This window comes from Bos mutus, chromosome 11 (genome assembly GCF_027580195.1).
Source record: "Bos mutus isolate GX-2022 chromosome 11, NWIPB_WYAK_1.1, whole genome shotgun sequence".
NCBI lineage: Eukaryota > Metazoa > Chordata > Mammalia > Artiodactyla > Bovidae > Bos > Bos mutus.
This window is the reverse complement of record NC_091627.1, coordinates 15,160,817-15,232,905: the sequence shown is the minus strand read 5'-3', so window position 1 is coordinate 15,232,905 and position 72,089 is coordinate 15,160,817. Positions and strand designations below refer to the sequence as shown.

Sequence of the window (72,089 nt, the reverse complement as noted above, 5' to 3'; positions counted from 1 at the left end):
GTAAGATTTTTCTCCACTTTATTTTCCAAAATGCTGCTTATATTTTTACCTTGGGCATCACACACTTGATTGGTAGCAGCTTGTTCTCAGTCTAAAGCTGTCCCTTTCTGTTCCTCTCTTGATTTTTTTCCTTCAAAACTCTCCACATATTCTACTTAGAATAATACTCATTTTGCCTCTACTGCTTCTAAATTATTAGTCTTTCTGTTTGTTATCTTTTATCCCTTTTTACTCTGAGACATTCTCCCTAAGTCTTGGATGACCATTACGTGATATTTCATGATTAAGTGAAAAACCTGAGAAAGTGGTTTTACCAATCTAAGCATATGAGCGGAGCTTCTTACATGAGTTGCACTTCCCTGTAAACTGACATGTGCTTCCCGCTCTTTTCATCAAATGGCTTTAAAATTTTTACAGTTTTGCTATCGTTACAGTGTGACCCTTGAAAGGACAATATATAACAGGATTATTGATAGATTTGATGTGTGGATTCCATCTACTGTATTTCCTACCACTTTTGAGGATTCTGATAAAAATGACACAAAGAGATACTCTAGTTCAAGCCTAGAATTTCATTTAAACTTTGTTATTTCTTACTTATTACAAACCAAAGCAATAAGACCCCAGAACCTGGAATCTGTAGACTCTGATACTTTTATAAAGATTTACAAAAATGACATCCACTTTGCCTCCCTAATTTTCATATATTACCATGTGCTAATCAATTCAGTGTTTGACACAACAAAATGATTTGAGAAATACAACTACAGAATTATCATTTTCTTCAGAAGAGATTCTGCCTAGTGAGGTTCACTCATCATATGGGCCAGTCTGATTTTGCCCATCAGGAAAGATTATTGCTTGAGTAGAGAGATCTTCTTCATGCATTTAAAGAGAAATGTTATCACGGGAAGATTTTGATTAGCTTGTATCTGCATGTTGACTGAGAGGGTGTGGTTTCTGATCCTCACCAGCTTCTCTGTGATGACAGAAAAAGAATAAGTCAGGACATCACATTTCCATCTGTGAGCTCTTCTGTAGACCAAGGAGGTGGGATTCCATTTTGCTCCTAACAATAAAGTACTGTTTGGAGGGTTAACTATACTTGGTTTCACAAATGACTTGTCAAGGCTGCTTTATTAATGATATTGATGTTACTCACATGTGTTACTTTAAAGCATTCTTTGCTCTTCTCTTGAAACCAGAAAGAGACAGAACACATGTAAAATAATCTGACTCCAGCCTGGCAATAAAAGAAATATAGTTGAAACAAATGACAACTCTGGTAAAAGATTACAAAGTGTTCGCATTTAATCTGTTTATTTTCAGTTGTGGCTTTCTGACTGTTTAACAGCATCATAAAGAAATCCAATGTTTGCTCTAGAACTGGGATTGAATGAGGTCCAACCTGGAAAACAAAACTGATCAGTAAACACTATACAGAGGTTATCATTGCTACCAGGGACGTCTATATAATGCTCTTAAAAAGGATTCCTTTGAGCCAGCAGAAATTCAGCTTTCATAAACTCTGTTCTCTGCACCAGGCAATGAGTGGTCTAATTTCTATAAGCCTGAAGCTCACACCAGACAGACTTAGGGCGGAGCTACACTCTCGGACAGCACACGATTCTCTCTGGGCTCTCACAAAGAGCTCAGAGTCAACACCATCAGCCTTCTGTATCCGCAAGTGGATTCAACCAACTTGGGGTCAAAAATGTGTTCTAAAATAATCTTTGAAAGTCTTAAAAAACAAAGCTTGAATTTGTCATGCACTGGCAACTATTTAAATAGTGTTAACAACTATGTTACTTTTATTTTATTCGGTGTTATAAGTAATTCAGAGATGTTATAAATATATAGGAGAGTGTGTGTAGGTCATATGCAAATTCATCACCCTTTTATATAAGAGTATCTGGATTTTGGTATCCACAAAGTCCTGGTACCAGTCCCCCAAGGATCCCCAGAGACGACTGTGTGACACGAATGTAGCTGGCATTGCTAGTGAGATTTGTCCAATTTCATTTTGAAGACTTCGTGTCCAAGTCCGTCAGGTTCAGAAGACCTCAGTCTCACAAGACAAGGTACCCTACAACTATGCAGAGTGTCTAAACTCAGACCCTTTGCCAACCAAGGGTTCATACATACAACCATGCAACTTTCAGACCCTCAAGGCATATTTGTTGAACTATGAGAGCATTAACTGAGTAATATCTTGTCTTGGGGTTCTTTCTGAAAATTATGCCTAGACTTTACCTAGTATCTTGCTGTATGAAAATTTCAGGTCTTAGTCTGTGGGATGAAAGTAATTTAAGACAGAAGAGACTTCCATACGTGTCTTTAAATTCAGAACAATGTTGGGACAAGTTGCTCTCATGAAAAAGTGTTTATGACACGCAGACACTCACGTTTAGAGACAATCCAGCAGAAGGTGCTTTAAGTTGTACAAGCAGTAAGCCTGTAAAATAACAATTGATCATCTCAACTGCTTACTAGTTACAGAAACAAACATGAAAATAAAACACCACATTTGTGATTCAAATGGCAAAGGTTACTGAAAAGATATTTTCATATACTGTTGGTATGAATGTAAATTATAGCCACTACTAGAGAAAAGTTAGGGGAAAAAATGGTAAAAGAACTGCTTGTTAAAATGAAGATATGCACTCATGATGTATTAATGTTAAAATGTATTGTGTATATTAATAAAAAAGGCAGCACAGATACAGATGTAGGCTATCTGAATTTGTATAAATATTATTTAGAATAAATTAGAAAGATATATAACATAGCTCGTGACAGTGGGTTATGGGTAATTTTATTACTTATTAGTCTTCCACAAATTTTCATTCATTCTGTGTATACCATGATAAGAAAAAAAAATTAAACTATTAACTTCCTATTAGGCAATTTGTGTTATCATATGTAATGTTTCTTCTGTGTGTAATACTTTTTTCCTGACCTATGAGATTTTTGAAATTGTACTTATTCTTCAAAGTACAACTGAAAGTAGTCCTCTCAAAATGTATTTATAATACATAGAGTGCAAATAAATAAACTAATACCTCCAAAGTTAATTATTTTGTTAAGGCTTCCCTGATTGCTTCAGTGCCAAGCAGAATTAAATACATTTTAATTTTTTTTTCAAGCACAGTGTGTTTACATTTTTCCATATTTCTCGTAGCTCACTCGGTAAAGAATCTGCCTGCAGTGCACGAGACTCGGGTTCTATCCCTGGGTCAGGAAGATCCCCTGGAGAAGGAAATAGCAACCCACTCCAGTATCCTTGCCTAGAGAATCGCTTGGACAGAGGAGCCTGGCGGGATACAGTCCATGGGTTCGCAGAGTCGGACACTACTTAACGACTAAACCACCGCTACAGCAGCTCACCACAGGGCAGCTGACGGTGAAAGCATTGCCTCGTCCCCTGGACTCCAAGTTCTCAGGAGAAGGATTTATAAAATACTTATGATTCTGTTCTCCAAATGATCTCTTACAATGACTTACAAAGAGGGACTATTTCAATAAACATTTTGCTAAGTTGAAATCTTTTGCTTTTCTAAGAACAAATAAAACCTTAGTTATATGTCAAAATCTAGTGAGCAAAGTGAAGAAAATTAAAAACTGAGTTGGCAAAGGATATATTTTTCTTTCAAAGGTGATTTTTAAATTTTTTTTTCAAGAAAGCCTAAGTGTATGGATCTAGTCACTAACATGTTCCATTTCCAGAAATGAGACAAAACGGTGTATATGTGCATTCAGTTCTATATAATTATGTATATTTAAGTTTTTTTCCCATTTTCCCCATAAAATCTAAACTAGCTTGAGAAGTTATTAGTAAACTACTGCCCTCCACATCTAGTTAAGCGCGTAAAGGTTGATGCTCAGTGAACAAAATCTCCACTATAGTCTTTTTATATTTCTTAAAGAAATAGACTGGAGACATAAAGTCTCCAAGATTATTTGCAGTGGAAAAACAGATATTCTGTGCACAAAGACATATTCAAGTTTTAATATTATATGTATATATAACTTTATTTAATGCACTTCTATATTATCTTATTAGAAACACATGCAAACCTGTGAGACAGGTAATTTTACTATTAACTACACATTAACGCAGAGGAAACAGTTGACAGGAAGCTATTTAACTAGGACTGTTTTATTTTGGGCAAATAGCAATGGTCCAGTTGAATTAAGCTGACTTGAGAAAGGCTCTTTATTACAAGGAAACAGGAATGGGATGGGCTTTGCAGGTGGTTCAGTGGTAAAGAATCTGCCTGCCAATGCAGGAGGCCTGGGTTCAATCCCTGGGTCAGGAAGATCCCCTGGAGAAGAAATGGCAACCCACTCCAGTATTCTTGCCTGGGACATGCCATGGACAGAGGAGCCTGGTGGTAGTCTATGGGGTCAAAAAGAACAGGAATGACTGAGCAACTCAGTACACAGCATGCAGGAATGAGCCCCAGAAGCAGTTCTGCAGTCGTTCCCATCACTTGACTACCATTCCTGGGCTCTCCCTCCATCTCCTGGTGGGACTCTGTCTCTCTGAGCTGTGTGGAAGGTCTGAGACTCCCCTGTGCGGGCCTTGTGGGCATCTGAACCCCGTAAGCTGAGCACTGGGAAGGCCAGGAGCTGCCAAACAGGACAGAGACTAATTTTGAGACCTGAACAGATTGTGCAGGGGGAGATGTACAAACAAACTTAGGAGAGACCAGAAGGAAGGCACAGGATGCGAAGGAAAAGATTTATTTTCCCCAAACAGGAAGTTTTCCATGAGGTATAAGGGCAGACCAAATCAGCAAGACCTGAGAGCTGCTGGAAGAATCTGGAGGACCAGGTGTTAAGGAGCGGTTGAGAATTGTTTGACAATGTAGCCAGTTGAGTCAGCATCCAGGAGAACTCTGAACAGAGGACAAAGTTGCAGGACACAGATTTTAACCTCACCACACTGTCCTCAATATTTCCAAAAATAGAGTCTTAAAGCCTGTGCATTTAAAATTGGTTCATTAGGTCATAATAAGGAAGGATATCTTTGGTACTGAGATCGGAAACTGAGCCTCCACTGTGATTCCTGTTTAAAATTAGTAGATGGAAGACAGGGCAGCTTCAGACACACAGAGAACATCAAGGTCGTGTGTCCTGAGTCTCCGCTCTGATTCTACTTATTTAATTAGCGCCGAAGGAAACCGCAATTACAGAACTGCAGTGTGTCCCGTTGGCGATTGACTTTATGACAACATGCCTCCAAACGAAGCTGCCTGTAAAAGACTGCTGCCAACAGCCTGGATGTGAAAGTAACGACCGTAAGCGACTGTCACCAGTGTTCTTGCCTTGCTGGGAATTAGCTGCTGAAAGTCAGGCCCTGTGTTCAAAGGTCATGATTCTGTGACTCCGGCTCGCATTTATCACAGGGCTAAGATAAGACCCGCGCGGCCAGGAAAAGGTCAGCTTCAGAAAGAGCATCAGGAGCAGCGAGCCGGCTGGTCTCTGGTGACTTTATTATGTGCTCACTCACGTCCTTTCCAGCTGCCTCTGAAACCACCTGTCTGTGTTCTTCCTGCTTCTGACAGCAGCATCTCCAGCTGTCCAGGGAAACGGCTCCAATTAGGACTGAGCTTCACCTGCCGAGACCTGGCTGAGGCATGTCACCGGCCACTGGGAAGCAGAGGAGGTGGTGCCGTTTTCATAAACGAAGAGAACTCTGCTTTCCCAATAGATAATCAACAGCCTTCGAAGAAGGGTTAATGAGAGGCTGTCTGATGGACAGAGTGAATTCAAACGCAAAAGGAAGTGTCAAGAAAAGCAGGCATCCGACTGATGCTGTTACCCAACGTGAAGCATCAGAATACAACGATCCTCTTTCAGAAATACGTTGAAGCTCTAAATAAAACAACCCTATTTTAATTGGGTTGTATATGAAAATGGATTTTCCAGTGGGTTGTGTTTTTGGATACAGGCTACATTTGAGCATCACTTAAGAAATTTGCTTTTTTAAAACTTGGGGTTTAGTTGCTCTGCAATGTCGTGTTGGTTTCTGCTGTACAACGAAGTGAACCAGGTATATATATACATATATCCTGTTCCTCTTGGACCTTCCTCCTACTTCCCTATCCCACCCGTCTAGGTCACCACACACACACACACACACACTGCAGAGATTCAGGTGACATATCAGAGGCAAAGAATCAAGCCTCTAACTTAAACTACAGCCTTTAAGTAGTGGAGGTCCTTTATTCTTGTAATTGATAATTGAATTCAAGCTCTTGGGACCCCATGGACAGTAGCCTGCCAGGCTCCTCTGTCCATGGGATTTTCCAGGCCAGAATACTGGAGTGGGTTGTCATTTCCTTCTCCAGGGGATCTTCCCAACCTAGGAATAGAACCAAGGTCTCCTGCACTGCAGGCAGATTCTTTACCAACTGAACTATGAGGGAAGGTCTGTTAATATCTAATATTGCCTTATAATCAATTTGATACAGATATCCTGAGAGAGTTGTTAAAAAAAAAAAAACACTCAAATAGACAATTTGAAATAGACAGTTAAAATTGCACATCATTGGAGCATCTCTGCAAAGAAATGAAACAACTTTTTTAAAAAACCTTCCAACTATTCCTCTGCTGACAATAACGCATGATCAATCCCCATTTGGAAAACTCAGAACTTCAAATGTGAGTTTGGAACTTTAATTCTGGCTGAAATAAGTAGGACTTCAATTCAAACTATAGGAATAGTTTATTTTACATTTTTGATGTACTAAATATTATTCATCTCCTTATGATTCAAATTTTTTAAGATTTTATTTAGGTGAAGAGAAACTGGAAATTGTGATCAACTGGAAGAAATTGAAATTTCCTTAGGAAATTGCCTCTTTTATTTGCTTTATAGACACACATCTGTCATGAAATATGCACTTATCTACATGCTACCCAAATCATACAAACCATATTTTTAAAAGATTCTTGGAATGTTGTGTTGCATTTCTTTGGCAGTAGGGTAATAGATCTAATTTTAAGTAACCTTTTAAAAATCTGATCACCCATAATAAATTATATCCAAAACAGTATAATTCATATTTGTTTTGAAAGTTGTTTTTGTTAATAAACCAAGTATTATTAGCTCTTGAATATTTAAACCAGTTCAGTAGCTGTTCTGCTTTACTTGTCAGAGTATGTTCAAATTTAAAGTAAGGTAAGTTTATACAAAATTACACAGAAGTTGAAATAATTTTTTGGTTACTTTTTCTTAAGAGTTTTCATTATATTTATTTATCCTTTAATTGTTAATAAATGTTTATATAAACACACCAATCTTCCTTAAAATTATCCTTTATTTTCTATTAATATTCTACTTACATATTGAAAATTTCAGTCCAAATTAAAATATTTTAACAAAAGACTATAATTCCCAATTAAAATTTTTGGAAAAGTTTAATACAGATTAAGCTTTCCTCTAAGACTTTTGTAACTAAAAGCCTCCACAGTTAAAATAGCAACAAACAAACAGTGAACTTGTCTGAATTATGCTTAAGCATTATATAATAATCACTGAGTTTATCTTTTTTTAGAATAATTGACCATATTTTCAAGTTTTCTTTTCAAGGAAGCATATGGTGAAAGTCTTAGAAATATTCTCATGTTTAAGGACAAAAGAGTTCAGAAGTAAGAAAAATTTTAGAACATAGGAATTTTCAAGAAATAAATAGAAAATGAAAATTGAATATGATTTCAGGTAAAAATCTACAAAGTTACAAAAGCTAGTCATGAATAAAAATGCTACTTTATCTTTCTTAATGCATACAGTACAATGTTTAAAGCTGAATTATTAACTGGAATATTCCGTTAAGATATTCTGTAGTTGTGTTATATCTCTTTATGATCACACGCAAGTTTTAAGATCAAATTAGGGGTATGCCATTTCTCAACATAGCTAAAGCAAGAGTATTTAGTTTCTTCCCATAACATTAGGGGGCGACCTTCCCCAGGGGACAGCCTGCCAAGGAGCTCAGTGAGACACAAAGCTCAGAAGAGCAACCTCTGCAACATACTGTCAGTAGAACAATTGTCTGATGCTTTTCCCTGATCTCATTCTGTGGCACGAGTGGAAGAGAGACAAGCCTGGGCAGTGTTGAGACTAGAGGTCAAGGTTGCTTCGGGAACGACTGAAGCCACTGATCTGTGCATTTGTCAGCCAGACACCTCTTCCCTGGAAGCAGAGGGTGAGGGCAGAGGAAACAGGGTATGAAACCCACAGATACGACTGGGGTTTGTGAGCTTCATATACATGAGTGTGCTCCACGTGTGTGCTCAGTTGCTCAGTCGTGTCCAACTCTTTGTGACCCCAGGACTGTAGCCCTCTAGGCTCCTCTGTCCATGGGATTTATTGGAGAAGGAAATGGCAACCCATTCCAGTGTTCTTGCCTGGAGAATCCCAGGGATGGGAGAGCCTGGTGGGCTGCCGTCTCTGGGGTCACACAGAGTCGAACATGACTGAAGCAACTTAGCAGCAGCAGCAGCAGTGTAATAATATATTAATATATGCCATAATATATATGGAAGATCCCTTGGAGGACGAAATGGCAACCCACTCCAGAATTCTTCCCTGGGAAATCCTCATGGACAGAGGAGCCTGGAGTGCTACAGTCCATGGGGTCACAAAAGACTTGGACAAGACTGAGTGACTAACACATACACACACACACACACACGAAACCTTACACATCATGTAGTAAGTGTGAGACAGGAAGGATGCTATGTTGATGACTGAATCAATATTGCATAACTACCCTTCAGTTCAGTTCAGTTCAGTTCAGTCACTCAGTCATGTCCACTCTTTGTGACCCTATGGACTGCAGGACTCCAGGCCTTCCTGTCCATCACCAACTCCCAGAGTTTACTCAAACTCATGTCCATTGAGTCGGTGATGCCATCCAACCATCTCATCCTCTGTTGTCCCCTTCTTCTCCTGCCTTCAATCTTTCCCAGCATCGGGGTCTTTTCAAATGAGTCAGCTCTTCACATTAGGCGGCCAAAGGATTGGAGTTTCAGCTTCAGTGTCAGTCCTTCCAATGAATATTCAGGACTGATCTCCTTTTGGATGGACTAGTTGGATCTCCTTGCAGTCCAAGAGACTCTCAAGAGTCTTCTCCAGTACCACAGTTCAAAAGCATTAGTTCTTCAGTGCTCAGCTTTCTTTATAGTCCAACTCTCACATCCATACATGACTACTGGAAAAACCATAGCCTTGACTAGATGGGCCTTTGTTGGCAAAGTAATGTCTCTGATTTTTAATATGCTGTCTAGGTTGGTCATAACTTTTCTTCCAAGGAGTAAGCATCTTTTAATTTCATGGCTGCAGTCACTATCTGCAGTAATTTTGGAGCCCCTCAAAAATAAAGTCTGTCACTGTTTCCATTGTTTCCCCATCTATTTGCCATGATGTGATGGGACCAGATACCATGATCTTAGTTTTCTGAATGTTGAACTTTAAGCCAATTTTTTCACTCTCCTCTCTCACTTTCATCAAGAGGCTCTTCAGTTCTTCTTCACTTTCTGCCATAAGTATGGTGTCATCCGCATATCTGAGGTTATTAATATTACAAAACTGACTACATTTATATTCACTGCAGAACAAGGGGGATAAAAAGGAAAGAAAAGTTAGATGGATAACTACTAAAGAATTGAGTACTCGTGGTAGATGCTGAAGAGGCTTACAGGGAGCAGCTCTATTCTTTAAGACTCATGTCATGACTATACAATTAATTCCCGAGATTTATTGGAAAACTACTCGACACTGACTTAAACCACAGTATACAGTTAACGTCTCAGTTTTCACCAGGTACTCAACACACCAATGTGAATGGCTTTAGAGGTGTTTACATAATAAAACAAGTTAAAAAAATGGAAATGTCATTTATTATGCATACATATATGATTTATACATCTTATCCTTATTATATTTATAGTTGTGCTTACTTCCAACAACTCTGTGAGGCAGGTTTTAATTATTTCAACTGTGTGTGTAAAAGCTGTCTCAGAAGGTATATATGTCAGAACCCAGGACATGCCACTTACATACACTCATGCTGAGACTGGAAAACAAATTTTCTAACTCAAAATCCAGTGAAGTATATGGACATCTAGCATAATCCAAAATGCAAAATCTTACATTCTCGGTGAACTAATGTCTCTCTTACTCATTGTCAGTACTCTGCTGCTGCTAGTCACCCTACAGGTTGCGGTATGTTTGTGTTGATTCATATCAGTTACTGGGATCTAAGCAGGAGGAATCATCACAGAGACTCAATTAAGTGGGGCACATGTACAGAGAGTCAGCTTGAGGAAAGAGTAGAAGCTAGATACTTTGGGGCAAAGCAACAAGCAATTGAAAACAATCCGTGCGTGAGACTCGGTTCTCATCTAGATGCGGCCACCAACCAGCTCTCCAGTCTGGATCATGCCATCAGGACATGATCTTCTCCTGTGAAATGCAGGATACAAGGCCAGGCTTGCATATGTCCTTCTAGTTGTCTAATTATTCAAATGTATGTTTGTCAACAATCTGAAGAATGACATTAATAAAATGGTTGAAAATTTTGAGAGACCACAGTCTGAATCTTGAGGCAGCTACCTGTTTAGCTATGAGACTTCTGGGCAGGTTATATAATTCTTTTAAGCACTGGATTGTTCACTTAGGAAGTTAGTGATAACTACTTTATGGATTCAGAGAAGGCAATGGCAACCCACTCCAGTACTCTTGCTTGGAAATCCCATGGATGGAGGAGACTTGATAGGCTGCAGTCCATGGGGTCACTAAGAGTCGGATACGACTGAGTGTCTTCACTTTCACTTTTCACTTTCGTGCATTGGAGAAGGAAATGGCAACCCACTCCAGTGTTCTTGCCTGGAGAATCCCAGGGACGGGGGAGCCTCGTGGGCTGCCATCTATGGGGTCGCAAAGAGACAAACATGACTGAAGCGACTTAGCAGCAGTAGCAGCAGCAACTTTATGGATTAACTGAAAGGATTAGGGACAGTGCAGTCTACTGAGCAGTGTCTCAAAATGGATAGGAGACAGGCAATTATTGTGGGGCTGATCATTAAATGCTTCTGTGATTCAATTGTTTATCTAAAGAGTTCACTTTTACCCCTGAAGATACCCCCAAATCTCCCTTTATAACTCATTCTCATCTTCTTAAGAACTTAGAGTTCATAACACACAGCTCTCTTTCTGTTTTATCCTTTCAGCAATTTAACGATCAAAATCAGGACTGGCCTTTCTGTTGTCAAAAAGCAACCTGTCTGATAATCCTGAAATATCAGCACCATCTCTCTAAGAAAAAAGCTCTTTTAACTGAAAGAACCTCCTTTTAAAAGCACAAGTTCCAGAGAGAGACCCCCCCACCTTGAATTTTTTGTTTAACTTTAGCAGAATCAATTAATGGGGACAAAGCTGTGCATTTGGAGAGAGGGAATTAGGGTTCAGAGGGAAGGATGGAGTGAGAGCCTCAAACGGAGGAGGAAGCAGCATGGATTCTACACTTCTCTGGCCTGTAGAACAGTTTTCTTCCAACCTCTTCGTCTTCCTTGTGGACCCAAGTCCAGAACCAGGTGGAAGAAGCTTCAGGTTTGGAGATTTGGCTCAAGAGTTCAAGCTGTCATTCTCCCAGGAACCTATTCCTTGACCTTGAACATAACCTTGAACTTCCAGGACAAAGTTTCTTTTGGTAAGATTGGTGTCACCTCTGACCTATTTATCTAAAAATTTCAAATGTAGTTCAAAGGAGATGAAATATATGGAAATGTTTTGCAAATAGAACTCTTTATGCAACAGTGAGATATTTTCAATATTTTAAAACACATCTTGTACTTTTTGCCAATTTCTTGCATTACCCAGTTTCTTCCAATAGTGCCAATTTTGGGGGGAACTCGTAAGATTAGACTACATTATCTTTAGAATTTGGTGTATTTCTTATGCAAAATTAGTAAGATTGTATGGAAATGCAAATATATGTAAATATCATGCAAATGGAAATTCAATGAGTCGTGTTGAGCTCTCTATAGAATACAAAAAAACAGACATGGCTCCACTTACAGGAGCAAGCATAAGCCGAACATACAAATTTTATGGCATAATTAATCATATGCAATATTATATCAGTGGTAAGCTAAATTTCCAGTAAATAAAAAGTGAATTATGAGGCACCTACACTTTTAATTTGATCAGCTGTCTTGGGGTTTGTGATGCATGTTATCAGGGAGTTGAGTGTGTTCTCTTGTATTGGAATTAGGACACATTGGGGTCAGAATGAGCAGCAGAAATAAAAACTAAAAGGGTTCCCAGGTAAACATATGAAGTCTTTAATGAATGGTCTCTAAATTGCTTTGATCCGTGGTCTACTACAATATCTGTATCCCAATAGATCTTCTATCACACCTGCTGGTATTTAGTATTCTGTAATAAATCATCTTGGACATATTTATTCAGTAGAGGTTTGATGATTATTTAATATGCACAAAATGGGACACAAAATATTAATACAAAAGGGAGATCTTTGCTTCCCTGAAGCTTTTGGATAAGAGAGGCAATACAACAAGAAGAAAATTCTTTAGGATTCATGGTATAAAACCAGAATAGGTTCAGGATGGCTTTGAGGAGGTAGTGGTTTGGGATTGGGATAGTGAAAGATAAATAAAAATTTTAACCCTGGTTTATATTTAGGATTTTGTTATAACCTCTTTTCAGAAAAAAATTTCAGACTAACTTGATATCAAGTGGCCTTCATGAAATTTTTGCAGGCTTGGTTTTCTCTTTAAAAAGAGGTCTTATTATCCAATATACTCTGTGGTCTCTAGATATTCCATTTATTAGACAAATAATTTTTATGGTTTTTCCAGTAGTCATGTTTTTGAACTCTGCAGGAGATGAAAGCCGAGTCCTCTGCTCTTGTAAAGCGCGTCCCTACCAGCCTGTCTGACATGCAGCACTTCTTCTCTGTGCTAATTGAGCAGCAACCTGCTCACCTCCACCACCGCCTCCTCGCAGTTTTGAGATCTGTTGCTTTTAAGACAGAGTCGTAAACGGAATCACGTGCAGAGACTGAGCGTCACCTACTGCATTTCTACTCCTGAATCTAAGTGTGAACATAATTTGATAAATATTTTTTTTTCAATTCTATGAAATCCTCTATCACATTTATTATTGCTAATTTGTTGGGTGCTGTCATCTAGACCTCAAGCATTCCTTTCAAGTGACTCTATTAGAGAAACTCTCCATGAGACGGGGATCAAAAAGAACTTCATTTCTGAGTGACCTGTTTGCTCCAATCATATGGAGATTTAATTCAAGTAATCGCCATGGCTTATCTTTGCTTTGACTGCTGGGAACTTGCACTCCATCTAGGACACGATTTTAAGTGCAGTGTTTCTGTGTGATGAGTTTACCCTTAGCTGTGAGTGACTCCCCTCTTACATTTCTCCACCCAAATGCATCTTCATTTTTTATTGTCTTTTATTGAGTTTTTTCACATAAGTATGCTATCTTATTTTTACGATGAACTAAGCAGTTTGCATCTACAACTATTGCTTAAATCTCACAAGTTTGCATTGCACTTATTTTTTATTTTCTCCCTATTTTGTTCCTTTCCCATTCTCAATAATTTATATCTATCTTTTGTCTACATCTATCATTGCTTAAATCAGAATGTTTTGATCAGAGGAATAAGCTTTAATAAGCTATAAGCAGTCTTTCCTCTGTGAAGATGGTGGATATTTGTCCTGTCGTGGATTCGGGACCTTATTGCCAATACAGAGTCTCATATCTGAAGAAAATGAAAGAGGATAATTTTTTTTATCAAGAACAAATGTAGACCAGCCCTTTGGGACATCCAGGTACCAGGAAGATCTTGTGAACTGCTAATTGCTTTAAATACACATCTTGAAAGTGGTCCAGGGGACGATGAGTCTGTACAGTTTCTTATTAGCTGAATCAATATCAGTGCTTTAAAAATTGGCAAGAACATGAAGACCTTGAAGCTTCTTCTGTTACAAGGAAACCAAAATGGAATATTAAATATTTAAAAAGTAGGTCAGACTTAATAAATGCATTTTCAAGTAATCCAGCCTTTAAATTAAGCCACAGTATGGAAGAAATGGATTTGAAATGATCTGCCAGTGGCCACACCAGTCTATGCCGGTGCTCTTATTATGTCAAAATTCTATGTACACAGAAATAGCTTAATGAAAATGGACATCCAAAAGCCACAATAAGGACCCAGAAAATTAAATGCCTAATTCTCAGCAGAGGAAAATGTTCAGAGAGGGTGAGGACTATGCCAAGACTGGTGTCATTAAGTCTGGGGAGCATGGTCACCGAGAAGAGCAGTCGTAACAAGCACACACACACTGTCACTGAGCTGTCAGAATCCCCATCCTGCCTCCACTGCAAAGTGACAGGATTCTCCCCACTGTGTTGAGAATGATGTTTTCCAATCGCTGCTAACAGGCTCTGGGAATGGGGTGGTTTTAATACACCCTGGGCTCTGCAGTCTTTCAATGTACCAGATCGGAGGGTGTATATCATAACCTTTTCTCTGTCCCCGTCACTGGCATGGTGCTGCTGGCTGCGTGCCGTGAAGGCCGTCTTCCCGGGGAGGATGGGCGGGCTGGAGTTGTCAGCGCCTGTCTCTATTTGAGGCGAAGACCAGAAGACGCGGCCGATGCTTGTCTCTTGGATAAAGCAGTAATGAACGAGGCATGGATCAACCCTCTGTTTAATCTCTACCAATCTGCTCCCAGTGCTGGTATCAGGCCTGCCGGCCATGCAGCCAGCCCAGCCACACTGAGTTGCTTTAACTTTGATCAGTACGAGTACCTACAGAAAGTACCAGATGCATCCAAGGAGAAATACTTCTGGAAATCAACTAGCATTAAGTGTTGCTGAATTCTGGATGCATGTTAGGACAATCAGGGAGTAATTGTAATCCTGGCTTAGAAAGAACCTCACTCCAGAGCAGTCAAAACTGAAGCTCTACCTTTGGGGTCCAGGCATCTTGTAGTTGGGGCTCCCAGATGGTGCAGTGGTAAAGAATCCACCTGCCAGAGCAGGAGGCTCAGGAGACAAGGATTCAGTCCCTGGGTCGAGAAGATCCCCTGGAGGAGGAAATGGCAACCCACTCCAGGATTCTTGCCTGGAGAATCCCACGGTCAGAGGAGCCTGGCGGGCTCCATCCACAGGGTCACAAAGAGTCAGACTCGACTGAACACAGCACAGCATCCTTTTGTAACCTGCATCCCAGGTGACCCTAATGTTTAATCCAAAGTAAGAATATTTCAAGTTCTATTCTAGTGAAGAGGCTCTTTAGCTTCTATTCACTTTCTGCCATAAGAGTGGTATCATCTGCATAGCTGAGGTTGTTGATATTTTGCTGACAATCTTGATTCCAGTTCGTGATTCTTTCAGCCCAGCACATATACAAAGACAGACTTAAATGTTGTTGACAAGAACTTGTCTACTCTGTAAGAATTATTTCACTTTGTAACCTACTACTGCAAAAGGTAGGCAGTCTATTATTTCCATTTCAGAAAACTCTAAATTCTCTAAAGCAGATCCTTATATTAAACATCAAACAAACAAACAAACTTTCCCCCAACAGCACAGACTCTCTGGAACCACAGATCATACATTTCATCTCATTTTCTGAATATAATTGTCAGTATCACAGCTACCTTGTGTTTCTTTTCACAGGTGCCTCGATTTTCTTCTGCTTCCACGCTGTGTGTCCAGAGGAATGGATGCTTCCAAAGAACTCTTGAAATGAACACTTAAAGTGAGGAAAGCCCTGGGTCTGATGGTTAAATGTCCTTAGTTACATTTGAGAAAGGTGTTTCAGAAGAACACTACAGGTAGACACAGGAGAAAAGCCTTAGAAAAAAACCAGCAAAAGCAAGAAGGCCAGCCTTCCACAGGAATATTCCTATGGAACACTTTTAACTAAAATTACCATATATGAACTAGGCCACTGAAAACTCTGTGGCCCTGAACTGAAGTAAGTTCTTTAATCTTCCAAGGTAATCACCCTGCTTGTTTCAAACTCTTGTCAACTATGGATACATTTGGAAAATACAGATTCACAGTCCTTCCCTTATATCCCTGTGCTATTTGAAGCTATAATAAATTAAAAACTCTAGTACCGATAAAATTCCATCTTATTTGCACTCACCAGTCTTCCCATATTTTCAAATTTGATTTTAAAACATTATAGGCTTTATTTTCTAAAAGCTTCACCTTGAGGAAAGTGTAATAAAACATAAAGAGAAGCCAAAGTTCTTTGTTGTAATGCATCTTTTCTTTAGCTGGAAACAACAAGACGATTGTGTGATTTGAAAACAAACATTGACTTATGTTTAGAGTTTAATTATTTACATGGAGTGCACAAAACATAAATAGGGCTTATTATGATTATCATCTTACAGATGTGAATAGAAAGCTTCAGAGAGGATAAAAATTTAAGCAACCCAATAAATGGTGCATCTGTATTGATTTTATTTTTTTTTAATTTTATTTTATTTTTAAACTTTACATAATTGTATTAGTTTTGCCAAATATCAAAATAAATCCGCCACAGGTATATATGTGTTCCACATCCTGAACCCTCCTCCCCCTCCTCCCTCCCCATACCATCCCTCTGGGTCGTCCCAGTGCACTAGCCCCAAGCATCGAGTATCGCATCGAACCTGGACTGGCATCTCGTTTCATACATGATATTATACATGTTTCAATGCCATTCTCCCAAAGTCCTTAAGACTCCCTCTCCCACAGAGTCCATAAGAATTATTTTAATTCCAAATTGATTAATCTTTCCACATTTTCAAATAAGCCAAAAAAAAAAGCATTTCTAATGAGAGAGTTATCATTCTCTCCTCTCAAACCTCAAATGCCTCCTACATGTGCATTCAAAAAGTGAGAAAAATAATTAATTACTACATCTTCATGGTGAGAGCTGTGACGGATATTTAAATGAAATGTGTCTTTACTGAACTTCCTCAAAGCTGGAGCTATGACTACCTCTTAATATATTTGTTTTCCATCTTTACATGAACATTTAATTTCTTCTACTAGGTCACTGATGACCACTGATGTCTAGAAAACAGTATCCACTCATCTTTCCTTATAAATTATGTATTCATAGATAGTCTCATCTATGCAGAACCTTGAATTTCAGAGGCCCGAATAGTCCATAAATTCAAGGAGGCAGAGGCTCCCAGCAAGGGCTTTCTGTTAAAGGGAGCATCTTGTCCACTCTGTCACACACCTGTCTGTTTCAATTGAGAATTTCGTCTTTCCTGTCATCTTTAAACTACAATAAACTTTTCTGTATCTTTCATTAGATTCAAGATCCCAGCCACCAGGGGATCTACCTGCTCACCTGTGCTTACCTTTTAGCCCAGGAACCCAGCACTGGGTTCCCAGTACTGGGACCTGCAGTCATGGACACTCAGTAACCACCTGTTAAATAAATAAATGAACTAATGAAAGTGCAAACTGGGACACATCATAGGGGTGAGAGAACCAGGGCTTCAGTTAGAACCCCAGTTGACCTTTACTTCCATGACGACAAGACTCCTGTCATAAAAAACAGAGTGCAGAGGACTCCAAGGAGGGAGAGGGTACACACAAAAGGCAGGATTCTGAATTTGAAAATGACCCTGATCAATCTCAGGTGGAAATGACAAAACAAAATTCATTATGAGACGTGCACATTCATTCATTCAGTCAGTCACAAACAGGTGCTGAATGGCGGCTCCATCACAAGTATGCCTCCATGCTCCGGGACACCCAAAGGCATTCCTGGAAACCAGACAGCTGCCATAACCCATCTGACCTCTGAGGGTATGGTCCTATCCCAAACCTACATAGATAGAATCCTTTCCAGGCAGGAAACAAAGTTCATGCTCTTTCTCATGGTTCAAAACCCAGCAGGACGTTGGAACCAGAGGGCTGCGGTTCACTGAGCTGAAATCTGAAGACAAACAGACAAGAAAACAAAACTTCTTGATTTCTGAAAAAAAATACGTCTGTACTGAACAAAAGATTTTTAAAAACAGGGTGAAGGAAAATTAAAAAACAAGCAAACAAATGTTGGTGACATATGAGCACAGACTAGAATGGCATTAGAGTACAACAAAGAAGCCATTGCCTGGGTGCAGCCAAGGTGAGGTGAAGGGTTAATCCCTGCTGCCCTGGGTGGAAGGGCAGAGGTCCTCAGAGGGCATCCAATTACCAGTGCAATTGATTTTGTCCTGGTGATACTGTTCCGAGAACATGTGGTATGTGAGAGGTGAGTGTCAGGGCACCTGTGTGTGTGTGGGTATGCATGTGCATGGGGGTGATGGTGGCCACCGTGTCCCTAGAGCCACAGACCATCCTTGCCAGGACTGCATGGCAAGAGCCCAGGGTAGCAGCAGCTCTGACATCGCAGGCAGAGGCAGGGCGAGGTGTCTTGCAGAGCTCTGAGACCATGGCTGTCACTCAAGGCGTCATTAGCAATGAAAGGGAGGTGGTAAAGCCTGTTGTGTTGTCATCACACAGTGATAAGGTTGGCTGCCGACCAAATTAGCTTGCTTAGGGAGTGTGAATCAAAATGACATGTAATCTGAATGTTAATGAAAATTTTCTCTTGCTCCAGGCTTCAGATCCCATCCAGAAAGCTGTCATCTGGAAGACATTATCTTCCTCCTCCTCCTCTCTCTCTCGTTTTGATTTGCATTTCCAAGTTTACATACACTGTAAAAATAATTTTTAGCCAGCAGTGCTTGGACAACTGATGCTTAGTCAATTAGATAGCTGAGTCAGTGATGGAAGACCTTCCCCGAGGAGGAGAGAGATTTCAAGGTAGTAAGATAGTTCTTTCCTTGCATGTGTGTCTATGAACTATGACAACTCGAATCCCAAGTGAAAATACTTAGAGAAGATAGGTCCAAGCATCACAGTTAGGGAAGATGCATTTCCGTGTCTTCCCACACATCAGAATACAAAGTGTGTAACATCTCATGTGATGAGGTGTTAGCGACTCTTGTTTTAAAAGAGGTAACCATGTGGAACACCTAGCAGTGTATTTATTTACCACAAAAGCCTCTATTAAATTATTTAATATCAAGATTGCTTATGGATTGCTATAAAATACTTTAAGAAATTTGAATAAAAAATAGTAAAATTGGGCAACCAGAGACAGGCAGGTATGGGAGAATGTTGAAGCAATTTATTCACACACTGATCTATTAGTATTTGTTAGTGGAGATAAATTAGAGTCAATAGTTCTAAGTTGAAAATATAGCAAGAAGCCTCCTTGATTAGCAATCAAGGGCATGGGAGTGTTAGAACTTGCTCTGAGGTGGGTGAACTACATTTCTTTCTCTGTTACACTCAATTCCTGTGAATGTATAGAAGTTGGATTATAGGAAAGTAATTCCAAAGTTTATCTCGGAGAGAAACCATAGTTGAGCCAAAATTGTTTCCTGAGTCTTCATATCAAAAAATAAATGAAGATATGAAAAAAATGCAATCTATTCTTATTCTACCCAATACTGTGGAACATTAATACATTTTTTTTTAATGGAGACATCACTTGTCTGGAAGAAAAGAGATCTGGTATTCCAGGTCTAGTTCCACAATTATTATCTAGCTATATAAAATTTGAAAATCCACTTATTTCCTACATTATAATATAGAATGCTATGAATAATTATTTTAGATGTTTGTAATTCCAAAATACTAACAGAAAATTTAGGGTCCATAAACTTGTATAATAATAATGATAATTATCACTTTATCATATACCAAGGACTGTTAAATATCTACTAAGCATTATTTCATTTAATTAAAATACCATCTTTGTTTTCAGTTGATAAAACTGAGGTTTAGAGAGTTCAAGTAACTTATTAAAAAGCACAAAATGATAAGCAGCATATTTTGATTTGAATCCAAATCTCCCTGATTCCCGAATATATTTTATTAATGATACATTCTGCTGCAACCTTTAGTGGTTTACAACTTGCCAGTGTTTCCAAGGAAATTGTTAATATATATTCTTTAAAATGTTTTGAATTGTGGCAAATTTGTTATCTGAAAAAAATGAATATAAAAATCAAATTAATATGATAGATGGCCATGCTTTAAATACCATTTTATTCAATATCTGTATTTCAGCATAATTCATGAATTTTTTCCCCCTATGGCCCTGGGGGCCAGTCTAAAACTACTATATAGTAGTTTTAGCTATGGAAGTATAGGAATAATTATCAGCCATCTTCTCCATGCCATAACTGCACTATGAAATTTTAATCCTCCCAACAGCTCTACCATAAAGAAGACAGCACTGAAGAATCGATGCTTTCAAATTGTGATGTTGAAGACTCTTAAGAGGCCCTTGGACTGCAAGGAGATCAAGCCAATCAATCTTAAAGGAAATCAAACCTAAATATTCATTAAAAATACTGATGCTGAAGCTGAATTCCAATACTTAGGCCACCTGATGAGAAGAGCCAAGTCATTGGAGAAGACCCTGATGCTGGGAAAGACTGGGGACAGGAAGAGAAGGGGGCAACAGAAGATGAGATGGTTGGATGGCATCACTGACTCAATGGACATGAATTTGAGCAAACTTCAGGAGATAGTGAAGGATAGGGAAGCCTGGTATGCTGCAGTCCCTGAGATCAAAAAGAGGTGGACATGACTTAGTGACTAAACAACAACCATAGCTCTATGGAATAAATATAGAAATTTAAAAGAAAAAACTAAGATATAGCTGGAATAAATGAGATATATTTAGAATAAGCTGCTAGAAAAAATACTCCAATAGGACTTTTTGTCATTAATTTTTAATTAGGCTTTATTTTTTTAGGAGAATATTAGATTTTCAGGAAAATTGGGATGATAGTACAAAATTCCCATATAATCACACAAAGTTTCCCCTGTATTAATATTTTACATTACTTTGCTACCTTTGTTATCATTAATGTAAATATACTGATAAAGCATTATTAACATAGCCCATATTGTATTCAGAGTTCCTTAGTTTTTACCAAATCATCCTTTATCTGTTCCAGAATCCCATTCAGCACAGATTATTTATCAATACTGTTATATTTATAATAGTTATTGAAAACTTCACTGAGAGCCAACTACATGCATCATCTCATTAGTCTTCCCAACAACCATTTGGAACAGATATGATTACAGTATCACACTCATTTTGTAGCCAGAAAACTGAAAGTTCAGACATCTGACAAATTTTTATAAATGATCTTTATTGCCGTTTATCTCTAATTTTTTAAAAAAATTCTCTTGAGACTTATTGGACCCAAATGTTACTATAGAAGTGCTTTGTTTGATTTCCTGGTATTTGGGATTTCCAGTTTTCTGTTATTGACTTCCAGCTTAATTCCAGAGAGTTCTTACTCTTTGTGATTCTTATTCTTTTAAATGTGTAAAGTGTGCTTTATAGCCCCGGATTGGTCTTTTTTGGTGAATATTCCACAAGAGCTTGAGCAGATTGTGTATTCTGCTGTTCTTGGATGAAAATGTTCTGTATCTGTCAATTAGATCAAGTTGATTAATGATGCGGTTTAGTTCAACTAAATCCTTATGGATTTTCTGCCTACTGCTTGTATCAATTACAGAAAAAAAAGAGGATAGAAGACTCCAATTTCCTTAGGGAATTTGCCCATTTTTTTCTTGCAGATCTCAGTTTTTGTCCCCCATATTTTGATCCTCTGTTCCTGGGTGCATACATTCTAAGGACTAAAGTGTTTTCTTGAGAACTGACCATTTCTTTATCTCTGTGATCTTTCTTGTTATGATGTCTTTAGCTACTCCAAATTGACTTTAATTAGTTTTTTCAGGATTTATCTTTTTCTCTTTCCTTTCTCCTATCTATGTCTGTATATTCAAAACAGGTCTCTTATAGACAACCTATAGTTGGATCTAGCATTTTCACCAATCCTGACAATCATTGCTTTTTAACTGATGATATTCATTCTCTTCTCCTAGCATATCAGCTATATATTTTTTAAAGTTTGAAAGCTGTATATTTTTAAATTAGAGTCAGAATATTTGTAGGATAACTGCATTACACATTCAAATCCACATGTCCCTTTTGCCCAGCATCTGGTTGCTCAGAACAAATATGTTCATGTGGAATGGCTTCTTCTTGAAGATAATAAGGTCAGTTGTGCACGTGCAGTGATGGTCAGCCTGCTCTTCCCACAGTTTCCAGATGACCCCTGAAACTTACCAACCATTTTTAAACGAAGCTGACTCAAATCGTTTTGAGCTCCTGGTAAAACAGATCTTTAAGCTACGATATTTTCCTCAAATAGCCTCCTTAAAATCATTTTATAGAATATATGTCCTTATGCTTTGAATAAAGTGTCTGGAGATGGTGATAATATTTAGCATTATAAGGCTAACGACCACCGAACATTCAATTCAAAGATGGAATTATTTTACTTTTTAGAAAAGTAAATCACAGTTCACAGGAGTTGAGATGAGTTAGAAGTAAGCTGGTTTCACCTCATGTATGAGAATAATAATCTACAAAGTGGCCATGAGATGTATAAGGAAATGCCAAAATTATTAGAAAGATATTCTTCCATTTCAATGTTTCTATGGGTTTTGACTGCTTTATTCTCTTTACAAATAAGAAACATTGTCTACCCTTGTAAAAAGTATCAACACCAAAGCAATCACTTTAAAATTCAATTCTGTGTAGATGAGGGACAGAAAAGAAATCCCTGAGGAATGTGTGTGCATAACATTTGACATGTTAATATTTCTGTGGGAATGCAGTTTCAATATTTTTTCATAAAGAAGCAATCTCTACATTCTAACAACTAATATCTGAGGCGATAACTGTAGAGGAGAAAACTGGGCAATTTTAAAAATAATTTGACCCTTAAAATCCCTGCTGTGGAAGACTCAAATTATCTAGATTGGTTGTCATGGAAACCAGTGATCAATTTAGATAGCCATCTCCACTGACAAAGGAAGTCTATAGAGTCAGAGCAATCATCTATGCAATTTTAGCCAACTCCAGTCCCTCCCCCAACCACACAACCTACACACACACCCACGTCCCCAGTTCCCTTCCTGGTTTTGAGTAAATGACCTCACTATTTAGGGTAAGAGAGAAATAGAAACTGGCATTCACACAAAGATGGACTGTTTTTGCCTGCCGTCAGAGACCTAGCCTGAGAATTGATTCAAAGTGTCAGGAATTGATTAGCAGACTGCCACTGCAGCCACTTAACCTGGACTCTGCTTGTAAAAACAAAAAGTGAGTATGCAACATTTCATAAGACATGCGGGAGTTTGTCTTATTTCAGTTTTTGCAATTAGAAATCCAAATTTCTATTCAGAGTAAAATTTAAAAGGCTGTCAAACATGAATGTTGTAAATGAGGTCCAAAGAGAGAGGAAAATTAACCTAATTGGAATAGAGCTGGGATAACCACTTTCTATGGGCACACTTCTTTCTGACACAATGCTTATTTAAGCACTGTGCTTATGCCAGTCTCCTGTTTATAACCCAAATCATTCATCTGTGTTCACTTAAAATAGTGTTGGAAGATGCTTAACACATTTTTAGGGTACTGTTAAAACAGCACCTGTGAGGTTAAAATTCTATACTTTTGTTTGTTGTAGTGATTCTCTATGGAACTAATTAGAGGAAACTTTGGATTTTTTATGGTTTTCCCAAATTATATACATAGCCCCAAGTGGACTTTACAGAATTGTTCGAATAGTAAGAACACTGTGTGTCAGCTTCTAAATAAATAAATAGTCTGATAAAAAGTATAATGGATTTTAGATGTTAATATACAAAAAAGAAATTTGAGGCTGAATGAAAGTAGAGATGAAAGTGTTGAAATTTTCATGAGAAAGGATGCCCTGGGTGAGGATAATGGGATCTCTGCATTTGAACAAGTCTTTTTTGTCTCATTGTACAGATACATGAAAAAATTGGAAAACAGGATGGACGTTTCTTGACAACTTTATTTTTAATCTATAGTTTACTAGGTAGATTCTGTAAACTTTTTAAAAGATGTGAAGAAGATAAAATTTATATCTACCAATATACAACAATGGAAATTTAATTAGGCCTATTTACCTCCCATAAGGGGCTTCCCAAGTGGCTCTGGTGGTAAGGTACCCAACTGCCAATGCAGGAGACATAAGAGACGTGGGTTCAGTTCCTGGGTTGGGAAGATCCCCTGGAAGAGAGCACGGCAACCCAGTCCTGTATTCTTGTCTAGAGAATCCCACGGACAGAGGAGCCTGATGGTCTACAGTCCACAGGGTCACAAAGACTGAAGCAGCTTAACAAGCTCACACTTTTAAATAGAGGATATAAATGCTAAAGTCATAGGACATATTATGCATCTTAACTTAGTGTTCACTTCGGCATCATATTTCCTGGAGACCAAGATAAAAATGACCATGTCACCATGTCACTTCGCTATTCCTATCTTCTGACTTAAAGAAGAAATTAGATTCTCTAGAAAATAGAAATATTTATGTGGAGCCCAAATGTTCAAGATAAAAATGATGATATTGTACTACATAAAGAGGTAATAAAATATCACAGTTTAAATAAATATAATAATATAAAAATGAAAAAAAATTGACATAAGTAAAAGCTAAGGATATGATTTGAATGTCTCTATGAGTCACTATTTTTGTGAGGTTCTAAATAAGTAGACTTAGTTTCCTTATTTCTAATACCAGAAGAATAAAACCAGTGGACTATGTCCTGTAGTATGTCAATCTGAAAAACAAACATTTTCTGGTCAATGATTTTGACTTCGTAGTTACAGGAAATCTTCAGATTCATAGCACAGTTGCTCTTCCTTGCTAGACTTGCGTTTGACCCAAGATAAACATAGTTAGTATTCCTTGAGTATAAAACACATCTCAGAAGGGATGTTTAGGGTCTTGGCTCTGGAAAAGAAGAATTAAACACATTTCCCTTTGCCTTTTCCATTAAATGCACCTATGAACCAGGAACAAATTTCTGAATCAGCTATTTGATGACTCGATAAAGTAAACCATTGCAAGTGACTTGAATAAGAAGGCTGGAACTGAAAGTCCCACTGAGTTGGTATTGAGTTTAAAGCTTTATTTCTCTTTTTGGATTTTCTAGCTGGGAATTGAGGCACCTAGAAACCCAGAAGTGGGCACTGATGGAGAAAGAGCCCGGTGGGAAGAGCCTCCTGGGTGTGAGGAGTGGGAAGGTGGCTCCTTGGCAGGGCTGGCTGCCCAGGGGCAGGGTGCAAGGAAGTCAGACTCAGGGAGGGCGGCCTCCTCTGCAAGGGAGGGGCGCGGTCCCAGAGAGCCGGCAAACGTGCTGCCTCTTTTCCGTCTCCGTGTTTCCATTGCTAGGTGCCAAAAGAAGGTGCAGTTATGAGAAAGGAGGCAGCACAAGCTAAGTAGAGCCCCCAGTTTATAGGAGCAGCGGGGGAGCCCCAGGAAATGAGAAGGAACCAGAGAGGGCATGGACGTTGGAGCCCCTGGCAGTCACCCTGAAACCCTCACTGAGTATCATCATCGGGGCTCATCAAAATGACACAGGCAGGAATCTGGTCCTAGATAGCAGACCAAGGACCCTGAGGAATGAGCTACAGGGCAGCTTCCAGATCCTACACTGAGCCCTCGGAGATATACCTCTGGGAAGATCTGAAAGGCACTGAAAAGCCTGAAAACTGAACACAACTTTGCAACCTGGAGCTACCTCAGTTGGTGGCTGCCTAAACCAAAACTACCCTCATTAAACAAGTTTCAGATTGTACAGGGTACAAGCTAAAGGTACTCATCATAGGGAAAACCACAAATACTTCAGTTAGTGGGGAAAAAAAAAAAAGAAGAAAGAAAAAGTCAATTGACAGACCACAATTACCAGATGATACAGATGTTGCAATGATGGAAAAAAGACTTTAAACCAATTGTTATAAGAATGTTAAAACAGCTACTGGAACATGATTGAAACAACATTAATTTAGAAAGCTTTGTAAAAAAAAATTAAAGAAGATATCACAAAGATGCAATTGCAATTTAAAAATATAAAATGTGATAATAAAACTGGATGAAATTGATAGAATATGTAAAAGGAAGGAAAAAATAATAGAAATATTTTCGGTGTGAAAAATTATTGCCTTTCTGTTTCAGTTCAGTTCAGTTCAGTCACTCAGTCGTGTCCAACTCTTTTGACCCCATGAATCACAGCACACCAGGCCTCCCTCTCCATCACCAACTCCCGGAGTTCACTCAAACTCATGTCCATCAAGTCGGTGATGCCAGCCAGCCATCTCATCCTCTGTTGTCCCCTTCTCCTCCTGCCCCCAATCCCTCCCAGCTTTCTGTTTAGCTCTATGATATTTCTCAAGAATACTGGTGCAGGTGCGTTGCAAGCTGCCAGTAAGATATCGTGAGCCTAACCCCCAGATGTGAGGGTCTGAGTGATTTTGTCTTTATTACAAATCAATGACATGACACATTATTTTATAAAGTTAGAAAATGTACTGCAATTCCAGAGGAAATATTTCAAATACTGGTGCACAGTGAATGATCTTTCCTTTAAAAATATCATGACACCTCTAGGGAACAAATAAAATTTTCTGCATACTTGTAATCTCTTGTAGACTCTTGTAATCTCTTAATCAATACTAGTTTGGAGCTGATGAATTTAGGATTAATTGAAAGGAAACAGATTATTAATGCCAGACATTCACCTTAGCCTCATAGTCCAACAGGATTCATTTTTGAGATGAGCAAATTAAAGATTAATTCCTATGGCAGTGAAATACCCAGTCAGAAGCCACGATCTATTTATACAGTGCACCTTTCCCTTTAGTCCAAAAAGCATGTAGATTAGCTAATGCAGTCAAGCATAGACCAAAAAGTCAAGTATCTAACTGTACCTTTTTCAATAACGCAATGGTATTCTATTATTTATCCGGGGCTAAATTTCACCAGGGGTAAAGTATAGACCTAATAGTTCCCCTCTTATCTGGGGAAATACAGAGATAAGCAATTTTAGAAATTCCTATCTAAATGATGTACAAAATTTATTCCTGTTTCCATTGTTCTAGCTCTTTGACTGGTGACATGAACAGAATCTTTAGGTTCAATGGGACAGGATTGACATGGGCACTCAACAGGCTTTTTAAGATAATTTGTAATGTACTTAAAAGAGGAGCTAAATTGATTCTAATGATACAGAATAGTTGGATAAATAGTGTATTAATCACAGTTCTCCAGAGAAATAGAACCAATAGGACATATATCCTCATACATATGAGGAGATTTATTATAGAAATTGGGCCAGACCATTCTGGAGGCCAGGAAGTCCCATGGCCTGCCATCTGTAAGCTGAAGAACCAGAAAAGCTGGTGATGTAATTCAATCAAGCCCTCAGGCTAGTGACCTGGGGCGGGAAGTAGGTGGGCAATGATCTAAGTCTCAGTTGAAGTCTGAAGGCCCAGGACCCAGAATCACCTAAGTCTGAGAGCAGAAGAAGACAAATGTTGCAACTCAAGCAGAGAGCAAATCTTTCCTCCATTTTTTGTTCTATTCCCAAGATCATTGTATTGGCTGATGCCCGCTTGCATGAGTGAGGACCATCTTCTTTACTTATTATACTAACTCAAATGATGATCTCCTCCAGAAACACCCCACAGACACATCCAGAAGTGATGTTTTACTGGCTATCTAGATATTACTTAGCTAGATGGACAGAGAGTCACCCAACTGTACACTGTGAGCTCCCATCCTTCCTAGAGCACTGGCAGTTACTGCAGTCAGTGGTGGCTTTGAGAGAAAAGAACTTATTACAGTCTTCATGGTTGCCAGGTACTTCCAACTCCATCACATCCTCTAACACATAACTGTTGTGAGTTGACAGATATCCATGATATGGAAGGATTGATGCTGAAGCTGAAGCTCCAGTACTTTGGCAATCTGATGAGAAGAGCCAACTCATTGGAAAAGACCCTGATGCTGGGAAGACTGAGGGTAGGAGAAGAAAGGGGCAACAGAGGATTAATTGGTTGAATGGCATCACTGACTCAATGGACATGCGTTTGAGTAAACTCCAAGAGATAGTGAAAGACTGGGAAGCCTGGCATGCTCCAGTTCATGGGGTCACAAAGAGTTGGACACAACTTAACAACTGAACAACAGCAACAATGAGAGGTCACACAACCCATCTAAGGTCACACTTACAGTTGAGTGATCAGGTCTGGAATCAAATCTTATTTAAACCCCATCAGAAAACTGTTCCTCCTTCTGCCCTATGGAATCATCTCTGTTTGTTTGAGTAGATGACCCACATGTATGATACAAAATGCAAGAGGTACAGTAAGATATAGGGAGAAAAAAAATCTTTCCTTCCATGGTCCTATTCACTCTGTTCCCTTCCCAAGAGTTATGCACTATTATCAGTCAATTTTATATGTTACAGATACAAATCATGCAGGTATATTTACAAGTGTATTGACATACATAGGTTTTTTTTCCCCCCAAGCACAGTAAATCCAAACAATGACTCTTTTTCAAAATATCTTAGAGCTCAGGTCCATATATCAACAATTACGAAGTTTTCTCGTTGCTCTTAATAGAGGGATAGAATTTCATTACAAAGATAGACCATAATTATTTAACCAGCTACTACAAATTTCTACTTGTTTCCAACTTTCCCTCTCCTCTTTTGAGTAAAAACACAAAGAACTGCCTTTTAAACTTACCATTATTACGTGGTTGGAGGATAGAAGCAAAGGGGAGCTAGAATAAGGGAGGCAGTACTGCCACTCATGACCTCCTGTGTGTGTGTGTGTGTGTGTGTGTGTGTTAGTTGCTCAGTTGGGTCTCACCTTTGCAACTCCACGGACTGTAGCCTACCAGGCTCCTCTATCCAAGGGATTCTCCAAGCAAGAATATTGGAGTGGGTTGCCATTCCCTTCTCTACTTGATCTTCCCAGGGATTGAACCCATGTCTCCTGCATTGGTAGGCAGATTCTTTACCACTGAGCCACGAGGGAAGCCCTTATCTATGTGTAGTAGACATAAAAGTATCAATAATATCCAGATGAATATTATTTTAAAAATGATTAATCAGAAGAAGCATCTGCATTCTGAGACATGTGACACAATGAAGTGGAGTAATGGTCTGAATAAAATGCATTAGAAAAGAAAAAGGAAGAATGATCTAGGTGACACGTGGCTAAAGTTTGTTCTTTTATTCAAGAGATAAACTGTGTTTTTTTTTTAATTGCATCTGAGTCAGTCACAATTAATTTGCAAGAAATATTTACACATTTATTTTTAAAGAAAATTATGCAATCCAAATTTCAGGATTTCACTCACTAAGACAGTAGCAGTCAAGAAAGGAAGTAGACAAATTACAGCATCTTTAGGGCTATCTGTGTAGTTAAGATAAAAGTCTGCATGGTTTAATCTTTGAGGAGGTGAGGGTTGGAGAGAAAAAGAGACAGAGATGGAGATGCAGATGGAAAGAAATAGGGAAGGCAAGGAAAACCCAAGTAAGAAAATCATTCTATTAACTTGATCATCCCCTTACTACTTGTGTTTATTTTGTAATGAATGTGTAGCACTCAACTAGTTAGATTTCACTCTGGCTGTTGTTCAATTCCTAAGTCATAGCAGCTCTTGGTGATCCCATGGACTATAACACACCAGGCTCCTCTGTCCTCTACTGTCTCACAATGTGTGTGTTATATCACTTTAGTCGTGTCTGATTCTGTGAGATGACCCTATGGACTGAAGCCTGCCAGGCTCCTCTGTCCATGGGATTCTCCAGGCAAGAATACTGGAGTCCCCAGGCATCAAACCCATGTCTCTTACATCTCCTGCATTGACAAGTAGGTTCTTTACCACTAGCACCATCTGGGAAGCCAAAGTTTGCTTGGATTCATATTCATCAAGTCAGTAATGATATCTAACCATCTCATCTTCTGCCGCCCACTTCTTATTTTGCCCTCAATCTTTCCCAGCATCAGGGTCTTTTCCAATGAGTGGGCTGTTCGGACCAGGTAGCCAAAGTATCGGAGCTTCAGCTTCAGCATCAGTCCCTACAATGAATATTCAGGGTTGATTTCCTTAAATATTGACTGGTTTGATCTCCTTTCTGTCCAAGGGACTCTCAAGAGGCTTTTCCAGCACCACAATTTAAAAGCATCAATTCTTCGGTATTCCTCCTGCTCTATGGATCAACTCTCAACCTACTCCCTGAAAGACAGTCACTTTGATGAGCTCTCTGTTTTTCCATGGAAATAGTCACCATCATATAGGAAAGTACCATACAGTGAAGTATAGCATATGACTGTCAAATGACTATTCTTGCTTAACATAATTTCTGTGCATAAACACTGCCTGATGCTGCTAGCCAGTAGGACCAGTTAATACTAATAGCAGACTTTAGTGAATTCAGCTGTAGCCACAGAGCTATAATTATTTACGGCACAGAGGTAATTAGAAGATCAGTTGAGAAAGTGAAAGTATAGGAAAATATCCAGCATATTTCACCAATGAACAAGAAAACAATCTTTTTTTTTCTACATTACTATTGGTCATTGTGTTTTATATACACATTATTTCTTTGAGAGACTGCAAATGAACACTGCCCTGAAGATATAGCATTGCAGAGATGTAGCTAACATAATTCTCTGGAAACAAATTTAATTCAAAAGGATTAAGTATATTCATAGAATTTAAACCAATCAAATCACAAAGCCAATTTCTGAATTCATTTTCCAGCTAGCTTAATTATACAGCCCCCAGCTCTGACTTCTCATCCATTACTGAGTTGTAAAAATCCAAGCCCAGTTCTAGGAAGTATTAATCAACACATCTGATATAGGACTTGACTTTAACACACTTTGCTATGGTCTCTGTGCTGAAAATCAAAGCAGTCACCACTGTTGATTTAGCCATAGTCAACTTAAAGAAACATTAATATAGGGATTACTCTCAAAGTTGCACTGGTTGAGCAGGCAAAACAGCAAAGCAGTTACGAAGCAAGAAAAATAAAATGTGCTAGTGACTGAGCATCAAATGAGACAATTTTTTAAAAGCAAAAGAAAAATGTCAAATAGGAGAGGTTGCAAGTAGAAGAGCTGTTTAAACGTGGTAAAGAAGATGTAAAGCCACAGGATCATTAGCGACCCTCTCAAGAAAGACTCCACGAGGCCCCCTGCCCTGCCCCAGGCGATCTCAGTGCATCTGGTACTCAGATGCGGTTAAAGGTCAAAAGCTGGTCCAGTGCCGAGGGTCTATGTCAACTCATGCCAGTGTCTATGTCATCTCTTTAGGGAAATTTCCCACCAAATAGCTCAATGATGGTGTGTTACATGGATGTCAACCATACTTCAGGCAAGTTAAAAAGATGAAACACGCAGTTAGTGAGAGCCCAGTAATTTTGCTCTGCTTTTTCTCTGTTTGTGGCAAGGCAAACGTGCGTGACTCAATAGATTAGAGATTTTTAATGTACAAAATTGTCAGATATCAGAAATTGGTGATCTACAGTTTGAAGAATAGAAGAAAAACAGTTTTGGAAAGGGATGGAAATTAATTTCAATAAATAAGATTAAACATGTGTACAAACTGGTATTTTCCAGAGACACATGACATTTGTGCCGACCTTAAATGAAATAAATTTTATACAGTTAAAATTTACATAGCACCTAGAGATGAACTCAAAAGAACTTTCAAGATGCTATGAATTTCAGTCTTATATCCCCTTTTTATGACAAGCAGAGAAGCCTTAAAATTGACCAAATACTTACGATACAACAAAGAGCACTGTATTTAGTAACTTGTATATAATAGAAAAGAATGTGAACAAGAATATATATATTAGGTCAGATGGTCAAAGAAGGCAATGGCAACCCACTCCAGTACTCTTGCCTGGTACGGAGGAGCCTAGAAGGCTGCAGTCCATGGGGTCACTAAGAGTCGGACACGACTGAAATGACTTAGCAGCAGCAGCAGCTCAGATGCTCAGTCATGTCTGACTCTTTGTGACCCTATGGACTGTAGTCTGCCAGGCTCCTCTGTCTATCGGATTTTCCAGGCCAGATTACTGGAATGAGTTGGCATTTCCTCCTCCCGGGGATCTTCTTGACCCAGGGGTCAAACACATGTCTCTTATATCTCCTCCATTGGCAGGCGGATTCTTTATCTCTGAGCCATATGGGAAGCCCATATATATAAGTGACCCAAATATATATATATATATATATATATGTATATGTATGAGCTGTATCTGAAATCACTATGCTATACATCTGAAACACTGTGGAACTATATGTCAATACTAATCATAGTAATAATAATAAAATCAACCAAAAATGTCCATTTTACAAACCTCTCTTCTCTTTGATTTCTCTTCACTTTCGTTGAAAATCTAGTGACCATAGAATGAGAAAACAATAAGATAATATATTTGATATTTACTGTCTAAAATAGGAAAGTAGATAATTTTTTTGTTTGTAATTTAGAGTCAAAAGTAACATTTAGTCCTGGCCAGGAAGTAGGTTAAGTCCGCTCCCTGGTCACAAGGTCCATACCAGCTAAAAGATAACATCTCCTTCCTGGGACTCCAGAAGGGATTTCAGCAGAACAGAACGCCCTCCTGCAGCAAAGCTCCCAGCCCCTCCTCCTCCCACTCCCTCAACATTCTTGGTCACTTATCTTTGGAAAACCAGCTTCCTTCCTCCACTTGCCCATTAACACCCGTCTCAGATGATCTGAAAGCTTAAGAGATGTGAAAATTTGTTCTTGCTCATACAGAGGATAAATCAAAGTGGAGAAATTTCCATGATGGTTCCATCTGACAGAGGCCAAGGTGCCAGCTGCACAGACTCACCCAGACACCTCTACTCTGACTTCTCGTTTAGGTTCTCTTGAAAGTGAGAGTATTAGTCGCTCAGTCCTGTCCGACTCTTTGTGACCCCATGGACTGTAGCCTGCCAGGCTCCTCTGTCCATGGAATTCTCCAGGCAAGAATACTGGAGTGGGTTGCCATTCCATTCTCGAGGGGATCTTCCTGACTTAGGGATCGAAGCCTGGTCTGCTGCACTGCATGCAGATCCTTTACTGCCAGAGCTTTGATGGTTGCTATCTGCTTCCACAACCCCAAAGACTTTGCTTTTACATTTACTTCTTCTGGTTCCTCCTCTACACTCTGCCTGTGGTAGTCATGGTAAGAACACGTTCTGTTTGATGAAAGCAAGGCTACTGGATCTAACGTATTTCTATATAGATTTTATTTTTTTTCTTTTTTTTTCTATATAGATTTTATACCCACATTACCATCCCATGAGCATGAGGAAGAGATGGGTTATTCAAAGGTGATAAAAGGTAGGAGCTACAACTACATTTAATTCTCATAACTATTCTCAAGACTGGGGTACTCACTACACACTAAGACAAGAGGAAACTCACCTTTGAGATGATGTACATAGCCTCAATGTGTTTCCTATTCCTTCATTGTCTTTCAATCCATATTGTACACACCATCCACTGATTTACATCTCAGTTATTTCCTCTCATTATCATCTGAATGGTGATTTAGGGAAGGCAGAATTCTGTTAACACTAGAAAAATAATTTTTTAAAAATGTAAACATTGCTGAGTGGCTATGCATGCATGCTCAGTTACTCAGTCATGTCCAAGTTTTTTGCAACCCCATGGGCTATAGCCCACCAGGCTCCTCTGTCCATGGGATTCTCCAGGCAAGAATACCAGAGTGGGTTGCCCTTTCCCATTCTAGGGAATCTTCTTAATCCAGGGATTGAACCCTCATCTTCTGCATGGGCAGGCAGATTCTTTACCACTGATCCACCTGGGGAGCCCCAGACATTTGTATATAATTATAAATAATTTTGGAATTTAAATGTTACATTATTAAATAAATGTATCTGATTATATAGTTGATAGGTTATGGAGGAAACAGCTTTTACCTTTCTTGTATTTTATAACTTATAAAAAGCATGAATGATTTTACTAGAAACTAAGAAAACATTATTTTTTAAGAGATAGCTGTCTTGAAGGGCAAATTGTTCACTTTCCTCAGTTCAGTTCAGTTCAGTCGCTCAGTAGTGTCCGACTCCTTGTGACCCCATGAACTGCAGCACACCAGGCCTCCCTGTCCATCACCAACTTCCAGAGCTCACTCAGACTCACGTCCATTGAATCAATGATGCCATCCAGCCATCTCATCCTCTGTCGTCCCCTTTCCTCCTGCCCCCAGTCCCTCCCAGCATCAGAGTCTTTTCCAATGAGTCAACTCTTTGCATGATGTGGCCAAAGAACTGGAGTTTCAGCTTTAGCATCATTTCTTCAAAGGAAATTTCAGGGCTGATCTCCTTCAGAATGGACTAGTTGGATCTCCTTGCAGTCCAAGGGACTCTCAAGAGTCTTCTCCAACACCACAGTTCAAAAGCATCAATTCTTCGGTGCTCAGCCTTCTTCACAGTCCAACTCTCACATCCATACATGACCACAGGAAAAACCATAACCTTGACTAGATGGACCTTTGTTGGCAAAGTAATGTCTCTGCTTTTCAAAATGCTATCTAGGTTGGTCATAACTTTTCTTCCAAGGAGTAAGCGTCTTTTAATTTCATGGCTGCAGTCACCATCTGCAGTGATTTTGGAGTCCCAAAACATAATGTCTGACACTGTTTCCACTGTTTCCCCATCTATTTCCCATGAAGTGATGGGACCGGATGCCACGATCTTCATTTTCTGAATGTTGAGCTTTAAGCCAACTTTCTCACTCTCCTCTTTCACTTTCATCAAGAGGCTTTTTAGTCCTCTTCACTTTCTGCCATAAGGGTGGTGTCATCTGCATATCTGAGGTTATTGATATTTCTCCTGGCAATCTTGATTCCAGCTTGTGCTTCTTCCCGTCCAGCATTTCTCATGATGTACTCTGCATATAAGTTAAATAAGCAGGGTGACAATATACAGCCTTGACATAACTCCTTTTCCTATTTGGAACCAGTCTGTTGTTCCATGGCCAGTTCTAACTGTTGCTTCCTGACCTGCATATAGGTTTCTCAAGAGGTAGGTCAGGTGCTCTGGTATTTCCATCTCTTTCAGAATTTTCCACAGTTTTTTCCACAATCCAGTGGATGTTGGCAATTTGATCTCCAGTTCCTCTGCCTTTTCTAAAACCAGCTTGAACATCCGGAAGTTCATGGTTCACGTATTGCTGAAGCCTGGCTTGGAGAATTTTGAGCATTACTTTACTAGCATGTGAGATGAGTGCAACTGTGCGGTAGTTTGAGCATTCTTTGGCATTGCCTTTCTTTGGGATTGGAGTGAAAACTGAACCTTTTCCAGTCCTGTGGCCACTGCTGAGTTTTCCAAATTTGCTGGCATATTGAGTGCAACATTTTCACAGCACCATCTTTCAGGATTTGAAATAGCTCAACTGGAATTCCATCACCTCCACTAGCTTTGTTCGTAGTGATGCTTTCTAAGGCCCGCTTGACTTCACATTCCAGGATGTCTGGCTCTAGGTCAGTGATCACACCATCATAATTATCTGGGTGGTGAAGATCTTTTTTGTACAGTTCTTCTGTGTATTCCTGCCACCTCTTCTTAATATCTTCTGCTTCTGTTAGGTCCATACCATTTCTGTCCTTTATCGAGCCCATCTTTGCATGAAACGTTCCCTTCGTATCTCTAATTTTCTTGAAGAGATCTCTAGTGTTTCCCATTCTGTTGTTTTCCTCTATTTATTTGCATTGATTGCTGAGGAAGGCTTTCTTATCTCTTCTTGCTATTCTTTGGAAGTCTGCATTCAGATGCTTATATCTTTCGTTTTCTCCCTTGCTTTTCGCTTCTCTTCTTTTCACAGCTATTTGTAAGGCCTCCTCAGACAGCCATTATGCTTTTTTGCATTTCTTTTCCATGGGGATGGTCTTGATCCCTGTTTCCTGTACAATGTCACAAACCTCCATCCATAGTTCATCAGGCACTCTATCTATCAGATCTAGTCCCTTAAATCTATTTCTCACTTCTACTTTATAATCATAAGGGATTTGATTTAGGTCATACCTGAATGGTCTAGTGATTTTCCCTACTTTCTTCAATGTAAGTCTGAATTTGGCAAGAAGGAGTTCATGATCTCAGCTACAGTCAGCTCCTGGTCTTGTTTTTGTTGACTGTATAGAGCTTCTCCATCTTAGGCTGCAAAGAATAGAATCAATCTGATTTCTGTGTTGACCATGTGGTAATGTCCACGTGTAGTCTTCTCTTGTGTTGTTGGAAGAGGGTGTTTACTATGACCCAGTGCGTTCTCTTGGCAAAACTCTATTAGTCTTTGTCCTGCTTCATTCCGTATTCCAAGGCCAAATTTACCTGTTACTCCAGGTGTTTCTTGACTTCCTACTTTTGCATTCCAGTCCCCTATAATGAAAAGGACATCTTTTTTGGGTGTTAGTTCTAAAAGGTCTTGTAGGTCTTCACAGAACCGTTCAACTTCAGCTTCTTCAGCGTTACTGGTTGGAGCATAGACTTGGATTACTGTGATATTGACTGGTTTGCCTTGGAAACGAACAGAGATCATTCTGCCATTTTTGAGATTGCATCCAATTACTGCATTTTGGACTCTTTTGTTGACCTTGATGGCTACTTCATTTCTTCTAAGGGATTCCTTCCCACACTAGTAGATATAATGGTCATCTGAGTTAAATTCACCCATTCCAGTTCATTTTAGTTCGCTGATGCCTAGAATGTTGATGTTCACTCTTGCCATCTCCTGTTTGACCACTTCCAATTTGCCCTGATTCATGGACCTGACATTCCTGGTTCCTATGCAATATTGCTCTTTATAGCACTGGACCTTGCTTCTATCACCAGTCATATCCACAGCTGGGTATTGTTTTTGCTTTGGCTCCATCCCTTCATTCTTTCTGGAATTATTTCTCCAGTAGCATATTGGGCACCTACTGACCTGGGGAGTTCCTCTTTCAGTATCCTATCATTTTGCCTTTTCATACTGTTCATGGGGTTCTCAAGGCAAGAATACTGAAGTGGTTTTCCATTCTCTTCTCCAGTGGACCACATTCTGTCAGACCTCTCCACTATGACCCAACCGTCTTGGGTTGCCCCACGGGCATTTTTTAGTTTCATTGAGTTAGACAAGGCTGTGGTCCTAGTGTGATTAGATTGACTAGTTTTCTGTGAGTATGGTTTCAGTGTGTCTGCCCTCTGATGCCCTCTTGCAACTCCTACCGTCTTACTTGGGTTTCTCTTACTTTGGACGTGGGGTATCTCTCCACGGCTGCTCCAGCAAAGTGCAGCCGCTGCTCCTTATCTTGGACGAGGGGTATCTCCTCACAGCCGCCCCTCCTGACCTTCAACGTGGAATAGCTCCTCTAGGCCCTCTTGCGCCGGCGCAGCCACCGCTCCTTGGATGTGGGGTAGCTCCTCCCAGCCGCCGCCCGTGGTCTCGGGTCGGGGGTAGCTCCTCTCGGCTGCTCCTGTGCTGTCGCAGTCTGGGACTCTCGGCTGCCGCCCCTAACCTCGGACGCGGGGTAGCTCCTCTCGGCCGCCGCCCTTCAGGCATGGGGGTCCTCCCGGCTTCTGCCCCTGACCTCGGACGTTGGGTAGCTCCTCTCTCCCGTGCTATGTGCGCCGTCGCAGCCGCCCGCGCTAGCCTGCGTTCACTTTCTTAGTTGGTTCAAATCAAATCGAAGCTTTAGAACACACATTTTGGTTGAAAAATTATTGAACTTTAATATAATGTGTGAATATATGTATGCCCTTTAAATTCAAAGAGATTTGAATCAGTTTGTCATATAGAATGTGTATAGTGAATAATGTGAACGACTGTATCTTCACACAATGATCTTTCACTTAATGTCAGCAATATCTACTCACTGTTAATTCCTTTATCCATAAAATGGAAATAATAAATCCTCATAAGACTACTGGGGTAATTCAATGACTTTAACAAAAGTAATATGAGTGAAGAGATTAGTCAAGTATTTGACATATTAGAAACAGTATACAGAAGCTATTATTTTATAAAAAGTGAAAAAGCATTAGAGAGGGTTCATTTATGAATATTATGGAATAGTTTCATAAGTGATCCTGTGATCTTTGTGCAGGTTTTAGAAGAGTGAGTTAATTTTGGAGTATATAATTTCAGGTCTGGAAAAGACCCTGAAGATAGACTCTGGTAATTTCCAGTAAATAGGTGTGGGCCAAAGGCTAGGCAGGTGATCATGGCCTCATACCAAAGAATCAGAACGTTTGGGAGATGGATACTTGCAATTTGAAAAGTATCTTCAATTTACTTACAGTTTATATGAAAAGATAGACTTAAGAGTCCACATCACTTTCTACTCTTATGTGTAAATGAGAAAGCACAAACAGACACATGTGTTACAAACCAGGAATGGTAAGTAATGTACTGCAGCCCCAGAACTCATTACAGCCATGCAGAAAGAGCCCACACGGACTTAGGACTTCTGGCCTCCTCGGTCCCTCCATCCTTTTAAAAGGACCATTGCATGACAGACTGCAATCACTTCCTCTTACTATCCACCAACACTGTTTGTACTACTCTCACCAAGGGTTTATAGACAGCTCTGAAAAAAGATGGTTTTTAAACAAAACTTGGCTTAAATGAGCCCACAGTACACCTTTTGCTCTGTTTTTCTAGGGTCGTGGCTACATCCTGACAACTACAGTGAAGACTTTGGTTCAACAGAGAAGAAGGACCATCTCTGATCTCAGTGGGGAAGGTTCTTTTTAATCACCACTGGGAGTAATTTCAAACAGCAGGTATTTTTGGCTTCATCTGAAGGCTACAAGAAATGTGTGTGCTGCGTGCCTGTGTGTAGGTGGGGTATGTGTGTGTGTTTGTGTGTGTGTGTGCATGTATATGTGTGTTGTTTATGTGTGTGTATCATGTATGAGAGAGAGGGACCTGGCTATCATATGTGTTTACTTCACTTGATCTATTTTTATGCATCTGTATCCTATAAACTCTGGGAGTTGGTGATGGACAGGGAGGCCTGGCGTGCTGTGATTCATGGGGTCACAAAGAGTCGGACACGACTAAGTGACTGAACTGATCCTATAATCCTGACTTCCCAGGTGGTGCTAGCCGTAAAGAAGTTGCCTGCAATGCAGGAGACATAAGAGATGCAGGTTTGATCCCTGGGTTGGGAAGATCCCCCGGAGGAGGGCATGGCAATCCACTCTAGTGTTCTCACTTGGAGAATCCCATAGACAGAGGAGCCTGATGGGCTACAGCTATAGTCCACAGGGTCGCAGAGTCAGATATGACTGAAGTGACTGAGCACTCACACACATGTTGTATAATCTGCCAGATTACACAACAATTAGTTCAAGAGGTAAACAGCAGAGAAAACTAAAATAGGCTTTTTATTAATTAAGGTGATTGTTTCAATGTATCCTCATAGGTATTAACACCAGATAATATGAAAAAAACAATCAGGGAAAAAACTCACATACTGAATTCAAGCTGTATGTCTGTACCGGGAAAAGATTGCCTTTTCCAAATTAGATTAACTACCAGTAAATGCTCTTTTTATTCAAATAATGCTTGAGTACTTCTCTGTTTCCTCATTTCCTGAAAAATAGATTTTAAAAAAGCATTAGGCTCCCTTCCAGCAACAGGAACTCATAGGAAGAGAAACAGTCCCAATAATAAACTGGTTGGTAAAGTGATTGTTCTGCAAGGAGCTGCCTTCTGGTCCCAAAGCTCCTCTCCCTGTAGGCGGGTAGAACAGAGCTGGTGGAGCTCACTCTGTACTCAGGGAGAAGGGACAGAGTCCTGTTCCCTCTGCACAGATGCTCACCTCTGGGGACTCACCGACTCTTCCACTGTGCAGTTAGTGTTTTAATTGGATTTCTACAAAGTTGTAAGTATCTCATCCGTAAGATTGCATGATTTTGTTAACAAGACACAAACTTTAAGGAAAATAAAACAAAAAGTAAAAAAGCAAAACAAAAAAAAAACACACATATACTTGAGCCACTAGGTGAGAGAGGAAACTCCTCTTGTTTGGTCTTTCTTAGTAATCTGCTGATAAAAATATGAATATATGGAAGAAAAAGCTCCTTGCTGCAGTTTACAACAGCTTGCTGCTTCTGCTGCAAAGTTGCTTCAGTCATGTACGACTCTGTGAGACCCTATGGACAGCAGCCCACCAGGCTCCTCTGTCCACAGGATTTTCTAAGCAAGAATATTGGAGTGGGTTGCCATTTCCTTCTCCTTTACAACAGCTTAATTGTCCGCAAAGCTGTTTAAAGGGATTGGAATCAGTCCTTCTTTCCGTCCCCAGCAAAGCTACTTTCTAACAAGCGACCTGGGATGAATTGTTGGATGTTTCAAGGTTCAATTTCTTCATCTGTGAAACAGGGTGATTTGCAGGAATGACTTTCCAGGCAGTGTTTTGCTGGAGTCCAGCTTCTGGATGCTCCCAGAGCCACCACGTGCCTCTCTTCCAGACTGCCTTCTGTGATGTCACACCAGGAGCTAGAACTTTGCCCATGGTTGGGATTTTCATACATTAGGAATTGGCAGATTCTAATTTTTTTCTAAAGATGTAGTTAAACATTTGCCTGATTTAAAGGTTGTGATAAGTTATAAATGATGAAGATTTAGCCTGGTTTAATGATTTATGTGCCTGGTCACTCAGTCATGTCTGGCTCTTTGCAACCCCATGGATTGTAGCCCACCAGGCTCCTCGGCCCATGGGGATTCTCCAGGCAAGAATACTGGAGTGGGTTGCCATGCCCTCCTCCAGGGTTTCTTCCCAACCCAGGGATCGAACCCAGGTCTCTCACATTGCAGGCGGATTCTTTACCAGCTGAGCTACAGCTGCCACTTTTTGCCCTGATGAAATTAGCACTCGTTCTCCTCTTCTCTAAACAACCTTCAGGTTTTAGCCTGACAGCTATATAGCTATCACTAAAGAGAAACCAAAAGGATTTGAGTCAAGGGGGAAAAAGGTACAAGAAAAATCTCAGCTGCACACTTAATGTGTATCTGATGTGACCACAAAAAATTTTGGCCCTGCTTAATCTGTGTTTCCTCATCTGAGAAATAAATAGGTAAATACTTCCTCACAAAGTTTGTGTAAAGAAAACTGAGAAAGCAAAATTAAAGGTCCTAGCTTGCAAAGCATTTAAAGAAGACAATTTAATTTCCCTGCCTTTTTGATCTGGAGATTCCAGGAACTTCAAATAACTATAATGACAAAATACAATGCATTCCATGGTACTCAATCCCAGAGATGCCTGTTAGGATGCCACATGTGTGTGCTTAGTCACTAAGTTATGTCCTACTCTTTGCGACCCCATGGACTGTAGCCCACCAGGCTCCTCTGTTCATGGGATCTCCAGGCAAGAATACTGGAGTGGGTTGCCATTTCTTCCTCCAGGGGATTTTCCCAACCCAGGAATGGAACCCCAGTCTCCAGGAAACATCACAGCTCTCAGGTGACTCTTGTTCAGGGAAGTACTCTGTTCACTTGCTGCTGCTGCTGCTCCTGCTAACACGCTTCAGTCGTGTTCGACTCTGTGAGACCCCATAAACAGCAGCCCACCAGGCTCCCCAGTCCCTGGGATTGTCCAGGCAAGAACACTGGAGTGGGTTGCCAGTTCCCTCTCCAATGCATGAAAGTGAAAAGTGAAAGTGAAATCGCTTAGTCATGCCAGACTCTTAGCAACCCCATGGACTGCAGCCCACCAGGCTCCTCCGTCCATGGGATTCTCCAGGCAAGAGTACTGGAGTGGGGTGCCATTGCCTTCTCCGACTGCAAATATGAGGCAGTGCTAAGCAGACAAAACATCAGATAAGACTTCCCTGAAGGGAGGAAGTGTTTGGAGAAAAATTTAACTCTTAACCTGTCGAATAACCACTTTACACACAGTAATAAAAAAAAAACAATCAAATACTGGCTATTATGACTTAATTACCATAGAAAGAAATTTAAATTTGCTTGTCAGTGATGCAAAAGATGGTGTTATGGTCTTTGGTAAATAAAACTCCATACATCAGAAGAATATGCTCTGTAAATACTGAATGGAAACTAATCAGTGATTTCTGGGGTACCTGTTGCTTTAGGTTAAATATCTTTCATAATAGTAATTTGAGCTTGTAATTTTTTTGCCCCAACTTGCAAAATATGTGTTCTGCTTGCAGATGAAGTCCTAGATGTGCGTAGAACAGTCATCTTATGTATAATCCCTGGACTGTTTTAAATTTTAGTTTGGGTCTTACCTACTGTGACCCAGCCCACCCACTGCTTATTCGTCAAGGGCTATTTACAGAAAAATAAGGGGCTACAGAGAATATACATCCTATTGGAAATTTGTAATAAAACAATGTAATTTACAAAGCCGTTTTCTCTTATGAAGGCATTTGGGGAGCAACATAATGAAAAGATCGCATTAAAATTAAGAGAATATATTTTCTAATCTCATTTGAAAAGTTAGCTGAGATCTTAACATAATATCTGTGTTATTTTTATAGTTTTTCTATTCTTGTTTTTCTTTATACATCCTATAGTCTCCTCAATGACTTCTAGTCATTTCTTTGTACTGTTAAATGTAAAGTGTTTCTAAATGTCTACATAAAGGACTGTTTGAGAAGGGTCACGCCATGCAGTAAATGACCATTCATATGTCAAGTAAGGATTGAAATGAACCCTACTGCTTAACTTGAAAAACCATCAAGAGAGGTATTTCTTTTTTTCATTTTGCCCAAACAAGTTGAAAAAAGAAAAAATCAAATTGATTTATATAAATCCTAAATAGTCACTCATTTATTTCCCATTGTATATACCAGTAACTGAGCCCCACCCCCACTCCCAATTCCCAAAGGACAGCATCCAGAAGGTTCATGACCTCTTTCTGAGTCCCAGGGAGAATCCAGTGCAAGCATATAACATCATAGTAACTGTTACAAGGAAAAACTATGGAAGATATTGTTTAAAGTCATATTAAATAAAAACATGTTCTTTAAAATTGGAAGTCCCTTAGGAATCTGCACAAGAAATAGAAAACACTACAGGGATTTAAATAGAAAATAATGATCTTAGAAAAAAATGTGGTCGTTCAAAAAACATTTTGGAAAAAAGTGTGGTGAGTTTCCAGGAATGAATTTCAGAGTGAAAAACACACCCGTGATCTCATTCAGGGAGCCCACTACAAGAACTGTCATGTTCAAAGACCCACATCAGAACTCTGATCTAGGAAACTGGGTGGCTAGACACCAGCAGTGTGCACCGCGGGGGTCACTGGAGCAGCTGCCTCCGGTCACTGGGATGCTTGAGTGTGACATCCATCGCATGCCCTGCAGAAAGAGTGCTCACCTCGACAATGCTGCTCAACTCTCAGAAGCAGCTCAAGGCGGCAGGGAGACACCTCCACTTCCTTACTTCTGTGTTTCGCTTTGTGAGAGCATCCAGAACTCAGCTGCAAAGGGAACTGAGAGTCCAGTTTTGGCTTTCTAATCTTTGCAGTAACCAGCAGGATGGGAATGGAAGGGACTGGAATTAATCAGTTGATGCATAGCATCCACACACCATTTCCCTGGTTCAGCACATGAGCATTCACCTGTATCAGGTCTAATCTTCACAAACCTCCCTGTACTTGGAAACATTCCCTAGATATTCAGTTCAGTTCAGTAATTCAGTCATTTCCAACTCTTTGTGACTTCGTGGACTGCAGCATTCCAGGCTTCCCTGTCCATCACCAACTCCTGGAGCTTGCCCAGATACTGGGAATGAGGAAATGAGATTTGGCAAAAAAGAAGGTGGGGAGATTATGCTTACTGAACACCTACCTATGCCAGACAGAGTTCTAGATGCTTTATATCCATTATAAATCACAAGGATTTCCTTAATCCTTCTAATAGTTTAATAGTTATAAAATAGCAAGATTATACAGATGATACTGAGGCTGAAAGAGGTAAAGTATAGTTACCTGTGTAACACACAAGTGGAAAATTTGCCATTCAAATCCTTGTTGTCTGACAGTAAAACCCATAATCTTTTCATCAATACATTTTTAAAGATACTTTAAAAAATGCCATTGCTGTTTCCTTTGTTGTTAAGCATACCATGAAGTGATCAAAATAACACATTGATTTATTGATAAGAACTTCCTGAATAACTGCTCTTGAGTAAGAACATGGCTTTGTTCATTGACGGTTAATTCCCCTCTAGTCTAGAAAACACATTGTCTAAATAAATTGTGTGCATGGGATCATAATTTTTATACAAATACACACATGTTGCAGCATGTGTTCTCCTGCCATTTTATCTTATACTCTGAGAATTGTTGCTGTTGCTTTGTCACTAAATTGTGTCCAACTCTTTTTTGACCCCATGGACTGCAGCCCACCAAGCTCCTCTGTCCATGGGATTTCCCAGGCAAAACCACTGGAGTCGGTAGCCATTTTCTTCTCCAGGGAATCTTCCCAACCCAGGGATCAAACCCGCATCTCCAGCTTTGCAGGCAGGGTCTTTATGAGCTACCTAGGAAGCCCATACACTGAGAATAGTAACTTTTAAAATGTTGTCTTTATCTTACCAGTAATTCTCAATTTTTTACAGCAACTAGTTAGATACAGCAATAGAGTTAGATTATTGAAGTCCAGGAATATATGTGCTAGATTTTTGTGGCTGAAGAATAATTTTATTTCAACAGCATCATTCTTACAGTGAGAAATGACTCTTCAACCCTGATGGCAGAAGACTGAGAATGAGGAAATGTGACTTTATCTTGAAAACACACGTCTGACTTACAGAGAGAACAACATGAATACCTAAGTACCTCTTACTCTAAGAAAGCATCCGCATCATTCCCTTTCTGGCCCTTGTGGGCTCAGCACACAGGTTTAGTGGTGATGCAAGTGTGTGTGTGTGCGTGTAGTCGTGTCTGACTCTGTGACCTCATGGACTGAAGCTCACCAGGCTCCTCTGTTCATGGGATTTTCCAGGCAAGAGTACTGGAGTGGGCTGCCATTTCCTCTCTAGGTGATCTTCCTGATGCAGGGATCGAACCTGCATCTCCTACATTGACAGATGGGTTTTTTACCACTGAGCCGCCAGAGAAGGTCTTCAAAAGAATATAGATGAGATTAATGGATTGAGGCATTTAGCCTCTATAAAAAAATTTAAACAAACAAACAAACCAAAAGCAAAATTTGACAACTGACTGGGGATTTTATCTGGAAGGCCAGGACTCATGAACACTATACTCTGACAAGACAGTATTTTTGTGAAAGAGCAAAGGTGGATGACCCATAAAATATGCAATCTGGACTGGCAGGAGCCCAGAGACCTGGCTGAGAAGATATTAACACCCCTTTCCCAGGCAAGCTGCCAACTGAGTCTAACAAGGAAAACTTTTTTTTATTTTTCCTTTTCAGTTTCATTATAGAGCAGAACTATTAACCACACTGACAACTAGAAACAGTCTGTTTTCCTGATAACTAGCCTAGGTGTTAAGTTAGAGATGTCTAATCATAAAAGCAGGTAGTTGTATCATGGGAGAAAGATGGGCAAGACCTGTAGCTACATAGGACGTGGTACCAGACCACACCTGATTACAGAGAACAGAAGCAACCTGAGTTTTAATTCCAAGCACCTTTCCTTGCACAAAGATTGGAGATCTGTTTTTCCTTGGGATGAAGCTTTGTTTTATGTTCTTCTGTTCCCTACCACCACCCACCTCAGCCCCACAGCATGCTCCAAAAAATTCTTTGCCATAAGAAGTTCAGTGTTCTTATGCATGCAGTTTTGGAAATAATTAAGGCATGTTGTCTTAAGGTTCTCCAGAGACATGAAAGCTTGAACATATGTATATATATATGAAGAGGGGGCTCCTAGGTGGCACAGTGGTAAAGAATCCATCTGCCAATGCAGGAGACCCAGGTTCAGTCGCTGGGTTGGGAAGATCTCCTGGAGAAGGAAATGGCAACCCACTCCAGTATTCTTTCTTACCTGGAGAATCCCACAGACAGGGGAGCCTGGTGGGCTGCAGTCCATGGGGTCACAAAGAGTCGGACACGACTTAGCAACTAAGTGCATACACACAGATGTATGTGAATGAAGGGGAGAGGCTGACTTTAAGAAATTGGCTCACATGATTATGGAGATGGGCAAGTCCAAGTTCTGCAGGGTGGTCCAGCAGACTGGAAACCCGGGATAGCAGTGATGTTGTTTCAGGCAGAACCCCCCCTTGCTGGTGGGAGAAGGGAGTCAGTCTGTTCTGTTTGAGCCCATAACTGATTGGATGGGTCCCCACACACACCATAGAGTGCAATCTGCTTTACACAAAGCTCACCAATTTAAATGTTAATCATGTTCAAAACACGCTCGCAGAAATGTCCAGACTAATGTTTCACCAAATGTCTGGGCACCATGGCCCAGCCAGGCTGACACATAAAATTACCCACCACACATGCTACCAATAAGAATATTTTTGATAGTAAAACAGGGTTAGAGTAATATTTGGATGAAAAAGTAGCTACTTTAGGGTAAAATGAAAATATATGCAAAAGGAATTAGCACATTCCTTAGATTATTGAACCCAGTGAGAAATAGAGCAGTGGTTGGTAGCTGGGTCACCAGGCTGGCAAGCAAAATCAGTACCATGTTCATCAAGCTGTTGACTGGCAAAAATGAAGAAAAAATCATGAAATACTATATAAAAAATAGAGTTTATTTTTTTAAAAGAGCTCATTAGGCAAGAATGCTTTATTTAAATAGAAAAGATTAAAATATTGTTTCTTTAAACCCTTTTCAAACTGCCCTGAACTTTTTTGGACCCTCTGTAACTGAAGCTATTTTTATAGACTCATTCCACAGAGCCAGCAGAAGAGAAATATAGTTATATAAATATAGAGTCAAGGTAGTGAAAATTGTTGACTGTGAACATTGGAACAGCCTTACATAATACATAAGCTGAATCCCTACTTCCTATAAATGAAGAGTAAAAAGCCCATACAGGTGAAACGACTTACTTTAGGTTATATAACCAGATAATTTAATTATACTGATTTCTAGCTCGTACTTTCTTCATTAAACCTGAGTTTTTACAAATAAATCTCCAAATAGAGTATTTTTCAATAATAATTCAGACACTATTCTAGGTAAATTGATTGAAGGAACCTATATCATTGCTTCTCCTGCCCTGATACCTGACAAAATGAACAAAAATCAAACCAACAGGATCCGGTAAAATACTATAAGAAAATGAAGGGAATAGAAATCAGTGATCTTTAGAAACAAGAAGAAACAATTTTGATGTGGCTCAGTATTATTTCTTCCTTTTCCCATTTTAAAAAGCTATTCTTTTGGAAAGATAAAATGTAAAAAATCTTGAACTTTGAAAGACAGGGGAAAGGAAGAGAAGTAAAGGAAGGAAGAAGAGGAAGAAGCAAAAGAAGGGGAAGAAGAAGGGGGAGGGGAGGGGGGGAGGGGAAGGGGAAGAAGAGGATTCCAAGCACCAAACTTTTCCCTTGGGAAGTTCAGATGAGGTAGGAACTACCTGAGAGCCTTATTCCTTGCCAGGTCATCTAGCTGAAATGGGAAATAATAAAAACTCTGAAGGTATTCTCATGGGCTTAAGTGATGCTCACAACTCTGAGGATTGAATTTTGACAAAATGTATTGAAAAGAATCTCAGAGGGAGAAAGTAGAGCTATATACTATCAAGAGCTGCTGCTCAGAGTGCCACCCTTAACCCCTTCAAGTGTGTATTGAGAGGGAACCAGAAAATGATGAGGAAAAGGAGAACTGCAACATATCAAAGAATGGCCAGAGAAGGCTAGGCATATGAAATGACCATACGCACACTGGCCAGAGAGGAAACAGACTGTATTTGTTTTACTTAGCTAAATGCCTGGAGTCTCTCCCAATTGATGCTTTTAATTTGGTTCCCACTCCTGTAGTTCTTATACTGCCAGAATTTTTCCTCTATACGTTTAAATTAGTAGGTGCTTTACTATCCTAGAACTACAATCTTCAATCAGCAAATCAGACCCTAAATAACCCAGATGGGGACCACAGAGGATGAGACGGTTGGATGGCATCACTGACTCAATGGACATGAGTTTGAGTAAATTCTAGGAGTTGGTGATGGACAGGGAGGCCTGGCGTGCTGCAGTCCATGGGGTTGCAAAGTCAGACAGGACTGAGTGACTGAACTGACTTAACTGACTGACAATCTTCATACATTTTGCTGGTAAAGTTTTAAGCCCCTACCACTCCAACACACATACATATACACTCACACATAACACGCACACACTCACAAATACACACATAGATACACTCACGCATAACACACACATGTACACACACACATACATATATGCACATGCACACACATAGACTCATACATACACACTCACACACTCCACTCCCATCATGGTCACATGTATTGGCAGTGCCTTCAGGACAGGAAACCACAGCTTCATAATTGTTACCTTTTCTACTTGGTGGTTTTTCAAATTATGCCTTCCTCTATCTTGGGTATGCTTTTGGAATTTTACCAGTTACTGTAAATCAACAGGTTGGTATTTTTTTAATACACTTGGAAAATTCCAGCCAAGATTCTTTCAATCATTTTTATGCCTCATTTCTCTAGGATGGTAATTTGAATTTGTTAGGCAACTTCCAATTCTTTCTTGAAGTTCTCCATTTCTTCACTCATTATACCTATCTTTTTAACATCTGGGTTACTTGGGGTCTGACTTGCTGATTCACTGAGTTTTCTTTTAGCTAAGAGCTACATTGTATTTCTTTTTCATATTTCTGAAAAGTCTTGATCCCATGCTGGACCTTATCTCTGAAAGTACAGTAGAATTAGCAGCAAGAAAAAGCATTGAAATTGTTAGCAATATGCATATTTTAATGATCTTTATCATTCATTCAATGGACATTTATTTAAACCTCATGATGTGAAATTCTCTTCATATAACAACACTCCAGCTGTTCAATGTCCATTGTCAGAAATAAGAGTCTCAGGACTCCCCTGGTGGTCCTGTGGTTACAAATGCGCCCGCCAATGCAGGAGACATGGGTTCGATTCCTGGTCCAGGAAGATCCCACCTGCCTCGGGGCAGCTAAGCCTGTGCATCATAGCTACTGAATCCACATGCCCTAGAGCCTGTTCTCCACGACAAGAGGAGCCACCACAATGAGAAGCCCTTCCACCGCAACGAGGAGTAGTCCCTACTCTCCATAACTAGAGAAAGCCCACACCCAGCAACGAAGACCCAACATAGCCAAAAATAAATAAATAAAACTTTAAAAAAAAAAAGGAACTATGGACTCCAAAGAAATTATTAAAAAGAAAAGAAATGCGTGTCTCCAGTGCAGGTGGACACGGAGCTACAAATGCCTTAGAGGGGACTGCAGAGACTCAGAGGAAATTATGTGGCAGTTGTTTGAATGCATCAACATTCCTGTGTATCATCACCAGCTTACTCATGTCCGACTCTGCAACACCATGAACTGTAGCCCACCAGGCTTCTCCATCCATGGGGATTCTTCAGGTAAGAATACTGGAGTAGGTTGCCATGCCCTCCTCCAAGGGAATCTTCCCCACCCAGGTATCAAACTCAGGTCTCCTGCATTGCAGGTGAATTCTTTACTGTCTGAGCCACCAGGGAAGCCCAAGAATACTGGAGTGGGTAGTCTGTCCCTTCTCCAGGGGATCTTCCCCACCCAGGAATCAACCAGGGGTCTCCTGCATTGCAGGTGGATTCTTTACCAACTGAGCTACCAGGGAAGCCCCTTTCAAGCGTCAGGTTATCTTAAGTCAGGAAGCACCTCCACATAAAACTATATTTAGGTGTATAATTCACAAAATGTGAGAAAGACACATTTAGTACTACCTCTACCCTGAACTCTGGTTGTAGGGAGCAGGGCTCTTTAAGGAAGAAATCATTGATATCAGCAATGTTTTGTTAAAAGTTAGACTGTCCCAGGACTTCCCTAGTGGTCTAGTGGTTGGAAATCCACTTGCCAATGCGGAGGACACGGGTTTGATCCCAGCTCAAGGACGGTTCCACACGCTGTGGGGCAAATAAGCCCACAGCTACTGAGCCCACACACCGCAACTGCTGAAGTCCATGGGCTCCAGAGTCCACGGGCCGCAACTACTGAAGCCTGTGTGCCCTAGAGCCCCTTCTCCGCAACGAGAAGCCACAGTGATGAGAAGCCTGCTCACCCCAACTAGAAAGCAGTCCCCACTCGCTGCAACTAAAGAAAGCTCATATGCAGCAACGAAGACCCAGGGCAGCCAAGCTTAAATAACATTAAAATGTTTTTAAAGTTAGATGTGTCCCCATTTGTGTGGAAAGTAAAATTCAATTTCCTATTAAAAAATGCCCAAAGTATTTCAATAAATTTATATTTTTTGTCTATAGTAATAAGAGTTGAGGTGTTTTACTACTAAAACCAGAGACTAAAAAGAAAAAAAAATCAAAATCTGTCCTGTAGATTAACACTTTAGCTTTCACAGATTTCAAGGGATCTTTAATCCAAAGAAGCAATCTAAGTGGGTACAGAGTACCATTTTATGGTGAATCCATAAAAATAAATCTCCAGTATGTTTGCATGATTGGACACTGGGCTTTTCCTTAAACTCCAAAATCAAATGGTAGGTCTTATGATACTGTTCAACCTCATGAGAAAAGAAGAACAAACAGAAGCAAAGAGAAAATGAAAAATGACTCTCGGTAGAAACCAGTTCCATAGTCTACCAGCTATTAAAGTAACTCTGCCTTTTATTTTCCCTAAATTTCTCTTTTATACATTTACCTACCTAGTATTTATCTACCTAGTATTAATAATCTGAAATTTATATTATATTTTTCTTTAATCAGTTTACTCAAAAATTTTCCAATCAAAACCAAACCAACTATTTATTAAAAATCTAGGGGATGAAGTACACTTTAATGACTTTTACCTAAAAGTATTATAAGATAGTTCAAAATATGTTAAAATCAAAAGTTCTATGAATTTTGATTTGTACAGTGATACTAAAGATAATGAGTACTTTGTGCAAGTGCTTGTATATAGATATAAAACTGCTTTTCCAAAATACTTTTTACTCAGACCTGACAATGTTTGGCTATTTATATGATGTTTACAGAGAAAGTCTTTACTTACATATTAATATAGAATTAGGTTGACACATATGAAACACATTTTAATGCATATTCTAATTTCAAGGAGGATAGAAGAATCATTATTTTCTAGGCAAACAAAAGTACTTTTCCAAGATTTCCCATTATTTTAAACAAGGAAAGATTCTGTCAAACTTAAGGAATGTTTCTCAAAGCATAGATAGATATGGCAGATGTCATTCATGTTCAAGGAAGGTGTGAGTTTAACAAACTACCAAAATAGCACCCTGTTTGAGTATGTTATGTGTATAAAATGCATAGACAGTGATAATAGTGTCTGAAGAATTTTATCAACAGTCTGAGTTGAAGCAAATGCTTCACATATTGTTATCTCAAGAGAACAGAAGTAAACCTTTCTGAAATTAACTTGCCTTCACATGCATGGAGCAGTATGTGTATTGGAGAATGAGGAGGACTTGTCTTCATCTTGTCTTTCTGTGTTAGCGGGGTCTGTGTACTTGGAGACCCAGTCATGCCAGTCAAACGTGTCTGTCGTTCAAGTCACCGTGAAAGAATTGCAGTTGCTCACTTTGTACTCAGAAATCATCCCTGTGGTGCCAGCTTCTGAAAGAAGCAGACTAGGTTTTTGGCTTATTCCAAAGAGAGCGATTGTTCAAAGAAAAACTTTAATGCAAAGCATTTAGGGTAATGTTATGTAAATAAGCAGTAAGACTGGAGCCCTGGCTCTTTTTCTCTTCATTTCCTTAGCTCTGTGATTTTCGCCTTGAAAGTTTTTACTTCAAGTTTCATATAGCCTCATTATTTTTCCTTGGCATTTTCTTTACAACACACAGCAGCTGCACAATATTGATAACTCTAAGAGGGATAGACTATATACTACATTGCTATGGCTTCAATCTAAATGGACCATATATAGAAACTCTGAATTTACACTATTTGTGTTGCAAAATCTTCACCTCTATTTTATATTTTAAAAATTCAGGGTCTGAAATCTCTATACAGTAAGTCTCTCAGAGTGTCTTTATTCTAATGTAATAATCTCCACATTTAGTATATTACAACTGAATTGGATGATAAAATTTCAGTCTCAGAAATGATTAATAAGTAGTCAAAATGGGTCTAAAAAAAATTCTTCCCCAATAATGTCATTCTTTTTTTTTAAAGTTCTTGTGTCTTTCAAAATAAATCCAAACTGTCCATTGAGATCTTATTAAGAAAACCATATCAAGAAAGGGACAGAATTGCCAAGCATAAAATTATGGGTGACATCACAAAAGAAAAAGGAAATGATATAAATTTCCAAAGTGAAATCAGGAATAAGATTCATTTAATAGAAACAACATAAATGAATAAGGAAGACCTGAGGAATATCTGCAACAAGTATTCAGAGAGAAATTGTTTTTTTTTTAATTGCTCTTAAAAGGAAACACACACAAATGCTAATAGAAAAATGGAAAAATGGACAAAGGAGATGTCCTGCCAGTTTACAACAGAACAGGAAGTACAAAAAGTAGGTGTATAAAATCCTGCGAAGTCATCAATATTCAACGCCCTCTAAGACAAAACACTGTTAGCCACCAGTACTGAGGTGCAGAAGGACAGACACCGTCGTCCCTGTCAGTGAGACCATCAGAATGATTTCCATATCCTTCTAGAGGAAAGTTGCTGATGAATATTATGAGCTTACCAAGATCATCCTGAATACTCGTGGTTTTACATAATCCACATAACAACTCTGTGAGTTACTGACAATCTTGCCTTTGCTGTACCTGTGATGAAATGGACACAGAGATGGTTAAATTGTTTTCCAAGTCACAGGAGAAGGGAGCCGACAGCAGGGACAAAGCTAGGATTTAAATACAAGTCCTTGATTCCAGAACTCATGCTCTAAATTCCATGCTCAAATGCCTCTGAGAAGAAACAGGAATTTGGAAGTGGGCTGGGGACAGTGGGCTAGAGTCAGACGGAAGGGCTTTTCAGAGATGGGCATCTCTCAGGAAAATCAGACAAGACAGAAGCGCTTCGCTGGGGTATATGAGACAGTCAGTGGCTGCAAATGCCCAGCCCAATCCACTTTTACTGGCATGCAGTTTAATTTTCAGTTTTAAGAGTTTGCATTGTTTTCGATCTCAGGTGTTGCCCTAACAGCCACGTTCTTTATTAACAATGCTAACAATGCTCTACAGAATGAAGGAATGGGAGATGTGCTTGCTTACCACATCAATTTCATCAAGGCTTTCAGTTTAGTTCAGTCACTCAGTCGTGTTGGACTCTTTGCAACCCCATGGACTGCAGCACGCCAGGCCTCCCTGTCCATCACCAACTCCCAAAGCTTACTCAAACTCCTGTCCGTTGAGTTGGTGATGCCATCCAACCATCTCATCCTCTGTCGTTCCCTTCTCCTCCCACCTTCAATCTTTCCCAGCATCAGGGTCTTTTCAAATGAGTCAGTTCTTCACATCAGCATCAAGAATTTAGGCAATAATTATTCATTAGAATAATGAGCTCTTCCTGAAGCACTTGGATGTTTGTTGTATTTTTTTAATAAGATGTGTGCTCCAGGAGGACGATGAGCCATTGCTCCTTCAGCCCCTCTGTCTTCACCCCCAGAAGAAAGGATGTCCTTAATAAGTTCACCCATCTTGGGGAAGTGGCCTATGCCACTGTTATATTCAAGGGGTTCTGCCTCATTAGAGTTGCGATCTTCAAATGCACACAGGATTTCACTGAAGACAGACCTGGTAGAGCAGTCCTGAGGGACCCAAAGCCCTGGCATAACTATATAGGATAGAATTCCTTACTCTGCACGAGCAGCAAGAATGAGGCACACAGGAAATGAAGGTACTTCTAAGAGCATCAAAGACATCTGATACCTTTGGCTAATGTCACTTGGGCGTCATATCATTTTACCTAGCAGCAAAAGTCTACCTAGTCATGTATTGCTTGATATTGTAAACTATGCATGCCATTCAAATCAGAAAATAATAATTCTACGAACAATAAATACACTGAGCAGGAGAGGTAGATGTGAATTGTGATGTTGCAAGTTCAGGCATCTTGTTGACTATTTACTGAACAGAATAGTCAAGCTTTACCTTTTCACTTGTTTTATTTTTTTAATGTGTCCCTGGGAGGTGGGGGGGCGGACTTCAAGCTTAACCATTTTCTTCTTGTTTTAGAAAAGATGGAATAGACATGCTTTTCATAGTTTCCTAGTAAGTGTAACTCGACTATCATTCTACAACATTAGTTAGTTAGCAAATCAGGTCAATGCCAACCTCTCCTCACACACCTGCCCTCACACACCTGTTGCGATCTATGTTTGTCATTCACTGTTGTATGGGTGTAATTTTTCTGTTTGTTTTTTAATCAAATAACTACTGACTCTACATGCACTGTGTGTGGATACAGAAATCAAAGACTTCCTCCCAAGTCCTCTTTCCAGGGCTCATTTTTAATAAAGGAGGTAATATAAACAATCTTAATACAAGGCAGAAAGCGGCTTATGACATTGGCTAATAAAGAGTAACTTTGTGAGTATCAAGGAATTAAAAAGATGTAAAATCGTAGAGTCTACTTGACCGCTGAAACTGCATGTGGGCAGCACAGTCTACCAGCCATGTGTATTCACTGTGTGAATGAGTAACTTAATAGCAGGAAGGTGTTTTGAAAGACAGATGGAATAAAGTACATTAAAGCAGTCACGCACAGCACATAGTAACTGCTTCAGAAGCGCATGCTCATTTGTCACCATCCATTTCATATTGCACATACTTTAAAACATGCGCCTAAACATACTATTAATAGATGTACCTAGACCTTTTCATGCATTGAAGAAAATACTTCTGATTTGTGAAAATAGGTGTGCATTTCTGTGCACACCCCCATGAGAAAACAGAACTCTAATGAGGCAATTTAATTTGCACTTACAATGTACTTAATGTATTGGCATTTATAGAAATTAGTACAGCTCATAAGGAATTAAGTGTAGATCATGGTTGTATTGACAGCCCCCAGTCAAAACAAGGTGAATATTTGGTCTTTTTTTTTTATTAAAGAATAGTTGATTTGTTAATGTTGTGTTAGTTTCTGCTGTATACTAAAGTGATTTGCTGCTGCTGCTGCTGCTAAGTCGCTTCAGTCGTGTCTGACTCTGTGCGACCCCATAGACGGCAGCCCACCAGGCTCCCCCATCCCTGGGATTTTCCAGGCAAGAACACTGGAGTGGGTTGCCATTTCCTTCTCCAATGCATGAAAGTGAAAAGTGAAAGTGAAGTCGCTCGGTCGTGTCCAACTCCTAGCGACCCCATGGACTGCAGCCCTCCAGGCTCCTCTGTCCATGGGATTTTCCAGGCAAGAGTACTGGAGTGGGTTGCCGTTGCCTTCTCCAAAAATGATTTAGTTATATACATATTTTTATATATTCTTTTTCATATTATTTTCCATTGTGGTTTATTATAGAATAGTAAATATAATTCCCTGTGCTGTACAGTTAGGACTTTGTTGTTTATCTAGTTTATATATAATACCAACCTGAAAAGTTTAGTCTTGAATGAAACCCCTCATTAGCTCCCTAGATAAATTGAAGCTGATGAGCAAGGCATATACAGGATTCCTTGGCGGTGGGTGCCCTAAGTGGGTTCCAGTCTTTAGAACTTTCTGACATTCTTCACACGTGTCAGGTGGCCACAGAGTTCTTCTTCCCATCCCAGGAAATCCCTCTGTCCTCTCTCCCCACAAGCCTGTAACTCAGTCTCCTAGTCAACACTCACCTGTCTCTTATACTTGGATCAAAAGCTGCTTCATTCATGAAGACCCCTGCTCCAGATGTTTGATATCTGTAAACACTTTCTTCAAAGAACATGCATCACTTTATTAAAAATGTGGGTTTAGAGCTTTCTTTTTCTTTCCCTTTGAAGGAGAGCATACTCTGTGTTTCTTGTTTGTAGCCACATTGTCTGTCATGGGATCTGTGCACATAATATGCTCCAAGTAATAACTGAGATGAGTGTGGATGGATAAAGGAGTCAATGGATGAATGAATCAGTGAATGAGGGCTTTCTGTGGCATGTACAGAATGAAGATGAGGTTGGGGAATGAGTGGGGGAGAAACGTGACCTTTTAGAGTCCACCCTAACAAACTTTTCCAAATTTTGTTCTCAAAAAATAACACAACACAGGATTTAAGGGCTAAATGGTGTGAATTTTGCATAAAGAATAAATTCATCCCAAGTGGAAGAGACAATGTCAGACGGTTACTAATCTTGACCATAGATATATTACACAGAAAAATGCACCTTTATCAGATAATATTACTAAATCTTATCAAAGCAAAATTTACATATACATTTTACTCTAGTCGTGAAATTAGTCAATGCAGAGAGGATAAAATGAACCTAAAATGTGAATCAGTGTAGCCCCGAGAAGGGCTGTCAGTGCAGTGGGCTCCACGCTGGTGATGTATGTCATCTCTCTCTAAAACTTTCTAGCCGTGTCTTAGAACTACATAATGACGAGCAGTTAGCCCTGAGAAAGTGCCAGACTGTGTTCTAAGTGCTTGCTACCACATTTTACTCAACTTTGCAACAGCCTAATGAGATAGGCATCGTTAGACCCCAAAGTTAGATGCACGTGTAGAAATCCATGTTCAGAGAGAATGAACTGGCCCCCCACAGTATGCAGAGGGAGCAGGGAGGCTCGTCTGTGAAACCAAGGTCTAAGCTCCTAGTCTCTGCCCTCAGGTCCTTGGTGACTCACAGATCTAGTTGCCCTGGGTTTCATTTTTGTCATCTCTAACACATAAGGGAACTAAGAATTTCAAAACTTCTCTTAAACACATTGTTTTCTGTTTGTTTTCTTTCTCCTCTGGAATGGAGATTGGCCAAAGTGGTTCTCACAGAAATACTGTAACTGAAGATAGACGCACATTTTTGTCATATATGAAAACACTCTCAGAAGTGGCCGCATACTCAGACACTGTGATCATCTGTTTACACAGGATAGGGTTGATGAGGGTTTAACCTCGCTGTCAGGATAAAGATCTTTGATTGTCTCACCCTTACAGCTGTAATTTGACTTGGTCTGTTTCATATTTTCAGGGAAACCTTCTCTGTGCCACTGGAGACATGCTATGGTGACACTTTGTTTGGGAGGGATAACTCATCAGAACAACATGGTAAGCATCAACGATGGGGATTTTGAAAAAACTTGCAATGATATGACTCTCATTACCAGATTTTTTATATCATATAATTCAATTAAAATATGAAATTCATTAAATGTTATGTCTGAATTATGGTAACAGCTATGAAAATTATCTCTCTGTCTTCACCCTTGTGTCTTTCTAATTCATTCATGAGACTGTGGAAAAAATGTTTTTTAAAATTCAAATATAGCCATTTCGTTCTTGTGTTTAAAATGTTTGGATAAATTTTACTGTCTTCAAAGGTGTCTAAACTTCTCATCAATACCTAAACGTCCATCAAGACCTGCATTTCTATTTTTATGTTTTAAGAAAGCTCCAGACTGTTCTCCATAGTGACTGTACCAATTTACATCTCCATCAAGAGTGAAAGAGGGTTCCCTTTGGCCCACACCCTCTCCACGCTCTATTTGTAGATTTTTTGACAATGGCCACTCTGACTTCTTCCAGGAGATTCCTCATTGTAGTTTTGATTTGTATTGCTCTAATAGTTAGTGAGGATGAACATCTTTTCATGTGCTTTTTGGCCATCTGTATGTCTTCTTTGAAGAAATGTCTATTTAGATCATCCACCCATTTTTTATTGGGTTCCTTGTTTTGTTTTGATATTGAGCTGTATGTGCTGTTTGTATATTTGGAGATTAATCCCTTGTGAGTTTCTTCATTTGCACATATTTTCTCTAGTTCTACAGGATGTCTTTTTGTTTTGTTTATAGTTTCCATTGCTGTTCAAAAGCTTTTAAGCTGCAGGAATCCCACTCTTAAGCATGTACCCAGAGAAAACCATAATTTGAAGAAGCATGCACCTCAGCGTTCATTGCAGTACTATTTACAATAGCCAGCAAATGAAAGCAACCTAAATGTCTGCCAACAGGGGAATGGATAAAGGAGATGTGGTACAAATATACAATGGAATATTACTCAGCCATGAAAAAGAAAAATTAATGCCATTTACAGCAGTATGGCTGCACGTACCTAGTACCTAGTACCTAGTCACACGTACTGAATAAAGTGAGTCAGACACAGAAAGACAAGTATCACAAAATCTTTCATATATGGAATACAAAAAAAAGGGTACAAATGAACTTGTTTACAAAAGAGAAGTAGAATCACAGATGTAGAAAACAAACATGATTATCAGTGGGTATGGGGGAAGCATAAATTGGGATATTGAGATTGACACATGCAAGCTACTATATATAAAATAGATAACAAGAACCGACTGTATAGCATAGGAAACTTTACTCAGTACTCTGTAATGGCTTAAATGGGAGAAGAACCTCCAAAAGCATGGATACATGTGTATATATAACTGATTCGCTTTGCTGTACACCTGAAACTAACACAACACATTGTAAATCAACTCTACTTCAACACAACATTTTTTAAAAAGACCTGCATTTCTACTTGCTTTGCATGGCCCTTTGCCTCCTTGTACCTGATATACAGGAATCCTGAGTGGTGTTTCTCCAACATTTCAGTCTCAACATTCCTCTCCTATCTGCCAGGAACCCCTCCCTACATCTTCAGTTCAGTTCAGTTCAGTCGCTCAATCGTCTCTGACTCTTTGCGACCCCGTGAATCGCAGCACGCCAGGCCTCCCTGTCCATCACCAACTCCCGGAGTTCACTCAGACTCACATCCATCGAGTCAGTGATGCCATCCAGCCATCTCATCCTCTGTCATCCCCTTCTCCTCTTGCCCCCAATCCCTCCCAGCATCAGAGTCTTTTCCAGTGAGTCAACTCTTCACATGAGGTGGCCAAAGTACTGGAGTTTCAGCTTTAGCATCATTCCTTCCAAAGAAATCCCAGGGCTGATCTCCTTCAGAATGGACTGGTTGGATTTCCTTGCAGCCCAAGGGACTCTCAGGAGTCTTCTCCAACACCACAGTTCAAAAGCATCAATTCTTTGGTGCTCAGCTTTCTTCACAGTCCAACTCTCACATCCATACATGACCACTGGAAAAACCATAGCCTTGACTAGACAGACCGTTGTTGGCAAAGTAATATCTCTGCTTTTCAATATGCTGTCTAGGATAGTCATAACTTTTCTTCCAAGGAGTAAGCGTCTTTTCATGCAGGACCAATTCCTACATGAGAAAAAAGCAGAAGAAAAATATAATTTAATAAAACTCACGAACATATTTGAAAAACTTTGAAACTATATTAGTAGATATAATCCAGAAATATGCATGTGTGCTAAGTTGCTTAAGTTGTGTTCAATTCTTTGTGACCCTATGGAACCCCGCAGGTTCCTCTGTCCATGGGATTCTCCAGGCAAGAATACTGGAGTGGGTTGCCATGCCCTCCTCCAGGGGAATCTCCCCGACCCAGGATTGAACCCGTGTCTCTTTCATCTCCTGCATTGGCAGGCAGGTTCTTTACTAGTGCCCCCTGGGAAGCCCAATCCAGAAATGTATTTATGATAAAACTGGGTTTATGTTAGTAGTTTACAGTGAGTTTGACATTGTGAGATGTTTTGGTATAAATCACCATACATATTTTCATCAATTCATAAAAGATTAATATTATGTGATCATCTCAGTATATCCTGCAAAATAGTTTAATAGATTCTGCAATGATTTACAAGGAATGTCATAGGAAACAAGGAAAAAAAGAAACTACCTTAACCAGAAAAATTTATATGCAAAAAAACTAGAAGCTACTTAATAGTAGAATGTTAATTCAGGATAAAGTCAGGATTGTTAGTCATGTATACTTCAGTTCAACATTTCACTGGAGGCCCTAGTCATACAAGAATTCAGAAAATAGTAGGGGTTAAAGTTTCCAAATTTTGGAAAAGAAGACCCCAGGTTGTCACTCTTTGAGATGATACAATTGTCTAAACATGGCTGCTAGAAAGCTTTTACGTTAAATTCTTATTGAAAATGGTACCCTTTGTACAACCCAATGTTTATTTTTGACTCTGAGGCTCTGTTAACCCTAGGAGTAGCATAGATGAATTGATAAAAAAATTTTTTTTCAACATATTTACAACTCATTTGAGGCACCCCAGTAATATGGGTTTGGTTTACCAAAAATCACAAACAGTAGAAACAGATTGCTAGAATTTAAAAGTAAGCAGCAGGGGATGCTTTATCGTCCCTTCCCTGCATTGGCATGGGAGACATTCCTGCAGGGTCACAGGGATGGCCAAGCCCAGGACACCCAATATAGGAAAGCTGAGACTGACAGTTGTATATTCAACACAGAGGCTCAGAGCCTGGGGAGGGGGACAGGGTACATGACACAGGCCACCTGGGAGCTGTGCTTGGGAACAGAGAGAATAACCAGGACTTACGGGGGCAGGCTCTGTAGGATCAATGAGGTCAGGTACCCCTGGTTCCCACAGGAGGATGTGGTTGGTTTGTTTGAATAAGCCCATGGGCTGGCAGGAAAGCAAAGCCACTTCTCCAGGATGAGCGAGAACAAGGCCTGGTTCACTTCATAACAAGGGTTTGTCTAGGGTTCCTTGTCTTCTGGATCTGAGTAAAGATGAGGCTCGCAGGTGGGATTCAAGGTCTCCTGGTTTTCCCAGATGTCAAGACAGCACATCATATAGGGCCTTAGTTTTATGTTATACCACAAGGGGACTACATGTAAAATCCTTATTAAATAGTCAGCTACATTTCTATAAATCGACTATAGTATTGGAAAATACAAACTTTAAAATACTTTTTACAAAAGTAGAAACAAGCAGAAAGAAACCAATACAACTATCAACAGAGACTCAAAACCTTTCTGAACATAACTATAAGCCTTTATTTGTGTGTGTGTTAGCCACTCAGTTGTGTTTGATTCTCTGGAATCCCATGGACTGCAGCCCACCAGGTTCCTCTGTCCATGGAATTCCCCAGGCAAGAACACTGGAGTGAGTTGCCATTCCCCTCCCCATAAGCCTTTTTTTAAAAATAGTCAAATAAACAAAAAACATATCCATTGATTGGAGGACTCCTTGTAAAAATACCAATTCTTCCAAAAACTTGTTTGAAAAATTAATTAATTTTTTCATGAAACTTGAAAAGTACATGTTTAATTATATAGAATTTGTAGAAGTGCCCATTTATTGAGTCAGGTGGAAAGAATCACTCTCCTTAAAATCATGATTTATTATAAAAATATAATATTGAGGATGGCGTGGGCTGTCACAGACTTACAGAAACAAACCAGAGCAGAAAGAAACACAATACACAGCCCTGAAAGGAAAACAGAACCACTTCTGAATCTAATGAGAAATCACTCTTCAATTAACAGGAGAAGGACCATGATCCATATGCTTTTAAACAGTGAAATAGATCCTGATTCCACCTCTTACCTTCTCCCCCAAATTAATCCCAAATGGATCACAGAATTAAACTCAAAGTCAAGCTTTAAAAAAATGTTTGAAGGGAATTGACAGAATATTTTCATGTCCCCAAAGAAAGAAATTCTTAAGTCTGCAATGCCCAACCCATGAGGAAAGCAAGCAATTATTAGCTTGTAAATTAATAAAGTATATTAAACAAAAGATAATGTGAATACACAGACCCTGGGGAGAAGATATTTGCAAAACATATTAAAAAATTGTTCATTTTCATAATAAATTAAAAAAAAACTGGTAAGAATGAGAAAAGGGCATGTGAGCATACACATAAAATTAGATAAAACAAGCAAAAGGTTTGTGCTATCACTGTACAGAAGGGAAAACAGAAATATCCATTAAAATATGGAAGTAGACTCAACCATCCTAAGTAATCATGAAAAGGATGAATAAAAGCACAATGAGATAATACTTCACAATCGGTAGTTATCATTTAAGTTCAGTTCATTTCAGTCTCTCAATCGTGTCCGACTCTGTGACTCCAAGGACTGCAGCATGCCAGGCCTCCCTGTCCATCACCAACTCCTGGAGCTTACTCAAACTCATGTCCATTGAGTCAGTGAGGCCATCCAACCATCTCATCCTCTGTTTGCCCCTTCTCCTACCAGCAGTATAAAATAGTTTTAAAGTGCTTCGGCATTTCTTAGAAATGATGGAATGCACACATGCATTTCCACTTCTAGGCATAAGCCCTGGAAAATTTGCTGTATGATGCAAGGAACTCAAATCCAGGGCTCTGTGACAACATAGAGAGGTGAGGTGGGCTGGGAGGTGGGAACGAGGTTCAAGAAAGAAGGAACATCTGTATACCTATACTATGGCTGCTTCACGTTGATACATGTCAGAAACCAGCACAACATTGTAAAGCAGTTATCTTCCTGTTAAAGATAAATTTAAATAAAAAAAATAAAATGCGACGAATTGTTAAAAAAAAAAAAATGGAACTAGATGATCAGCATGAGGAGACCTGCATCTGTTGTGGGTCCTTGCCACCCACCCCCACATCCCCACTTTCTTGCCGGCTTTGTGTGAACAGGGACAAGTCCAGAACACAGACCTCTCCGGCAGCTGGCTGCAGGTGGGCTGCGTCCACGGGGAGAATGAGAGAAGGTGGAGGCCGTCTAGATGTGGCAGGGAAAGGGTGTCTTTCCGGGTTCTCTCCAGCTGTGTTTACCCGGCAGCCCACAGGTTAGCAAGCCAAAAACCCGGCAGCCTGCACCTCTGCGGCCCTCAGGGGTCAGCTTCATCCTGAAACCCCCAACGAACACTTCACCCCCTGGAGAGGACTGTCTCCGTGGAGCTCTGCCTGCATCTTCCCGCAAGCATCCTGCTCATGCCAAATGCTGCCTTCCGGCTACGATACCTTCTCCAAAGAGGCCAGGGTCCCAGCCTTGCTCTCCCTAGTCTCCCCCTCCGAGCAGTAGCTGCGGTCCGCCTTTGCACCTGCTCTTCTCCTTCCCATCCTTCCTCACCCTTCTTTTGTAGTGAAGAGTATGTTACCAGTGACCAAGTCTTTGTATTAAATGTTCGCAGTTCTCCCTAGTGGATCTCAGCTGAATCCTAATGTTTACATGTTTAACAATGTTTATAGCAGCACGTTTTATAGATGAAAATATATTGGAAAAATAAATATTCGTCAGTGGTAGATTATATAGTTAAATTTGCTACACATATGCAAAATAAAACATAGGGCAGTGAAAATAAACCACAGCTATATACACAAATGTGTGTGCTTGTTAAATTGCTTCAGTTGTGTCTGACTCTTTGTGACCGCATGGACTGTAGCCCACGAGGCTCCTCTGTCCATGGGATTTCCCCAGGCAAGAATACTGGAATGGGTTGCCATGCTCTCCTCCAGGGGATTTTCCAAACCCAGGGATCAAACCCGCGTCTCCTGTGGCTCCTGATTGGCAGATAGATTCTTTTGTTGCTGAGCCATCGGGGAAGCCCACACATAAGCATAAGTGAAACTAGAGTATCATGTTGATTAAAAAAAAAAAAGCTGTGAAACATTGCGCAGAGACTGTTCATACAGGTACATTTTAAAAACTGGCAAAGTCAAGTAACATTTTACTTAGAGATACATCCCTCTTTGTAAACTAAAATAATAAGAAGGAAACCCTAAACAGAAAATCGTTCATCACGTCTACCCTCTGGGGACAAAATGACAAATGTGCTCAGCTGAGTGGCGCCAGTATTACTGCTTCTTAAGATGAGCCAAGTACATAGAGTTTCTTGTTTTAATATTGTGCTTTTAAAGCATGTCTCTCTCTCTCTATATATATATATATATGTATATATATACTAATTCATCTTTTTAAAATAGGGCAAGATTTGCTAAGTCTAAAATCAAGAGAAGGTATCACAAGTTATAATAACACCAAAACTAAGGTTTAGATTTCCAAATCAACAGGCAAATATATTACTACAACTATAAGCAGTAAATTAATAGACAAAAATTATAGAGACTATATGATGAATATAACTGTAAGAGAAATAAAACAATGTAATTACAACTTATATCAATAGGTGATTAATAAATGAGTCAAGTGTTTGAAAACAAAAGTAAAAAAGTAATGCTAGAGATAACATCAATACTAACTGTTACAACATCATACGTTCCTTTACTTAGTTACATTGTAAATAAATGAAATTGGCCTGATGCCAGGCCAGTAAGTATTTGGATTGCAGTTGTGTTTGTTGGAAGTATATTACTACATCTTCTTATCTGACAATAGTTACTAGGAATTTTTAAAATATCTAACTTTTACTTCAATAAATCAATTGCTAACATAATGGTTTCTATGCAAACATTTAGAAATAATATACATAATAGCCCAAACCAGAAACTTCTAAAAGGTGCAATGTAAGTGGTTTATCCATATAATGAAATAACAGAATTGCTCAGAATGTTGTTGATGAAAAATATTTAATGGTGTGGAAAATAATTGTGATACAATGCTGATCACATAGCATTTTAGCACACACATGTGATTATACATATTAAAAAAGAGACATTGCCAAAATGCTGATTGTCTTGGTTCAAAATTAAGAGATTTTGGAGTGACATTTTTCCTTCTGTCACTGATTCATATTATTTATCGTCAATGCTTTTTTGTGTTTCCTTACCTTTGGTGTTCACTACTTTGACAACTAATAGAAATAAAGTAAAACAAATAGTATCAGCACAAGTGGACATTTTTATGTGTACATATATCTAATGAGAGTAGAATTAATATTTTGTCCTCCTTGAGTACATAAGGATTTCCAGTTTAGTTAAGATGAGAGACTGAGGTATCCATGGCCACAAGCTGCTTCCATTCATGGATTCATGGAAGGTTTGCCTAAAAGAAAATTGCTACATTTAAACTATTTGCCGTGGGGAATCCATTCTTTTCCCTTGCCCCCTGTAACTTCCTCTAAAAACCTGTCTTCCTCCTTCAATCATGGGTACAGTTCATGTACATCACCAAATGGAGACATCCTGGAGCAAAAGGTCTTTGTGCAGTGGATCAGAACTCAGCTCACGTGTTTCAGATTACTGCACATGCCTTTATACCTGGCTCAGCCTCACTGGTTTTTAAGCATGAATTTTCAGCTTTGTGGAAAGTGGAAAAACAGAGGACTGCAGTGATTGCTACCTGGGTCTTTGTTCCAATTTGAATTTTGTATAGGTCTTTTGTTTTGAAAAATGTCCTCTGATATAAGTCAGCCTTCCTGGGAGTCTGGAGACTGGTGTTGGCTAGTATTTTTTCTTACAAACCTAGAACTATTTCCTTCCATCACTACAGGGAACCTGGAGGGCCACCTTGTACAACAGTTCCAAGTATGAATAGTGACCAGAAGTTCTGGGAAGACAAAAAATAAAAATCCCAAGAACATCAGCTAGATAATTGGATAGGTGTTCGGCCCACTTTGGGAACCGTTTCACATTTTCTGATCAGCAAACACCTCCAGGTCTAGTAACACAGCTGGTGCAAGGTGGACTTCACTAGGTTGGGCGCTCATGTTTTTAACGCAGGAGTGGCTGAGATTCAGGCTGCAGTACTTAAAATTCTGACATTTAATTTTAACACAGCAGTGAGGCCATTTGGTGCATGGTTGGACAGGGAGCACCCCCACAGCTCAGCCTGGAGTCAACCATTCTGCACATCTCATGTCTTTTAAGAAAAGTCTTTTCTGCTTGGAGTAGACAGAGAAGTTTCATTGTTTTAACAGAGAGTTCTGTCCAAGAAAGAAACTGGCCAAGCCAACTGCATGTAGAAATAAGGGGCCCAAGGAATATTACTCTGGGGGAATTTTCCCCTTCATTCCCATGGAGCATATTAAAGGCATTCATTCAGAAATTAAGCAAAAATCTTAAAAACATATCATCACTTTCTTCCTTCCCTTCTTATTTTCCTTCTTTCATCTTGACTGTTTTTCTTTTTCTTTCTTCCTGTCTTCCCTCCTTCTTTCCTCCTTTCTTTTTTCTTTCTCCCTCTATTCTTTCTTCCATCATTCCTTTTTTCTTCTTTCATGAGAACCACAAATTCAGAGGTCCACAATAATAGAAAAGCAGAATACCCAGGGCCAGGCTAGATTCTGGAGACTGACTTCAGTGAACGCTATCACACAGGAAAGCTAGTTTCATCCAGGAGCCTGAGTTACGCCGTCACAGTGTGTTTCTCCAGTGGAGTGGCTGGGACCTGGCGTGCCAGCTGGGTGAGCAGGAGTGCTCGCCACACCTGCTTCAAGGTGAGGGGAGGCGCTGAGCCGGAGGCACTCGGAGACGGGACTCACACTGCCGCTTTTCAGGCCCTGAGGCAGCCGCCACCTCGCAGCCCTGTGTCTGCCTAGGGCACGGGGCCCTGGGCTTGTAAGCCCTGTTCCAGAAGTAGGTGTGCAAGGTCGCTGCTTCTCAGCCTATCCATGAGCTGCAGGCACATGTGGAAAATTGAAGAAATTGGCCAGTAAAGCTTCCAGTCCCTTCAGGCGTAAAAAAATGGGAGATGAGGAGCCTGAAATTCCTTTTCTTACCTCTCTCACTGTGGGCAGACTGCAAAGTGTCAGCTGCATTTCAGAATCTTCTTTTAGCTTACACGTTTTCCTGTATGAACTTTTCTATTGTAAGTTTCTATATTTAGAGTCTGACTTTGGATTGAGATGCCTTGGGCAAAGAGAGAGAATAAAAACCACTTCTTTGATTTTCTAGCTAGAATCCAGTTCAGTTCTCTAAGCCTGCCTTTTCCCAGCTGTGAACGGCATACCCAACTTCATTCAGATGTACAGAGCCCGTGAGACGACCCATCTGACAGCTGGCATAAAGTCGCGGCTCAGCCAATGTGTCGGGTTTCATAACCATGTGTAACTCTATATATAGAACAGTAACTTTCCTGTACTTATTTGTATGCTCATTAATTTAACACTCAACTTCTAGAAGGATGGGAATGCTGTGGAAAGGCTGTTGAAGGGCACAGGAGGTTTTAATCTAGAAGTAATGTCTTCAAGGAGGCACAGAAGCAGAGGACTGTGGACTCAGATGGGTAAGAGTGATGGTGAAATAATATCATTCTTCCTCTGGGGGCTACAACCACTTCAGCTTCCACTATCCCAGGACTGATGAGGAGCCACAGACCCTCTGGAGGGAAGGGAAGAAAATTAGGGAGGTGAATTTGAACACGTTACAGTCTTACAGCCTCAAATGGAGGTTACTTGCTGGCAAATAGATCGCTAAGACTATATTATTTGCTACTGGTACTAATCCCTAAGCACAGGTGAGCATCAAAGCTTCAAAGCCTGCACCTTTTCTTCTTCTAAGTAGCATGCCAGTGTGATGCACAGACTAATCTACTTAGAGTTTACACACTTGTGAAAGAGATCTGAGACTGGTATTCTGTCACTAAGCTGTGTCCAACTCTTTGTGACCCCATGGACTGTAGCACACCAGGCTTCCCTGTCCTTCACAATCTCCTAGAGTTGGCTCAGACTCATGTCCATTAAGTCAGTAATGCCATCCAACCATCTCATCCTCTGTCGCTCCCTTCTCCTCTTGCCTTCAATCTTTCCCAGCATCAGGGTCTTTTCCAATGAGACTGTTTAGACCCTTTTATTAACTTTTAAGTTAAGCTGATTTCTCATTCTTGTAACGGTCTATAAATGACTATAGTCTATAAATGACTCTCAGAGTCTCTTGTTCGTTAGCCCATCTCTTCACATGTATCTCGTGGGGAAAACAAAATTTAGAAAGATGGAGAAATGGGGAACAATGACTTCCTCAAGTGATTCAAAGGCAGAAAAGCTGATTGAGAATTATCATAATTATCTCCCTGACCACACTGCACCCTGTAGGTGGAGAGGTATCATCTGTAGCTACTTCTCAGACTAAAGGGACTGAAGTGTGATTTTTCACATTCGAGGTCAAGTTTCGGTAGATGTTTTTAGGATGCTGACGTTGGACCAGCAGTGAGCAGAGGGCGCTCTAAAGAAATCCACTGACCTCTGTCCCCTTGGTGGATGTATTTGTGTGCATCTCAGATAGGAAAGCGCTGGATTCCATCTGGGTTTGTCCACACTGAAGATGCACTGGGGTTTGGTTTGGCATGGAGAGCACCTTCCTTGTCTGTGCTGCTTTTCGATTTCTACCTACACAGATTCTCGTTCCTCCAAATGCTGAAGGATCGTTCACTGTTAACTGCACGTGAGAGAACTATCAGAGTAGTGTATGCCGATTAAAACTGTGTATTTTTACAGAGTAATAAGACACCAACCAGTCACATATTTTTAATGCAATGTCTCAGGAAGGTTTATGTGGGGGCATTCCAATGAAGAAGACAAACAGATTGATTATGTAGTGGTCACATCCCTAGGAAAAGAAACAACAAACATCAGTTACTGTTAGTTCCTATAAGGTTGCTGCATATAAACCATCTCTGCCTGAATTTTCTTGATTGGCTTGAAGCAGATTTGACTGTGTGAGAGCACTGGATGGGGGCAGAGGCTATGATCACCTTCCTCATTGGAAAGTGCAAGTTCCCTGAGCTGGCAACTGTGGGGGATGCTTCTTGTCTTTCTGAAGGCAAAGGGAGTCAGGCTCCATGTCTGGAGGCAGGGAACCTGAGGGGAGAGGAAGGAGGAGCTCTCGGAGAAGATGTGTGTACACGCCTGGAGGTAGGAGTGTGTGCAAGCATGGAGACCACTTTCCACTGTGACTTGGAAATTTGGATGCATTCGTCCAATGAGGATCATCATCAAGTGATTTTCAGCAAGATGTGACGCCGCCTTCTCTCCCCTCCAGTCCCCTGCAGCTTTTGGAGAGTGTTGAAAGGGTCCTGAATTTTTATGCTTCACAGGAAAGAACCATGGAGACTAATGGGGGAGCGGGGACAAATATACAGTCCAGCAAATGCAACCCTCATCTCTGAAAATAAGATGGGAGTATATACCTAGACTGGGGCTAATCGGTAATCTGTGTTCACATCTGAGACAGTCATTCGTGATGCACATGACCAAGGTGGTGGTCCCCACAGGCAGCCACGTATCATGCACACAGAAACCACCATGTACCATCGACAAGAAAGGACCAGAGCTACATCAGGAATTCATTCCATCCCCAGGATCTGGCTAGCCACCCCTGCCCCGTTCCCCTTTCTTCCAAATGAGAAGACCTTGATGGAAGGTGAGGATGCTCCTCAAGGTGAACCATTACTCCCCATCTCCAGGCTGCACAAGAGACGGCAGCCCCAAACCTGGAGGCTAGGGTAACATTGTTGTGCTTAGTCACTCAGTCATGTCCAGCTCTTTGCAACTCCATGGACTGTCACCCTCCAGGCTCCTCTGTCCATGGGGACTCTCCAGGCAAGAATACTGGACTGGGGTTGCCATGGCTTCCTCCAGGGGACCTTCCTAACCCAGGAATCAAACCCAGGTCTCCTGCATTGCAGGCAGATTCTTTACCATCTGAGCCACCAGGAAAGCCTAAAAATCAAACTGAACTCAGAAATCAAACTGAACAGAAGTCTGTGGATTCTACCTAGTTATAACTCTAGGATTGGGAAATTTCTTGCAATGTTGCACAGATGAATTTGTGATTAGAAAAAGCAATAAATGTATAATCATAAGATTATTATGATGATCAATTCCCAACTATTCTGAGTACTTACAATATATGGACACTGATCTTGAATCTAAGTGTAAAAAGATAAATTCCCCAGGCTCTTATCTCCTGAAATGGCTACTGCAGGCAGATAGTCAATTACAATACAGCTTGATAAGTGTCATGGGCATCCTAGGTGGCTCAGTAGTAAGGAATCCACCTGCCAATGCAGAAGATGCAGGTTCAATCCCTGGGTTGGGAAGATCCCCTGGAAAAGGAAATGCCAATCCACTCCAGTATTCTTGCCTGGGAAATCCTGTGGAGAAAGGAGCCTGGTGAGCTACAGTCCATGGGGTCACAAAGAGTCAGTCACGACTCAGTGACTGATCACCAACAATGTGTCATGATATGCCAGGTGTTGTTACTATTGGTAGACAATCCCCAGACAGACAGGGACGATTACCGGAAAGGGTTCCTTCTAGAGGGATGCTTGATTGGAGGTTTGAGAATAAACTAGCTGTTGCATCACTTTTTAGAGAGCATGAAAAAGTGGGGAGGGAGCCAAATAGAAAAGGCGGAATGATGATAGCACATGGCTTCTCAGGAAACTGAGAAATCCTTTCATTAAATCCAGAGCAGAGTATGTGAGAAAGAGGGTTGGCAACCGAGAAAGATGAGGAGATCCTGGTCAGAGAAATGTAAGTGGAGTCCCCTGAAGTGTTAGAACAACTGAAAGACCCTTCAGTGCAGACGCCAACTGAGACTGAGCAGAAAGGATGTGTGTCTCGGTTGCTCAGTCGTGTCCGACTCTTTGTCTCCCCGTGGACTGTAGTCCGTCAGGCTCCTCCATCCATGGAATTCTCCAGGCAAGAATACTGGAGTGGGTAGCCATTCACTACTCCAGGGGATCTTCTGGACCCAGAGAATGAATGAACCCGGGTCTCTGGCACTGCGGGCAGATTCTTTTTCGTCTAAGCCACCAGGGAAGCCCAGAAAAGCATAATCATGACTAAATAATAAATGCATGCCAGATTCACTCTGGGCCTCAGGGATTCATGTCTTAAATAATGAAAAGACCTCCAGGTGAAAACCCCTGTAAGGATTAGAAAAATAGAGTACATATAAAAATGTTGAACTAGGCAGCCATTGTTCAAATGCATTCATTTTTCAATGCGATAAGTGCTAAGTCTGAATTAAGTAATTTCCCAGAACCATTTGCTACCAGAAGCAAATGTCTGATGATACTGAAGTATGACCTAGTGAAGCCTGTAAGAAAGGTTAAACCAAGACTGAAACTGCTGGAAGGATTAAAGTATGAGATTAGTGACAATAATTCCCATAACAGGCTTGCCTGTAGCTATATTGATCCTCAGACCAGTCCCCTAGGAAAGGCCCAGTTAAAGAATGGTCCCTGTGTTGAATATTTCCCCAAGAAAAAGAATTTTAAATGGTCTTTATTCTCTTGCTGGTCTCCTCCTTCCAAATATTTTTCTAAATGTTTGGTATCTATTCAGTAAATATTTATGCAGGATTGACAGTTTATTTGGATACTGTGAGTGGGATGAACAGCAATGTTCAAGATTGTCTTCACATTCAAGAGCTTAAACATCGACTGAGAGAAGCAGAGCCTAGATAAATAGATCCTCTGTATTACATAATAGGTAGCATACCACCGAGCCCGGGATGGAGGCGCTGGGTCATAGAGGCGAAAGACCATTGCTTAATTCTTCTCTTACAAATCCACCCTTCCTCTCCCAGCAAAAAGTAGAGGCTTCTTGTCCACAACAACACATCTCAGGGGTCCATAAACTCAAGTGACTTTACTCTGCCACAATTTGGTTTCAGTTCCTTTAAAAAAATATATTGTATGCAAGGTGTCTTCTCGTGATGTTATAATGAAGTACAAAATGCATCGCTGTGTAAGTTTCACTGCCCTAATGACTTTGAGATTTTCTGTTCTTTTACCCACTTGGTCATCTTTTTTTCATAACAGACTAGTCGCTGTGGTATTGGGTGATCTATCTTGGCAATGGTTTGCTGGTAGTAACCAGTGAAGAATGGTTAATAGGAAGCTAATTCTGAAGGACAGATTAATAAAATAGTGCTCCCAACATCTCCGAGCAATCCCACAGTTAAAGAAAAGATGTAGGTTTTTTGGTCTCTAAATCTGCATTTATGCCATAATCCGCCCTCTGACTTATATGCTACTTCATTACATTTG

General features: G+C 40.0%; 1 long non-coding RNA gene across 1 annotated transcript; it reads left to right on the top strand.

Moving 5' to 3' along the window:
- The first annotated feature begins 23,198 nt into the window (after positions 1–23,198).
- Positions 23,199–57,385, top strand: LOC138989958 (uncharacterized). The gene is made up of 5 exons (XR_011466146.1): positions 23,199–23,330; positions 33,361–33,426; positions 38,749–38,870; positions 49,452–49,632; positions 57,330–57,385. It is a non-coding gene; the product is annotated as an uncharacterized lncRNA (long non-coding RNA).
- Positions 57,386–72,089: the final 14,704 nt, after the last annotated feature.